Source organism: Cryptomeria japonica, chromosome 7 (assembly GCF_030272615.1).
Source record: "Cryptomeria japonica chromosome 7, Sugi_1.0, whole genome shotgun sequence".
Taxonomy (NCBI): Eukaryota; Viridiplantae; Streptophyta; class Pinopsida; order Cupressales; family Cupressaceae; genus Cryptomeria; species Cryptomeria japonica.
This window is the reverse complement of record NC_081411.1, coordinates 752,102,664-752,174,752: the sequence shown is the minus strand read 5'-3', so window position 1 is coordinate 752,174,752 and position 72,089 is coordinate 752,102,664. Positions and strand designations below refer to the sequence as shown.

At 36.1% G+C, this 72,089-nt stretch overlaps 1 protein-coding gene across 2 annotated transcripts; it reads left to right on the top strand.

The window, feature by feature from the left end:
- Window positions 1-39,497: 39,497 nt before the first annotated feature.
- LOC131076424 (pentatricopeptide repeat-containing protein At3g24000, mitochondrial) lies at window positions 39,498-42,782 on the top strand. 2 transcript variants are annotated; one of them, XM_058013600.2, is made up of 2 exons: window positions 39,498-40,029; window positions 40,198-42,782. In XM_058013600.2, the coding sequence occupies exons 1-2, from the start codon at window positions 39,723-39,725 to the stop codon at window positions 42,306-42,308; spliced, it is 2,418 nt and encodes an 805-aa protein (XP_057869583.2). In that variant the 5' UTR covers window positions 39,498-39,722; the 3' UTR covers window positions 42,309-42,782. The 2 variants fall into 2 exon arrangements, with proteins under 2 accessions (XP_057869583.2, XP_057869582.2); XM_058013599.2 differs by having other exon boundaries at window positions 39,499-42,782.
- The last annotated feature ends 29,307 nt before the right edge of the window (window positions 42,783-72,089 follow it).

Below are 72,089 nucleotides of genomic sequence, written 5' to 3'. Positions count from 1 at the left end.
GTCCGACCTCCTGCCCCAACAACTTGAAGGATTTTGGCCTCTAAAACAAAAAGGTGCTAGTAAGGGCATTCGCTCATGTGGCCATACATGTGGCACTTTCAGCTCTGTAAATACAGAAGCTCCCAGCTGGTAAGGGTTACGCCCTACAACTGATCAAATAAATTTGATCAAATGGGTTTATGGGGAGACATAGTGTCGGTATGAACTAATCAACACACGTTATCCATAGTTTTCACCATGAATACAGTTATTTATAGTGGCTCAGAAGAGGTGGGTTTTCCTCTCTACCACTTGGGTCATTCTCTCCTCACTAGTAGTCCTAATGACCACACGGGGAGACAGGCCCTCTAAAGATGAAACAAAAACAGCCTATTGCCCAAGACACAAAGGACACTGGTTCAATTTTAGCACACCAATAGAAGTGTTTGCTAATCTATGAAAACAAGGCACACAATGAAAAATCAAAAACCCTTGCCAAGGTCCTGCAACAAAGATCTATCAGTAGTTTGGATTGTTTCAAATAATCACTCCTTCTTGCAAGCACACAAGTTAGGTAAATTTTAGATCCAAAAGACTTTGTGAAATAGGGGCCTTCAACAATGCGTTTTGTTGACCAATTCAAAGATCGGATTCATCATAAAAAAAACCACATGTAAAATTTCAAGAGATTTCTAGAAATGTAAGAAAATCCAAAAAAATTGCTAATTTGCTCCAAAAATGATTTTTTTATGAAAAATCATAAAAAATTCATATAAAATGCAAAATTGATCCAAAAAATCTGAAATTTTTACTGGACAGTTCTGATGGTCTTCCAAACCTACATAAAAAAATTCTTGCAAAAAAAATTTGATACCAAAATTCGAAGCCGTTTGTGAGATCTGATCAAAATAAGGAAAAACCCTAATTTTTAAAGATCCGATTTTTAGGGAAATATTTTGCATCAAAATTAAAATCACAAAGAATAGATCATGTGTATAAATCAAAGATCTTTTAAAAAATATAAGAAAATCTGAAAAATTTGCTAATTTGCTCTTAAAATTATTTTTTTATGAAAAATCATAAAAAAATCATGGAAAATGCAAATGTGCTCCAAAAATTTTGAATTTTGGATTGAGAGCTGTTAATACTGTCCTCAACCTGCAAACAAAATTTGGTGCAAAAATTCTTAGCCGTTTGTGAAATCAGATCAAATCTCTCCAAGATCTTGATTTTGTGTCCAAAACCGTAGCTACACAAGGTTATTTTCCAAATTGTTTTACAAAATAGCAATATAGGGTTAGAAAAGTCTACAAAAAAACATAGATCTAACAAAAATCCATGTCCCACAGGGTGTGCCAAAATGTATAGGGTGAAAATGGATAACAACAATGTTGAAAGACTAAATGAATTCAACCACAAAATGCTAGCCTAACAACAACAAAGATCCACCATAACATATGAAGATTACCTAAGACAATGCAAATCAAATGAAATCACAAAGAATATACCATCACATGTCCAATAGGGTTTGGATCTCCATTCTTCCTATCTCCATTGATCTTGCTTGATATATTTTCTCTTAGATTTTATATGTGCACAAGAGCTCAACAAAGAATGGAAATGTGGTTGCAAGTAGGCTTGATTGCATATGCAAGTTCGAAAGTGTAGTCGAGGCTGAATGCAAGTGAGGGTTTGATAATGAAGGAAGCATCTCTTTATATAGAAGACACTATAAGAAATGGAGGGATAAGATTGAGAGGTGTAAAAGAGGTCGGCTATGATTAGAGGGTAGGTAAAGAAAATAATAAAATAATAAGAGGGTAGGTAGTGTATGAATTAAGAGATGAATGACATGTGTCCTAGGTAGAAAAGGCTAATGAATTAATTAAATAAATAAAGATTTATTTAATTAATAGAAGAAGTGGGATCAATTAAATAAATAAAATATTTATTTAATTTAAGAAAAGGATAATTTAAATAAATAAATGTATTTATTCAAATGAGAAATAAGGCTAGAAGAGGATAAATGAATTAATTAAATAAATAAAGATTTATTCAATTAATAGAAGAATTAGGCTAAGATAATTAAATAAATGGACAATTTTAGGTGTCTACAAGCATTACATTTGTTATCTTAATAATATGTTATTGAAAATTTTAACGACACTTGTATTTTGTTTAATTTATATTGTAATGATTACATGAGGGGCTTGTCACTCTAGATCATGAACGTGCACCTGTTGTCAGTGAAAATCATGATTATGTGTATGTGGTAAATGACTATTCTATTATATGTCATTCTAAAATTCAATTTTTGTATATGCTAACATCATTCTTTTCATTGTATTAGGTGAAGTTACAATTTTTTTTGGAGAGGTCGAGTGGGCGTACTTGAAAGACACATGCATCATATACATCTCCATCCCCTTGACAGGCAAAGATATCTCATGATCTGTTTCCTTCCCCTAGAGGGAAATGAATAGAATAGGGTCCTATGTTGTATGCCTATATCTCAATTTCGAACATATGTTTTGTATTACGAATATGTGACATTCTATGTCCATATGGCCTTTGGCAAGCTCCTATTTGACTTTATTGGATACCATGTTGTATGCCTATATGACAATTTTGAACATATGTTTGTATTATGAATATGTGACATTCTCTATCCATATGGCTTTCGACAAGCTCCTATTTGAATTTATTGGATATCATGTTGTATGCCTTTATAGCAATTTTGAACATATGTTTGTTTTTATGAATACGTGACATTCTATGTCCATATGGATTTTGGCAAGCCTATTTGTCTGTATTGGATATATTTGATACTTTTAATGGTATACAATGTTGTATGGATTTATAGCTTTTTGGTTAATGCAAATCATGTATCATGGTTATCCATAATTGTAGTACAAATGATTAAATGAATAATTGCACAAAGTTTATTGTTAATTAAGCTTTTAACCTAAATATGTGTTTGCAATACAAGACACAATCTTATAGGGATCAACACAAATTCAATAGTCATAGTCGAAATAAGACTATATAAGGGAAACATGGAAAGAACCAAAATTAGACAATGTAAGATACCATTGTACCAATACCCATTCTAAAAAAATTGCATAGCCCATACACTCCTATTCATCTAATACATACCCTAATAGAGCTACTTTAAATGACTCCCAACAATTAATAATACTTAAGAGTATTTAGGTATATTAATCTAATGAATAGCCTAATAGAGTGTCATAGCACGACCCTATAAGATCAGATGACTCATTCATATATCTCATGGGCATCGAGAAATGCGTTGCCGAAGTTTGACAACTTTTTGCACTTTGAGCACTTAAATGGGATGGTTGGTAGGGTGTGGCCCGCATCGATCAGATGAGTTGGAGAGAAAAAATGAAGGCATTCCTACCTTAAACATGGGCACTCAAACGTGTACGATCTGACGGTTCGGTGCCACGATGAGCAGATTGAAAGTTAGGGCATTGTGCAACTCTTCATTGAACTCATCTGACGCTTTTTATCGCAACCGAGAAAGTGTCACCATGAGCAATTGGATTTGAGTCTTCCAAAATCAAGAGAGGATTGTGTAGAGTATTGTAACATTACTTTGTAGGATCATACTACTCGTTCTTATGATTAATGGGCATCGAGAAACATGATACCGAATATTGACAACTTTGAGCAACTTGAGCACTTAAGCGATTTCGCTGCTAGGGTGTGGCCCACAACAATCGGATGAGTTGGAGAGAAAAATGAAGGCATTCCTAGGGTAAACCCAGCCACCCCGAGGCGTACGAGTTGACGGTTCGATGTCGCAACGATTGGATTGAAAGATGGGGCATTGTGCAACTTTTCGTTGAACTCATCTGACACTTTTTGTCGTAACCGAGAAAGTGTCACCATAAGTAATTGGATCCGATTATACCTAAACCGAGAGATGCATTTTTAGAGTGCTATAATACAACTCTGTAGGATCAGATGGCTTGTTATTAGGATTAATGGGCGCCGAGAAACATGATGTCGAATATTGACAACTTTGAGCAACTTGAGCACTTAAGTGATTTCGTTGCTAGGGTGTGGCCCGTATCGAACAGATGAGTTGGAGAGAAAAATGAAGGCATTCCTAGCATAAACCTAACCATCCTAATGTGTATGAGATGATGGTTTAATTTCGTGACGAGCGGATTGAAAGATGGGGCATTATGCAACTTTTCATTGAACTCATCTCACGCTTTTTGTCGCAACCGAGAAAGTATCACCACGAGCAATTAGATCAGAGTCTACCTAAACCAAGAGAGTCTTTTTTAGAGTTCCATAACATGACCCCGTAGGATTAGACTGCTCATTCTTATGATTAATGGGCGCTAGGAAACACGATGCCGAATATTGACAACTTTGAGCAACTTGAGCACTTAAGCGATTTCGCTGCTAGGGTGTGGTTCGCATCGATTAGATGAGTTGGAGAGAAAAATGAAGGCATACCTAGCATAAACCTGACCACCCTGACAAGTACGAGCTAACGGTTTGGTGTCACGACGAGCAGATTGAAAGAAGGGGCATTGTACAACTTTTCATTGAAATCATCTAACGCTTTTTGTCACAACCGAGAAAGTGTCACCACGAGAAATTGGATCTGATTCTACCTAAATCGAGAGAGGCTTTTTTAGAGTACAATAACACAACCCTGTAGGATTAGACGACTGGTTCTTATGATTAATGAGAACCAATAAACGCAATGCCAAATATTGAAACCTTTGAGCAACTTGAGCACTTAACCGATTTCATTGCTAGAGTGTGGCCTGCAATGATCAGATGAGCTGGATAGAAAAAAGAAGGCATTCCTAGCGTAAACCTAGCCACCCCGATGTGTACGAGCTGACGGTTCAGTGTCGTGACGAGTGGATTGAAAGATGGGGCATTGTGCAACTTTTGATTGAACTCATCTGACACTTTTTATCGCAACCGAGAAAGTGTCGCCACGAGCAATTGGATCTGAGTCTACCTAAACTGAGAGAAGATTTTCTAGAGTGGCATAACACAACCCCGTAGGATCAGAAAACTCATTCTTACATGTCACCAAGGTCGAGAAATGTGATGCCAATTTTTGACAATTTTTCACACTTTGAGCACTTTAGGGATTTTGCTGCTAGGGTGTAGCCCACATCGATCAGGTGAGTTTGATAGAGGAACGAAGACATTCCTAGCATAAACCTAACCACCTGGATGCGTACGCGCTAATAGTTTGGTGCTGCAACGAGCGGATTTAAAGATGGGGCATTGTGCAACTTTTCATTGAACTCATCTAATGCTTTTTGTTGCAACCGAGAAAGTGTCGCCATGAGCAATTGGATCAGAGTCTACCTAAACTGAGAGAGGCATTTTAGAGTGTCATAAGATGACCTCGTAGGATCAGATGAATCATTCTTATGTGTCACTAAGGTTGAGAAACGCGATGCCAAATTTTGACAATTTTTCACACTTTGAGCACTTTAGGGATTTTGTTGCTAGGGTGTGGCCCGCATCGATAGGGTGAGTTTGATAGAGAAACGAAGGCATTCATACCATAAAATTGGCCACCTGGATGCATACGCACTAACGGTTTGGTGTCGCGATGAGCGGATTGAAAGATGGGGCATTGTGCAACTTTTCATTGAACTCATGTGATGCTTTTTGTGGCAACCAAGAAAGTGTCACCACGAGCAATTGGATCCAAGTCTACCTAAACCGAGAGAGGATTTTTTAGAGTGCCATCTCACTAACCCATAGGATCAAACAAATCATTCTTACGTGTCACTAACATCGAGAAAAATGATGCCAAATTTTGACAATTTTTCACACTTTGAGTGATTGACAACAAATGAGCAATTTTTACATCTTTTACCATATTAGCCTAAAACTTTACAAAATGATCCCATGTGATCTCTAATGGTAAAAAATGACATTATTTACATAAAATCACACAAAACAAGAAAAAAACACAAATTTTTATATTACAATGCCTCAAGTAGTCGAAAAAATACAAGTCATGTACATATATCCAAATATGATTGATATTAAAAATTTTTGCATTTACATTTAATCCAATGAACCATCTAGATCTGCTCTACTCTTTATCGTGTCTAGTATGGCCTCATGGTTAGACTCACTAACCTTCCATAGGTTCTTGTTTAGTGGTCTACCCCCATTTCTGATCAAATGAACATTTGAAGCTACAACAAGGTTAGAATAATGAAGAATCTTCGTATGTGTCTCAAAGTCCTCGAACAACCACAAGCTAGACTTCTTCACTGGATACCTTCTAATCCATGTACCAGTAACAACTATTGATCTTGTGGGGTACTCAATATTTTCTCCATCTACCATAGGGCAATCCAATTTCTTTTCTGCATCCACACAATAACACAGTTAATAATATGTTCCTTCTTCATTGTCTTCAGCTGCAATAACTGCATAAACATGCCCTGCAATGATAAAGTGAGAAGAATTTAGCAAACAACTAAGGTAAAATAATAAATTACAAAAAATTGCATGTGGATAATTTATCTGGTGGGACTAAATCTGACACATGGTCAAAGTCAACCGATGCTTCCATCTGTGTGAGTTGTAGTGCACTCGGAGGTCGATATGTCTCAAGTGAGATTAGAGGCCTCATATACCATTCGTCCACCCACTCCTTTGACTCACACTCATTATAGGCACCATCTATACATGAAGAACAATAACATGCCATCTGTCGCATATTGATAGTCCATGAACTTGCATTAGAGATTTTGAAAGAGTGTAGCTCACTCGATCCTATCAATGTACAACAATCTTTGAATTTTGCAATGTCAGTATCATCTACCAACCAAAAAAATCTATGAACTGAAGACTTACCTTGATTACCTGGAACAATTGTACCATTGCACCACTGAACAAATGATTTTGCATCTTTCAAGTTTGCATTCTCTTTGTACTTTAACTCTTCTCGTGCTAAAGCTCTTTTAATACATGCTCCTGTTTTCCATGCCCAACCTCTAAGAAATTCCACATATGTTGAATGGCAGTCAACTTATGCATCCTACTCAACCAATAAAACATCTGAGAGTTCTTAAATTGCAATGCACAATTATCTGACTATATGATATGTTGACGGAATGATATGCCTCAGCTAGCCAAATCATTGTAGAATATCTATAAACAACCTTGCACAAACTCTTTAGAGTGTGAGCGATCATCACTGATGTAAAAATGATACTCCCTCAATATCTTCCTATCCTCTTTCATACTATCATATGCATGAATGAATTCTATATGAACAAATATAGAAACTTGTATGGAGTTGTAATATTGCGATTGCACCTCATTCTGCGGTTGTAGTGTGTAGTTCTCTACAAAGTCAACAATCGAAATGATTGTATGAAGTGGAAATGTGTCCTTGCATAACTTAAATTATAAGTCCAACCAATGAGCTTGATGGTTATGCCTTGCATAATCATACAATATATTCTCATAAAAGATGCCCATAAACTGATACATTGGAATCTTCTCAGTAACCAATTCACACCTTTTGCTTCTTTTCCATCTTTTAGCATGTAGGCCACTATCTTATATTTTCCAAATTCCGCTAATTCATTACCAATTTCTTGTCCACTATCCATATATTGACAAATTTGTAAATGTCGCAATCCACCACAATGAACACATGTGCCATCCAAGCAACACTTATTGTAATATAGTTGACCATCTACTCTTTCACATAAGATGCTAGATATGAATTCCCTTGAAGATGTCGATGGACCATTTATTTTATATTCCTGCAAAACATTGTTAGCATGCAAATCTATACATATGTGTTGATAAACATCATAATGGTTAGAAAATTCGATATGTACTCTGCAACAAAAAGTTGTGCGTGTGTGATTTATTTTGACATAAAAAGGTTTTACCATTTCAAAGAATCTTTGACTAATTTTAATTTGAGGATACATGCATTGAAACTTGGTAAAAAATTATGTTTGAGTCATATCCAAAAAATGTTTTAGATGTGGATCACAGATTTTACTACCAATCCTCCTTCTTACAACATCTCTTTGATTTGGAGAGACCCTTGTGTTATTCTTCCAAAAATCTTCAATTAGGGATCTCAAGGCTTCAAGAATTGCTTTATCTTTCCATGGTAATCTACAGGAAAATGCCCATAACTCATTGTCATATGGATCCTCTGCTCTTTGTCGCCTTCCCATAGCTCTAATTAGAGTTTGTCTACTTATCTTCTTGATTCTTTACTTGTCTTTCTAATGAGGCGAGCTTTCTTAGTTTGAGTGCTTACAATTGTTGATGTAATGACATGTCATGTGGCATTACTATCTTTTGTGCATGAGTTAGAACCAACAGTATCATATGCATTCATCAAATTCTTCACAATAGATTTTTCGCTTGATTCAATCGATATTCTTAGCCCAATAATCTTCATTATGGGCCTAAATTTCAGATGTCTCATCATTTCAACAAATAGTTGACATCTTCTCATCTCATTTAAAGGCTCAAAAAATTATTTTATATATCCAGTTAGCGTGTCTTTGACAAGTACGCTTTGAAATCTTGTCAACCATTGGTTTCAAAACATTGGCATCAATATCAATCAAATACTTAGGCTTTCTATGCAAAACTCTAGGAGGTGTTCTCAAACTTTGAGTTACCTTAAGATTAGGAATGTCAACAACATTAGGGATAGGTGGAATATCTTCAACAAGAGATGAAAATGATGACATACCTTGAAATTGAAGTGTACAAGATCGTGTAGCTCCAATACTTGATGTCAATTGTGAAGTACTTGCAACATCAAATGTCATAGAGGGACTGCATTCAATATGAGATGTTGTAGATGCCAATGGTGTGCCAATAAGAGATGGTGTGCCTTCAACTTGAGATGTAAGAGATGGGGTGCCTTCAACTTGAATTGTGGTAGACATGCTCTCAACCTCGGGATTCAATTGTCTCATTGCACGAAGGTTTTGCATCTGTTGCCTTTGTGTGGTCAATTTTGTCTCTCTCTTAGATTGGATGGATATTTCATGTTCCTCTTCAATTGGCACCTCTTCTTCTATGGTATTCAATTTCCTTGTTTCATGAAGTTGCTTTATTCCTTCTCTTTTTTTTGCATTCTTGGCTTCACGCTCTTCCCTTGTTACATTTTTTAGTCGTTTCCTCCGCATGATGATGATTTCTACATGTACATGCACATAAAAGAGAATAAAGTTAATTCATAAAGAGATTTCAAGAGGCGTAAGGGGCAGTCCTAATACATTTATGACTGTCCTAATTATGTTAGGACAGTCCTAATGCATCTATGACTATCCTAATTATGCATATGTTAAAATGGATATATGAAGTTGAAATTATTTCATGTATTCCTTTTTTTAATTATTTTATAAGATCTTAAAAAGGATGTATGAAATTGCAAATTTTGTTTTAAACCACTAAACAAATAATTTTCTTATGCAACTTCCTTCAAATGCATTGTTAAATCTAATGTAAATCTAATAGGATTATAATTAGTTTTGACAAAACACTTTTATTCTAACATTTAAACAAAATAACACTTAATAAGTATTTGAATTCTAAAAACAAGAAAATATTACCTCAATTATTCAAATTTGATAAAACAAAAACTATGTTCTTTCTCTTCGACGTTGCCAAATGAAAAAAAAGGTGGTGGAGAGATGATGGAATGTATAAAATAACCTTGCATAAAATGTCAACACCATGCAAAAAGTGTTTTTTTGTCTGTTCATGCATAGAAAGCAGACAAAATGAGAGAATGTGGGCTTGGATCATGGGTCAAGGGTCCCATATAACTGTTTTTTAGTGCAACTCATTTGGCTAGCACCAAATATGACACTAGCCAAATGACTTCCATTGAAATTTTTTAACCTTTGATAAATTTATACTCTATACCCTATAATCTATACTCTATACCCTACAGTTTTATAGCCACAACCATAAAAATTAAACCATTTAAAACCAATAACAAATACCCTAGATCGTATGACCCAATATGCTAAATCCTTGACCCTGTACAATAACCATAGACCCTATAACCCAATATGCTAAACCATATGAGGTAAGGATGGAGGGTGAGATATGGAGGGAGGGGTGGAATAAAGGGGGTGCGACACTTATAGAAGGAGGGAGAAAGAAGAGGAGGGATACAAGAACAAAGAGAGAGAGAATGGGGGATTGCGGGAGAGTTAGAGATAGGGCTAAAGAGGGAATGGAGATACCTAGAGAGGGGAAGGAATGAGGAAGAAAGCGAGGGAGATACCTAGAGAGAGGAGAGAGTGAGGAAGAAAGTGATGGACAAACCTAGAGAGGGAAGGGTGTGAGTAAGAAAGTGAGGTCGACAGATGTGGGTATAAAGGACATAGAGGGGAGAGGGGTTTAAGGATGGTGGGGGGGATATAGAGGTAAACATTCAAAGGGACTAAGAGACTTGGTGATAAAGGGCATAGAAGGTCTAAGGGAGTTGAGAGGTCTAGAGGGGAGAGATGGGTACTAAGGTTTAAGGAGGGTGGAGGGGATAGAGAGGTAAATATGAAGGGAATGAGAGACTTGGGGATAAAGGACATAGAGGGAAAGGGAGGTAAAAGGCCATAAGGAGGATGAGGGGGATACAAAGGTAAACATGAAGGGAAGGAGATACTTGGCCATAAAGGACATAGAGGGGAAGGGAGACCTAAGAGGCTTAGAGGAGAGAGAAAGAGAGAGAGAGAGAGAGAGAGAGAGAGGTGGGATAAAGGAAATGTAGAGGGGATGAGAGGTGAGAGGCACAAAGGGGAGAGAGATATGAGATGGGGGTTTAAGGAAGGTTGGGGGTGATAGAGAGGTAAGCATGAAGAAAGTGTGGGTGAGACCTAAAGAGAGGAGGGAGTGAGGAAGAAACTGCGGGAAAGAGGTGAGAGAGGGAATTAGATGGGTGTAAGGATGGAGAGGGAGATAGCTCGAGGGATATGGGAATAAGGGAATTGTGAGAGCTAGAGAGGGGAGGGACAAAAAAGAGTATGTATCTATAAGAATGAAGAGCTCAACAAGAGATAAGGGGAGAGAGAGAAAATGAGATCTAGTTCATAAAGAGAGATGGAACTACATGGGAAGGGAGATAAATATGGGCCAGTCTAGGGAGATTTAACTACTGAGAGATTTTGAGAGGTGAGAAACCTAGAGGGGAGAGGGCTGATATGGGGGTTTAAGGATAGTGGGGGGGATATAGAGGTAAACATTCAAAGAGACTAAGCGACTTGGTGATAAAGGGCATAGAAGGTCCAAGGTGCAATACCCTAAAAATGGTCATCTAAACCGTGAGCCCCTAATCTCGACAACATCACCAAGGTCCTAACCAAAGGCAATTAAATCAATCTTGAGCACACAATTAATTCTTTAATCATCAAATGTCACATGGCAAAATCAATCACCCAAGATTAATTAAATATTCATTTAATTAATTAATCATTCCAAGTAAATCATTTTAAACAATTATCTTATTTATTTTAATTAAATATCTTTTGCATATTTAATTAAATAATTCAATTTGCCATTAATCATGAAAAAGAGGAAATTATGAGCACAAATCTTCAAAAAAAGGAATCAAATCAAGAAAGAGGAATTGGAAATTATGAGCACAAATTTTCAAAAAAGGAATTAATTGACAAAAAAGAATTAAAATTTGAGAAAAGAAATCAATTGGAAACAATCTTGAAAAAATCAAATTAAAAATTGATGAATAATCTCAAAGAAAGCAATTAAAACAATTAAATATTAAAATTGAATGAAATAGATAATAAATCAGTTTTTTCCTGATTTTATCTTAATTTTAGTTCAATTTCCTTTAAATCATTTTTTTTCTTGATTTTATCTTAATTTTAGTTCAATTTCCTTTAAAACTGAGAAAAGCATCCAATCACATCAATTCACCTGGATTGTGCTTCCTCTTGGAAAATCTTGACCGCTCATCATCATTTGATCTTAGTCGTTGGTTTCTTTCTGAATTTTCTATAAATTCAAGCTCATCTCTCATTCAAAGGAGGTTGGAGAATGTATTGTTATTATACTGTTTTTGCTCTAGGATTTCATTGATAATTGCATATTAATTATTTCACATTGATTAAATCATTTAGCTTAATATTGCAAAAATCTTGTTAGATTAATATTGCATCCATCTAGCATTCATCATGTTCATATAGATAAAATCCTTCGTCTTGATGTTGTTTAGTCGCCGGTATTGCTTATAATCTGAGAGCAATCTTATACCTGCATCTTTTAGAAGGCAATGGGTCGATTTGTTATGGTTTATTATTCATTGATTATATCTGATTAACCATGCATGTAATGACTTGATTGAAGTGTTGTGCTTACAGATATAGGTTCACTTTTCACACACACAATTCTAGCACCCACCGTGGGGCTCGAACCCACAACTACAAGATTTCAAATGTTTCTTGAACAAATTTAATGTTTGGTTTTTGTAACTAATAAACATTGTGTTAAATTTGCAAATAAAAATCTTTCTTTTTTATTGTTCTTCTATGACAGTAAAAAATGGTCTCGGGTTGGAGAGCATAACGTTTTATTGAACCATTGGATCTCAACCAATTTTTTATATGTTGTTTAAAATCAAGTTTTCTACAGGTTCGCTGAAGGGATTTTCCTTAATATTTTGGATATGAAAGTTATGATTGACAGAGTGCAGGACTGTCATTTTACTTATTCTTCTGTGACAGTCAAAAATGGTCTTGGTTTGGAGGGAATAACTTTTTATTGCACCGTTGGATCTAACCACAATTTTACTATGTTTTGTAAAACCAAGTTTTCCACATTTCCACCAAAGTGATTTTCCAAATTATTTCTGGTTCAAAATTTATAAATGACAAAGTGAAGTACTATCAAAACTGTCATAACTAGTATAGTCATAAAAAATGGAAATTCTTGTTAGATTAGTTTAATTTACAGTTTGCATGATAGAATTTTTTTTTGATGATTTTTTTTAAATTTTATTTTGGCAACTAATTTTGGGCTTTTAATGTTTGCAGGATGCTTGTCAAAGAATCTATCAATCAAACATACGTCTGCCAAAGAATCAAGAAGAAAATGACTACTGACATATTGGTTTTGCAGGTTGCCTAAGGAGAATCGACTAAACATTGTGTATTCATTTAATATTTTCTTAGGCACTTAAATTGCTATCTGGTTAAAGAACAAATCTATCTTTCATGTTTTTAGAAAAATCTAAGAGGTAGGAGAGTATGCTCTTGTCTTTTATAGACAATCAGAAATCTAGACCCTCGAAGCTTTTTTCTAAGTTTTGAGATTTGTGTACCTTTAGCGGGCCTGTCACAGTGGGAAAAAGTAATCACCCTGTGAGAATGACCCAAGTGAGTACAGCTGGACCTGAGCATTCCAACTCACTATAATAAATAGGCTTCTAGTGATTAAAGTCTCAGAGGATGAGATTATTTGAGTTTTCTCTTTGAGATCTCTCATGTCGAGCATTTTGTAGGGTCTCGCAATCTCAATCACGTTTACGTGACTACAACTTGTTTCGGTACCTTGTCGGGCTATAGGCCTCAATCATGCTTGCGTGACTTCAAGGGGTAATTTCAAACAGAATTCCTAACTAAGAACTATAAGATTAGAAGCTACCCGATTCACCTATGAAAGGTTGATAATCTTTGTGCAAGAGAGATAGTAACTCTCCCAAGACACTTGCCATATTGTGCCCCCATTAGCGTTTGGAGTCGGCTAATATGGCATTGAGAATCCATTGCGTGAGACTCAACGATCGTATTCTGATTGGCTATTGGGTGTGTACCTAAGTCAGCAAGCAAAGGTTTTCTTCACTAAGCCAACTTCCATAGGGTTAGCATGCTGTGATTGAATTATTATATATCTTGCGTGTTTTCTATGTTTTCATCCCTAAAATTAAAACTGGAGAAAACAACAAACAAAATAAGTGATAAACTCTATCTGTGTCCAAACTGGTCTCTATCAGTCATTGAAACATTAGTCCTTATCAAAAACTAGTAGTAGTCAGTCATTGAAACTCTGTCAGTCAGAATCTCATCTCTGTCCAATCCTCTATCATATGAACTCCTGATTTTGCCAATCCAGAACAGTCAAACCTATCCAAAACAGCCTACAGCGAGCCTAAAATTGGTTATCATCCTCCTGAGCATAAACAACCTTGATAGTGTACCTCTGTCGTTGTGTTGCACGATTTTGTCGATCATCTTTAAGCTAGTTCAAACAAACATCTTATCAAACCTAAGTTAACTTAGATAACGTCTTACACATGATAGATCATTCCTGAAACCAGACCAGATCTTAGTAAATTCTCTCAATCACTATGTTAAACAAACTACTAGCTACAATTTGATCTTGACTTCTGCAACACATCTCGCTCTCGGTCCTGTCGGTTAAAAATGCCTATTCAAACCAAAAGCTCTTCTAATTTTTTTGATAAGAGTAAGAATCTTCTAGATACCTTAGCTCCAATTCCCATGGCTTCCTATGCTCAAATGCTTCAAGATATAAAGGAAGAAATATATAACATGGAAATCCAACAAAATAAATCAATGACTCCATTCGAAAAACAAATGTATGATATCAAGTGTGAGAAACTTCAAGAAGTGCTAAAACGATTATGTGATTTGACAAGCAAATACCAACAAATGATTGACAATCAAAAGCCAAATCTCAAACAAGCTCATGAGACACCTTCACCAAGATAAAAAGACATCTATTCCCTAGATAGACAGTTTACACCTTTGGGGCAATCTATTGAGTCAGCTTTGGAAGAGCTTATTAAGAACAATCTTATCATATTGCCTAAAAAGACTACATGGGGATGCACAGTTTTGAGTAGTTACTGTGTATGTCATAGGAATAACAAACATAAGACTTCAATGTGTATGAAATTAAAACATAAGATTCAAGATCTCCTTGATGATGGTGTCATTGAAATTGAAGATCCTAATGACTCACCTAAAGAAAAAGAAGGAACTACTTTTAAGTATAATCAAAATCATGAACCTATGTCTAGCAAGGCTCCATATGTAGCCTCCATCCCTTCCATGATGCCTTCATCTCCTAAAACTTCTCAGCAACAAACCATACCATCTCCTTCAAACAATGAAACTTCTCATGTTTACCTTCAAGGGCTATCTCCTATGGAAATCCAAGTTAATGCCAATATTGATACAAGTTCCTCACATGATTTAAAAATCTCAGATCATGTGCCATCACGCACTCCAATTCCAATCATACCCACTCCAGAAGGCCCTTTCCAAAATGCTTCCCCATCATGCCAAAATATGGAGATCTTCCAAGAATCCCCTAGGCCTATGAAAAATCCTATCTTTTCCTTAGAAATGGCTTCATGTCAAGAGGATAATCTAGAAAATGAAGAAACAAGTCCTATCATAAATCAAGATCAAGACACCAAAACTCCTCAATCCCATTTAATGATTGAAAAAGATCCCACCTCCCTAAAATCCTATGATGATCCCCTTATACCTTTCCATTTCTTCCAAGATGACCCCCTTCCATCTCAAGAGCAAACCATCCTTCCAAATCCCATTCCTACTCTACTTCCTAAGCAAGATCATGATGCCTCTTCCACCTTTTCAAATGATCCTATTCAAAATGAAGAGTCAAACACCCTTCCTACTCTATCCAATGGTCCTCTTCCATGTCAAGATCAAAGTATCCCTTCACATCCTTGTCATAATCCTCCATATTCAGCTCAAGGATCCATCATGCCTACAAATCCCCTTCGTGATCCTATCATTCCTTACATTCCACCTCCATCTCATAATGGACTCATGCCTTCTTTCCAAAGAAAAGTGTATCCTACATGTCAAAATATTAATAAAGGCAAAGGGGTAGATCTCCACAAGAAAGAACCCCTCCATATTAAAGAAAATGTTAAAGTTCATGGCCTCAGGGAAATTTCTCAAGATGTTGGTATCTCTCATAAATCCTACATTTCTCCAATTAAATCCAAATATGTGCTTTCTCCATCATCGCTTCCATCCATTCTAGGTCCCTATATCCCTCCATCCCTTATGCGGGATCAACAAAGGCACACGTCTTCGAGTACCTTCCATCCATCTAAAAGACCTCCATATAATTCCTATCTACCCACGTATCTCCCTCCAAGCAATTTGGATACCAAGCATAAAAGTCATAAGTCAAGTAATCCACATGTATTCAAGGATCAACATGTCCCATCTAATCGACATGTCAAAACAAAGAAAAATATGATCCAAAAAGAAAAAGAAAAATACAAAATGCCACAAAGGCCCACAAAGAAAGAAGAAAAGTCAAAAGTTATATGGGTTCCTAAGGCACTTGTACAAGCAATGCACTCTAATGAACTACAAAAGCATGAAAAATCAAAAACCATGTGGATCCCTAAGCGGGTACTTGAAGCACAAAAGTCTAAAGAAAAATCAAAATTGGCATCCAAAATTGTTGTTCCTCCATCCAAAACTTCCGAGTCTATTCCTCCATCACCTCCTTCATCCATTTTGGGTTCTTATTCCCCAAAATCTGTAACCTTTGCTCCATCCAAATCTCAAAATCAGAGATTCAATTCTCTTCCATATGTCCACCATCCCTCAAGGCATGTGCCAATGTTGATCTTTCCAGCATTTCCATCTAGCCATACACAATTCTTCCAACATCCCATCCATTATCCAACACCTCTTTTTCACCCTTCCATCCTTCTTATCCAATGCTTTGCATAAATCCTTGCCCTAGTTTCATTTCATTACCCTTCCAACATCTTTGAGCGTACCTTCATAGCCATGGTCTATTGCAACTCATATTCTAAGGGTACCATCCAAAGTAATGAGATGTTGGGGTCCTTCTTGCATCCCCTATCATGCCTCTATTATCTTCCAAAAAAGAAAAAAAAATGATGAAAAAATAAAAATCAAAAAATCAAAAAAAAAAAGAAAAAGTAAAGAGAAATAAATTCGTCCTTGTGTGAAAACCACTTCTTGTGGCGCCTTGGGCAAGTACCATGATGAAAACCTGACAAATAGGCGTCATACGTAATCCATTATCCTTTTGCACTTTACACTAGGGGCAAGTTCCATCCATGTACATCCATCTATTATCCTTCTTCCTCCATTATCGTTCATCCTCCATTATCCCTCATTCGTTCTATCTACATTCATATCCCTTTTTCACCTTTGATCTTGACAAGGTTAAGGATCCTTGCAAGCTTCATGTGTCCTATCTATTACACTTGATCCAGACCCTTTAGCTCCTATCCATTGATCGCTTACATCCTTCATTACCACCTTTGATCTTGATTATCCTATTTGTCCCTTATCCAAATCTATCCCTTGATCTTGATCAACACTATGGACAAAATCCAAAAAACATGCTTTCCACAAACCTCTTGACATGGCCACTTCTTTAGACCATATGGCTTTGTTATGCTATATCCTTGCTTCACTGTGCTATATCCTTGCTTTACATTGCTAAAATCCTTGGTTTACATTGCTATATCTAGACCCTGTGCTTGGATTAACGTTGTGAGATAGTCCTTGAAAGCGTCCACCATTATTTTCTTATCCATTCATGAACTCAAAATCCCTTTTTCCTTGCTAGACACTAGGGGCAAACTTAAAAAATCTTAAAAAAATCATAAAATGTCTTGAAGAAATCCTAAAAAATCAGAAAATGTCATGAAGAAATCCTAAAAATCAGAAAATGTCTTGAAGAAATCCTAAAAATCATAAAATGTCCTGAAGAAATTCAAAAAAAATCCTATGTCCTAGTCTTAGGTAATCGACAAGAGCACATTACATGTCCTAAGCAATACCCACCAAGTCATCTTTACGTCAATGATACCCAGTCATCCAATCTAAGTCAGTCACCTATCTCCTAACTATTGAAGAGTTTTATCATTGAGTACACAAGAAAAACATTATTGAAAACAATCACTAAACAGTTTGAAATATGCATGGAAATTTTCTTTGTGTGTTGTCTTTTATATTGGTTTTCAATTATTATCCCTCTGAGTAACTCGAGGAAGTCTATTGTGACTGAGAGGAGCAAGGATTGGGGGCATAATATTTTCTTGTTTTCTGCTTGTAGGAATGATCCCAATGATCTGGAAACATCTAAATTATCTGGGTGTCTATGATAAGAGCCTTCACATCAAGGTGAAATCTCCTCACATACCTCGACTCCACTTATTTGAATGCTACAGGGAGGTTCCCATCATTTCTTTGTCTGTTTTGAGGGAATTTCTTTATTGTGCAATCTGGGTCCATGCGTAATCTGTCCAAGGATATGAACAAAAAAAGGGTCATTGCGGACAAGATAATTAATATTGCATATGCAAAGAAAAGAACTCTATTCTGCCTGCCATAATTGTAAAACTCTCAATGATGAAAATTAAGCTTTTCAAAGTCTAGTGACTAGGTTTAGGTTGCATCTCGTTTTGCATCTCAATCCTGCATTTCGTTCTACATTTTGTAAATTTAGAGTGATTTCAGTATGGTAGCAATGATCTCATTATCTTTTGAAAGAGAGTTGGAAGCTTCATCATTTCTTAGCTAAGTGGTCTCTTTTCATCATTTCTCCGATCGAGTACTTGTGTTTTGAGATGTTTAGCTACATACATAAACATTTAATATAGATTCACACATTCACTATCATCCATTTGCATTCATCTTATTGCATAGAAAAATGAAAAAAAAATTGCATTACTCATTCTCATTACTCATGCACATCCATTTATTTGCATAAACAGAAACAAAAATAGACATCTATAATCATTTGCATTACATACATCCATGTTGAAAAGAAATGCATGCATATAGAATAAAGCATATAGAACAACATCTCATAATCAATCAACACAAGCACGATGAAATCAAATCAAGAGCTCGTAAATCAACTGTCTTGAGTCCATTTTCAGGATCGAAATCAAAATCTGATGTCAATTCTCTCATCGAAATTTCATGATGTTGACCACTTAGCTTTTTCATCAAAAACTCATTCTCTTCTTCAATTCACGCTCAATTTCTCGTTAATCAACACTGAATCTCAATTTAATTTCTAAAAAACTTTGCACTCAATTTTTTATCAATCAACCAAATTTTCAAAAATTCCTCTGAATCAATTTGTGCTCAAATCATTATCATCACTCAAAATTGTCTATCATCATGTACCCTCGCTATCTTTCTATTTCGCTCCCAAGGGGGCATACTTTTGACCTTATGACCTCACATTCTTCCATGTCGAGAAAATTTTCAAATCTTCATTGAAAGTCAAGCAAAAATCTTTTTCAACTAAAGAACATTAAATAAGACCTCATCGCTAGGGGCATTTTAACTTCATCGCTTTATATCAAGTTGAGATCTCTCAATCATCTAAATCAAATCAATTTCTAGGGGCATATCAGTTTCATCGCTTCATATCAAACTGATATTTCTCTTTTATCTGAATCAATCTCTTAACGTTAATCAGTTTCATCACTTTTCATCAAGCTGATTATTCGTTTAAACTCAATCAAGGGTTTAAAGAGTATCTTTAATCACACTTCAATCTAAGCAGGTGTTTAGTTTCATTCATTTCTTGATCAAGCTGAATAGTTTATCTTCATCATATCTTGATCAATCAAGTTCAAGATCGATTTTTATCATCACTCACTATGTCTAGATCAATCAAGTTCTAGATCAGTAAGATCCACTTCTTGATCAATCAAGTTCAAGTTCGGTATCTTTTGTTTTCTATCATTTCTAAGTTCAATCAAGTTCGAGAACGGTATCACTTTAATCAGACTTCATTCAGATTTGTCACTTCGAATCAAGCTAAACACCTTGCTTTTCATATAGTTCATGATCAATCAAGTTCAAAACTAGCATCTCCTAGACATCAACTATTCTTTGAACCAACGCGTTGCTCGCACATTAATTCAAAGAGGGGCAAATGTAATACCCTAAAAATGGTCATCTAAACCATGAGCCCCTAATCTCGACAACATCACCAAGGTCCTAACCAAAGGCTATTGAATCAATCTTGAGCACACAATTAATTCTTTAATCATCAAATGTCACATGGCAAAATCAATCACCCAAGATTAATTAAATATTCATTTAATTAATTAAATCATTCCAAGTAAATCATTTTAAACAATTATCTTATTTATTTTAATTAAATATCTCTTGCATATTTAATTAAATAAATCAATTTACCATTAATCATGAAAAAGAGGAAATTATGAGCACAAATCTTCAAAAAAAGGAAACAAATCAAGAAAAAGGAATTGGAAATTATGAGCACAAATTTTCAAAAAAGGAAATACATCAAAAAAGGAATTAATTGACAAAAAAGAATTAAAATTTGAGAAAAGAAATCAATTGGAAACAATCTTGAAAAAAACAAATTAAAAATTGATGAATAATCTCAAATAAAGCAATTAAAACAATTAAATTTTAAAATTGAATGAAATAGATAATAAATCAGTTTTTTCCTGATTTTATCTTAATTTTAGTTCAATTTCCTTTAAATCATTTTTTTTCTTGATTTTATCTTAATTTTAGTTCAATTTCCTTTAAAACTGAGAAAAGCATCCAATCACATCAATTCACCTGGATTGTGCTTCCTCTTGGAAAATCTTGACCGCTCATCATCATTTGATCTTAGCCGTTGGTTTCTTTCTGAATTTTCTATAAATTTAGGCTCATCTCTCATTCAAAGGAGGCTGGAGAATGTATTGTTATTATACTGTTTTTGCTCTAGGATTTCATTGATAATTGCATATTAATTATTTCACATTGATTAAATCATTTAGCTTAATATTGCAAAAATCTTGTTAGATTAATATTGCATCCATCTAGCATTCATCATGTTCATATAGATAAAATCCTTCGTCTTGATGTTGTCTAGTCACCGGTATTGCTTATAATCTGAGAGCAATCTTATACCCGCATCTTTTAGAAGGCAATGGGTCGATTTGTTATGGTTTACTATTCATTGATTATATCTGATTAACCATGCATGTAATGACTTGATTGAAGTGTTGTGCTTACAGATACAGGTTCACTTTTCACACACACACAAGGGAGTTGAGAGGTCTAGAGGGGAGAGATAGGTACTGAGGTTTAAGGAGGGCTGAGGGGATAGAGAAGTAAACATGAAGGGAACGAGAGACTTGGGGATAAAGGACATAGAGGGAAAAGGAGGTAAAAGGCCATAAGGAGGATGAGGGGGATACAAAGGTAAACATTAAGGGAACAAGATACTTGGGCATAAAGGACATAGAGGGGAAGGGAAACCTAAGAGGCTTAGAGGAGAGAGAGAGAGAGAGGTGGGATAAAGGAAATGTAGAGGAGAAGGGAGGTGAGAGGCACAAAGGGGAGAGAGATATGAGATGGGGGTTTAAGGAAGGTCGGGGATGATAGAGAGGTAAGAATGAAGAAAGTGTGGGAGAGACCTAGAGAGAGGAGAGAGTGAGGAAGAAACTGAGGGAAAGAGGTGAGAGAGGGAATTATATGGGTGTAAGGATGGAGAGGGAGATAGCTCGAGGGATAGGGGAATAAGGGAATTATGAGAGCTAGAGAGGGGAGGGACAAAGAAGAGTAGGGATATAATAATGAAGGGAGATAAGAAGTACGGGGAGAGAGAATAAGAGATCTAGTTCATAGAGAGATATGGAGCTACGAGTGAAGGCAGATAAAGGTGGGTAATGGGATATCTATCTAATAGAGGAGGGTAATGGGACATGGATGAATATGGATACCTCAATAGGTGGAGAGAGAGGAGAGAGAGGCCATAATTGAGAGAGGGGAGTGAGATATAAAATGAGAGACAAAGGAACAAAGAGAAAGAGGGAAGGAGGGGTAGATGGTAATTTTTTGAGATACTTAGAGATGGTAAAGATAGATATAGGTAAGGGGGAGAGTTCACAAAGAAAGAAAGAGGGGCAAGTACTTGTAGGGTGAGAATTGGAGAGGGAGAGAGAAATATACAAAAGGGAAATAGAGATGATTTACTTAGAGCCTAAGGAGGGATTGATAAGAGACACAATAGGTACAGATAGATATAAAAGGGGAGAGAGATAGCTAATGGGACATTGTTTCAACTAAACATTGTTTCTATGTACACATGTGGTTCTCTCCCTATTTGGCATGTACCAAATGTGGAATATGGACCACATTTGGCACTCTACCTATTTGGCGCGCACCAAATGTGGAATATGGACCACATTTGGTGCGCGCCAAATGGGAAAACCCATTGATCACATTTGGTGCATGCCAAATAGGGAGAGCGCCATATTTGGCATGCGCCAAATGACCCGCTTTGGGAAACACCAAACCTATGGGTTGGATTTGCCTTGGGCATCCAACCCAAAGGTTTGGATGACCATTTCAGGCTAGAGATGTGTTTTTATCAAAACATTGAAAATTTTGACATATTTTTGGTCATGCTCTCAGTTAGGTTTACACGTGTTTCAATGAAGTTAAAAAAAATATTGTGGTAAACTTGAGCTCCCTCTTAGCTATCCAACAATGTAATTTATTTCAAATTTTGATTTCATTAAGTCTTTCATGTATAATTTATTTTGTTAGTGTGTCCATTTTTTGTCAAAAACCAACATGCACTATTTTGGGTATAGATTTTTACATGTTCATCAGCTTTTAAAAAAAATTACATTTTTAGAAACTAGACTCCATTCTACACAATTGAAAAAGAAAAAGTTTTGATTTTTGATTAGTTTTCAATGATTTTAGTGGGGAGCACGCTCAAATTTTTGTTTTTCAGGACGTGTCCACTTCGAAAATTAGTAAAAAATCATATACTCATCAAAAAATTAGCTGAAAAATCTGGCATAAACTGCAAGGTGTTAGCTAATTTCTCACTAAAGCAATTTTAAAAATTAAAAAAAAAAAAGTTAACATTTGAAGAGGGCCACAACAGACGCTATGTTATGTTTTTTGCATAAAAATAGGACCACTTTTTGTGGCCCCCCTTTTTCAAGCCCTTAATATCCACCATTTTCAAAATAAATTAGTAGTTTAGAAAGTAGACTCAAAGCACTCTGACTCTTGTTCTTGTTGCATCTTCAAATTTGGAGTGTAATTATGTTCAATTTATCATTGAAGTTCAGACTTTGCTAATTTCAGAAAAAAAAAAAGTGGCATCTTAAGACCCCCTTTTGGTACCACAACTTGGTGCATATACCCTTCTTCCCTTTTCAAGTGCATGGCGGGCTTATAAACCCACCATACACTTTGATGTTATTACATATGTCTTGATTGGAGCACGAAAGCATGTTTGGGATCTATGTGATTTCATGGATGGAAGTGATGATGTAGTTTCATCATTTTGGCTCCTAACAAGTTGATTTTTTAGTCTCTTGATAGATCTTCAACAAGTGGGAGAATGTTGGGATCAAGGTGTCTCAACTTTAGTGTCCTAGCATGTTGAATTATATATTTAATTCTTTCCTAATTGATTTATCTCAAGTTATAAACTTCCTATGTTGTCATTCACTTTATGGACCTCTTGGTGAGGTGGCATATTCCTTATTTTCTAGCAAGTTGGCACCCACTTGGAAGATGCTATGTTGGAGTGGAAATTATTTTGGTAATTTCCTATGTTGACTAAAGAGTCTTGGTTGTTTTTACTTCTATTATGTATCAGAGTTGTATTTTAAGCTATTGGCATTTATGGTGGAGTTCACTTTTGACAAGTGGTGTGAGGTAAGGAAGGTGCATATTCATAGTCATATTAACTTCTATGTTGTACTTACATTGTATTTGGAAAGATAACCGTTACATGGATTAGATAGGTGTATTTGCCTTGGAAGTTGCTATGAGCAACGTGTCATGGGATTAGAAATATGTTGTTTATGACACAACTTACCTCTTAGGCGTTGAAGATGGTTTTTGAAACCATGGGCCCCCACCTCTTTGTGTTGAGCTCTATTTATATGTTGATGCCTTAGCTCATTTAGAGAGGAGATAAGTACATTTCACAGACGCCGCATTGTCAGATTTTCTCCAGGATGGAACAAGATGTAAATCTGCATGTAAAGGATAAGACCCTGAAAATATTTTGCAACTTGTTGTTGAATAGTACATTGGCTCAATGCTTTGGAGTGTGGTGTTTTTTTCACCTAAAAAGGTTTTCCCCACATATATATGTGTTCTCTCTTCTATCTCATTCTTCTTGTTTCATGGTTCTAAAGTATTAAATATGCATGTTGTGATGCTACTGAAATTTTCGTAAATCTAAAAATTGGATCATTTTCCCTTAAGGTTTAATGTATGGGAAATCAACTATGTCTATTTTCGCTTTTATGGCATAGTAGTATGTGCTTGTATCGACATGTTGTAATCTGTTTTGAAAAATCATTAGATACCAAATGTGCATACCGATCTTAGATGGCTTTCTGGGATGTCCCATTTCCCTTCACAAAGGAACAATTACAAGAAGAAATTGTTGCAGATGAAGGGGATTGGATTAAAATTGGTGAGAGCTTTAAGTGATAGGGGGAAGTGACAAGATGAGGCTCAAATTGGTTGGGATGCACTGAAAGATTACCTACAAGAGTGGACACTAGAACTTGATGCAGCATGTGGAGAAATGGAGAAAGATAAAAAACGGTTAGTGCTTAACCTAGAAGACTATTGGGTCAACGAAACCCTTAAGGAAGGAATAAACATGAAAAATAAATGTGACAGTAAGACTTTGTTAAAATTTTGTTAAATTTTTGTGGTATTTTTTATCTATTCGAACTGGTTCAATAAGGCTCCAAGTTGTAAACATTGCATATTTCTATATATGAAGCTAGTCTATATAAATATATAGTGTTGATGTTAGTTGAACCTCAAGGGTAGGTATTAATAATGGTGGCAAGATGTATATAGGGTTGTTTAGTTCTGATTCTAAAGGGCGGATAATAGGTATGATAGAAAGTTTAAAGTTTTGAGTATGAAGTATGTCAGATGCTACAACAGTAAACTATCCTTATATGCACCTCTTTATTTTTAATATTAATAAAATATATCAATTGTCGATAAAAAAATAAAGCACTCATGAATTGGATCTATAATTCATCAAATACTACAACATCTCAACATTGTTAAAACTAAATTGCACTTAAAATTAGAAAGAAGAACCACACAAATAATTTGAAACCTCAAAAAAAATACAAAAATACATAATTGTACTTGCATTAATTTTAAAATGTCTATTGCAATAATTCTCGACCCAACTTTCTAAATGAAAGAATGCTACTTTTAAGGGCGAGAGTAGAAAACCTAAAAAGAAATATCATTAAGGTGGAGAGTCCTTTAACACCAATTATTCAAACTAAAAGAGCATATCTTAGTTAGGGAGTGTCTAAACTAAAACAAAATTCCAACAACTTATTTTACAACCATCTCATAACAGAGAAAATAGCAAGGGCACTGGGGAATCAAAGCAATTATCACTAAGTTGACATCTATTTGGAAGAATTTAAACTTTTGATAGTTGGAAGAATGCCTAATGCCACCCTAGTGGGGAAGATACAGGATTCATTCAAAACTTTAGATGACAAATCATTGCTCAGGAAGAATTTTTCTCTATCCTTCTCCCCACAGGAATACTAAGTGAAGTAATCAATGGCAAGAGAGATTCTTGGGAGTGGAGCAACATGGATACAATATTGGAAATCATCATATTCTTGGATCGTGTCATTTTAAGGCCTATTCTAATTATCTTTTGCTTTTGTTTGATGAAAACCTCCGATTTTCATTAGAAAATCAACAAATACTTGGTTAAGACATCATTATTTCACTTTCTGTACAAATTGGCTTTTCATTGTTCCTCTAGTGAATTGGGATCAACTGCACTATCTTTATCAATTTTCTTCTTATAAGTCGACATTCCAGCTTTGGGCCTTCTTTCAACTTCTTTATCACTCTTACCTTTACTTGTGCTTTTTCATTTTTTCTTGTAAGGAGTGTTTGTGGTAGCAAATTCTTGTGTTATCTTCTTCTTGAGAATTCCTCTTCTAATGATACATTGAGATAATTGTCCTACCTAATTATGCGCCATATCATGTCCGGTGACGTACTTTCAGCCTGTACTTGATCTAGTAGTAATTCAGAATCACTTGGATGTGGCATTTGCAAGAAAAGATGAAAATTATTGAAAAATGGTTTTTTATTTTTATGATTTTGTAAATTGTATTTCAAAGGTCTTTGGAGTGAAATTGGGTTTAAGATTGTTGATGATTCTTGAAAGTTGATCTAGTTGAAGGCATTGGTTTTTAGGAATTGAAACTAGAGCTCTTCAGGATCTTTCCAATCATATGCATATATCCAAATTTCATCCATCGGATTAAAAATTATGATACCATGTAATTGAGGTAGTAAAAATACGTGACTTTTTTTGAAAATTTTGATTTAATTGTTGTTTTATTCACATTTAGCTATTTAATCCAAATTCGAAAGGGATGTGATGATGCTTGGAACTCTATTCAAAAAATTTAAACTTAGAGTTTGAAGATAATAAAGCATCTTAAATGGAGCTGCATATATCTCTTTTCAAGTTTGCTGTTATAAATAATTTGATTAGAAATTACAATATTACATATTGTATGCTAAGTATTATTATTTGAATATATAATTTAGATAAATATCAAAATGAGAGCTTTAGAACAAGGTACAAACATTCGTCAAACCAAGGATAGACAAATTTCTTAAGAGATTTAGTTGACTTTAGCTTGATAGATATGAATGCAAAATGTAGAATCACACATAAGACAGGAATTTTGATTGCCAATTTAATAAAAATTTATTCAAAAGATCATTTTTGACCTTAATTCATAATTCCTAGCAAGAAATGCATTTCCTTTAAGTTCTATCACTATACTAACATGTAAAAACTAAATCACAAGGTAAGATTGTGTTTATCTTTTTGTTGGATTCATGTTGTATAGTTCTATGTGAAAGAGTATATTTTTAGTGGTGTACAAGTGTTGTGATGCCTTTTTTTTTATAAGAGTAGCAAGTATGCTTGGTTTAAATATAATTTTGAATTTTTATGTAATATAATTTTATTTTAAATTAATAATTTTTTAAAGTTTTATAATTAGATAATAATTTGAATTAACTATAAACATTTGTAAAAAAAATAAGAGCTTTTTAATAAGATATGCGCATACATCAAAAGATAATGAAAGAAAGTAAAAATTCATAAAATGTAAGCATTTGGATGAAAGACTCTTCCATATAAGGTCTATTTACAAATCACAATACACCTAGTAATATATTTTTTCATTAATTAAATTGAAAATAAAAAAATTAATTGAAAGGTCTTCGTTGTGCCTTCAAACCCCTCTCGATGCTTAGGAACGGGATACCCACTCTTAAAGACCTTAAGGATGTCCTCTCAGATTCAAGAGTCTACAAGGTGGTTTGTTCTTGTGGTGCTCCCTATGTAGGCAAAACAAGTCGCTCTTTCAACACCAGATTCAAAGAGCACAACGCTGGCATTAGGCGTGATCAATTTCAAAAGTCAGCCTTAGTCGAGCACTCCTCATCCACCAAACATCATATTTGTTTGGGAAACTCTCTTATCTTGTTTAAGGAAGACTACTATTACAAGAGAAAGTTAAAGGAGGCTATAGAAATCTAAAACCACCCCGCCAATCTCAACCGTAATGAGGGGTGGAACCTCAGCCTCTCTTGGTACCCTCTTCTTTCTTCCTTAAACTTCCTCCAACCCCACCCCCCTCCTCGACCAATCTAGGTGCCCCCTCTTGCTCTGCCCCTTTCCCTCCATTTTTGGAGCCTTACTTGGTCTTCCTTTCTCTTGTTGTTTGGTTCTTGTGTCATCTCTCTTCTTGTCCTTCCTTCTTTTATTTTAAACACACTCATATGTGTTTGTGTGTTTACATACATACATATATTTGTGTGTGTGTGTGTATGTGTGTGTGTATCTATATATTAATAGCGGTGTATATGTTTGTCCACTGATATGTGTATGTGTGTGTGTGTGTATGTACGTATGTATATATATACATGTATGTGTGTGTCTCTGTGTGTATGTGTATGTATGTATATACATATACACATGTAAATATATGTATATATACATACACATATATACATACATACATATATATACATATGTATATCTATATATACGTATGTATATCTATATATATACATATATTGTGTTGGTTTTTCTTTCTCTTTTTAGCTTGTTATTTTATTTTTGTTTTCTTTGCACATTCTTTTGTTTTGTTTTCTTGTTCTTTGTCCTTGTTTTTATTTTCTTTTCTTTTTTCTCTCATTTTTATTATATATATATTTGTTTCTTTTTTATTTATTTATTTTCTTGGTTATTTTTATTTCTATAGTTTTACTTTCTTTGGAGTTTTAATCTTTGTTGGTTGTTAGGCTCTTTTATTTTCCTTTTGCTTTATTACTCCTATTTTCTGTGTTTTATGTCTTAGTTTTATCATTTAGGTAAGTGCACAAAGATGGTGGTCAAAAAGGGGGTATAAGTGGACACTTTTTTTTTTCTGAAATCAGGTGAACCTAAACTTGGAGGAAAAATTTGAAACTCATCCACTCAAGATATGAAGATAATCAAAGAAAAAAATATTGTAATACTCTGAATCTAGTTTCCAAACTACTAAACTTTTTCAAAATTGGATAAGATTAAGGGGGTCAAATCCTTCGCGCACGAAAAACTGACCCTGATTTTTTCTAAAAAACATAACATAGTGTCTAACATGCGCATCAAAAAAGTCATAGTTAGATTTAGTATTTTGACAAATCCTTGGGCAGAAAGATAGATAAGAGTGAGCACTAGAAGATGTGTATTTTTTTGTTGAGTTTTTTTTTTTTATGATTTTTCCAATCAAGCACATCCTGAAAATTAGGTACCTGTTCATGCACGAAGCATAAGTTGCACTAAACAAATCGAAAATACAATTTTTTTTAAAAAAATTGTAAAGAATCAAGTGCACTACAATAATATATAAATTTTTTAAAATTTGGATAAGTATATCAAAATTTATTCAAAAAATGGTGCACCTATGTTTGTGAGAACTATGGAGACACTAGTAAAAGAAATTCAATAATAATATGTTATTGTTGTTCAAATTGAAAAACAATTATATGGTTAGAAAACTTAGAAGATGGGTGAAAATATGGTGGCAATTTTAGAAATACCCACTTGATGAAGTGTAAACCTGATGATGACAAAGTTGATAAAATAAAATACGTCAAAAATGAGAGAAATGGAGGGAAATCAAACTTCCAAACCGTAGCTTTGTCATCCAGGCCTATTTCCAAGCCTAAACAGTCAAAAGCGTGTATGGAGTACTTATAGTTTAAAAAGCGCGTACAGGGTACGTATAGTGTAAGCAGCGCATAAGCGCTTGTTTCCCTATAAACAACGCATACATGCTACCTTTACTATAAACAGCACATACGCACTATTGTATAATATGATATGAACTATATATAATATGTGTATATACATATAATATATGTAATATATAATATGTGTATAATATGATATTGTATATATAATATGTTTATATACATATTATATATGTATATATATAATATATTGAACATATATATACACATGTAAGTGTATTGTCTCCCCCTTTCAAACGCATACAAGGTGCCTCTCTCTCTCTCTCTCTCTCCCTTTCTCCCTTCCTCCATACCCCATCCCTCTTTCTCTTCTTCTCTCCCTCCCTCCCTCCATACCCCACTGCAACTATGTCTGCACTTCTATAGAAGTAAGTGAATTTATTTCTTGTTTGCAACTTCCTCTTTGATTTTTATCATGTATGCTCTCCTAAGAAAATTAACTGATGGATTTGTGTGTGTATATTGAATAGGAGGAATAGGGTTTGAAATTGAACCACGGGTGTATTACTGTGACAAACAAGGAAACCTGTAGCAATATTCTTCTCAAATGTGTTTTTAATGAGCAAAGCAAATGTGGAAAATAGTGTCAACAAAGCAACATGATGAGTCAGAGTACCTGCAATATGTTTTTCAGAAGGAAACAACAGGTAGGAAGAGAAAGGGGGAGAGTAACACAGATGATGTCCTGTAGAATGATAGTGGTGGGTATGTGAGAGTTCCCATGTTGTTACACAATGCCTGTCACCTAAAAATTAAAGTTTGTTGTATGCATGGCAGTGGTAGTATATGATGATCATCACTTGTCAAATAGCTTGAAATGGTACATACCCATGAAAGAAATCAAGTGTGTAATTCCTATAGTCACAATCGAGATCAGTCTTATAACCTTGCAAATGTAATAGCATCATATGTTTTAGAACATAGGCAGTACTATTAGGGTTAGGTCAAGCTCTTACACTTGCTTTTTAGCGAAGCCTCGTTGTTTGTTCGCTTGGAGTCTCATTGTATGATGTTCTATTCATAACTTTAAATTTAATATATCATTTTATGGAGTCTTGTTGTTTGTTCACTTGGAGTCTATGACCAAAACTAACACTATATGATCCTAAACTTGTGGTGGATCATCAAAATCAAGCCTCTTCAATGCAGTACGTAGCTCTGTAGATGGCTGCAAAACCACAATTCAAAAGCCAAGTTAGAATTCTTTTGTAGAAAATAGTTCACAATTAACAACATAACTATGCATTTAACTTTAATTCCTTTGCAATTGAAATTTAGATTAGCTCATCGACTGATCTAGGAGCTAATGTCTTCGCTCTCCTCTCCTTGTCACTCTTAGGAGTTTTCTTGAAGACATACTTAAATGGATCCACGTTATGGTCATACGGCGAAGGGGTCTATTGTAGATTAAATGTACAATTAATACAATGTACTACCATAAATATATCAAAAACACTTAAAAGCTATAATATAGAGAACAATGATGTACCTGTGCCTGAGATGCTTCTCCAATGGACTGAGGATGGCTCACCATCGATGTAGAAACTGTCGCTATTACCTATACAAAAAATGTTCAAAGATTAAATACAATTAATATAATGATAAGTATTGAAGGTTAAAAACAATTAATTTTACATATCAAACAAAAGTGTACCGGATCCTGAGATGCTTCTCCAGTGCAAGGAGGAGGGTTCGCCATTGACAAAATAGGTATGGGTATTTCTTGTATGAAAAAATTATAAGATTATAATATATCACAAGTTCACATGTACGCATGCATATAATCATGAAATCAAGAAAATAAAGTAGATATACATACCTCCGCCCTCTCTTGATCCGCAGGCGAATCAGGTGCATTCAACAAATCCACAAAGCTCAATGGCCGGTGTACATGTAAAATAGACAAAAAACACTAATCAATCTACAAACCCCAACTAATACTTGATTTCAACATTTTCAAACAATTGTACAACTAAAAATTTGTTCAATTACCTTCTTCCCACGTTTTGGCGTCTTCGAGAATTCTTTTTCTTGTGACGAGCCCTAGACGTGGAGGGGGTACCTAAAAAACAAAATTAACATGAGATATTAGCACAGATAATAAATTAAACATAATTTTAAAAATCTAAAATGAAATGACTTGCATATTCCATCAAAACAATACATAAAAAGAGTTGTACAAAATATGATACCGTATAGCCTTGTAGGCCAAAATCGATCGCTGAGAGCGTGATGTCATCAATCTGGGACATTTCGTCCCTTGTCAACACCTACAAACCAGAAATTGGACCAAGCATTAAAGATAGTTAGTATATCTTGTATTTTTTTGAATTCAAAGTGTACTATTCTATTTTAACATGTTACAAAATTTATACCTCAAGCATTGAAGTTGCAGCTATAGTAATTAGGGGAGGTGTGTGGGATACCGCTACTGCATCCTGAAATGCATATTATTTGTCTCAATTTAAATCGATGTATAAATGAAAATTCATTTATGTAATTATAAATTTAAAGTGACTGATAAATAAAATTTTATGAATTCAAATCAACACACCTGTGTCTGTGGCTCATGGGCAAACACCATGTCCATCAACTCATCTGTCAGCGCGACATTCTCAACCATGTGAGCCTGACATCTACAACCGCAAATTATGCACAAATGATATGAGGATCCATTTGCACCGGCTACATCATTTATCCCTTAGCATATCCCCGAGCAACTGACACACATATGCTAGATGGGCTCTCTGTCGCCCTCTAATGACTCATCATCCAATACAATAGGGTGTGCTAATGACGTCCCATGCTGGATGATGGAACTAGTCAATGTTGTGGCTGCCTGAAGAGTCTGTAGCTCCATCGACTCTTTCAGCTCTAATGGGACAGCCTGATGCACCTTGGGTTTGGGTGCTAGGGGGCGGCGACTCTCCGCGGGTAATCGCCTACAAGATCTAGGTCTATCTTGGGTAGAGCCACCACCTCTACCATGAAACTCTCTCATGTCAAAATAGTTCGGCTGCACATTGAGCACAAACTCACAATATATTTTTCTCAAAAAATATAATGGCACCTCATAATTATTACAAGGTGGATCATCAAAGCCCATCCACCACCTCAGCCAAAAAAGATTCTTCATCTGCACATTGGTACACCAATGTATGGGAAACCTCTTTGCATTAAGAGGTAATGACTGACCAGTTTTGGGATCAACAAAAAGGGCACATATTTGTTGTTTAGTAATATTTTTGTTTTTTACTCCATCGTATGATAGCCCATTGGCATAGAATTGATGACACCTATCCCTAAAGCTTCCCCATTTGGTAATTTATGTGGAAACAGCTATGGCACCACTAACTAATGTTTCTAGGCGAGTGGCGAGGGATTGATGATGGTCAAGTTCAAAAGTTTTCAATTTAACAATCAGTCTATTGATTTTAGACGTATTTTGTCCTAACTGATTAATTAATTCTTCCTGTGTTTCAGGTGTGCGGTCAAAAGGAGGAATTGGGGGTTGTTCTTGTGTGTTTTCAGGAGGTGCATTTGGTTGTTCTTGTGGGTTTTCAGGAGGTGCATTTGGTTGTTCTTGTTCTGGATTAGAAGAATCTAGTTTTTGAAACAAAAAATGAAGAAACCTAATCAAAATTAATGAAATTAAATTCAAAATGTAAAACAAATTGCATAAATCGGAAAGAAAGACAAAAATAAACAAAAACTAACCTTGATCCATAGCTTGGAGGACAAATCTGGCACCCCATTCGCGGTTTAGGAGAGGAAATGGGGAAAAAACAAAGTTAAAAACGTGCTATTCATGGGTAAATGAGACCCTATTTTTTTTAAAAAACATTTTTTACCAAGCACCGCGTACGCGGTTTTATTTGGATTATTAGCGCGTATGCACTCATTTTCCTATGAGCAGCGCGTACACGCTCATTTTCCTAATCATAGCATGTACGTACTCATTTTTCTAAAATCAACGCGTCTATCTTCTCTAGGCTCGGGAAGAACAAACCTAAGCGTGTACACGGGAATTTCAAATTTTAAAACTGTGTACGCCCTGCTTGTTTTTCCATGTTTTTTTGGGTGGTGTCCACTTTTCTAACCACCATTTTTGTGCACATGCCCACTTATCCTTTTCCTTTTTCTTTATCCTTGTTTTATCTCTATCCTCCTCGTTTCTTGTAAGTCTCTCCATAACTCCATAACCTCCCCCTTCAAATACCCTCTTAAGTGTGTCTTTGTCTGCAATTTGTTATTTTTTCATCTCTTGACACTCTTTCTCATCCTGAGGATGGATCACAGAGTGTGATCCAAAACATTGATGCAAAAAAGATAGACATAGTCAAATCCAAAAGCAACTTAATGATTTGATTATTGATTGTCGAAATTTGATAAAATTAATATATACCCTTCATGGGAGGGAACTCTATTTCAAATCAAAGCAGCTAGAGATGTTAAGGATTAAGCTTGCGAAAAAAATTGTTGACTTGGCTTTTCTTAAGTGTTGCAAAGACTCACATTTGATCCCCTCTTTTGTCAAGATCAACCACCACCTATGAAGCGTCCATGCCAAACACATTTTTGTTCGATTCGGTATCTGGGTAAAAGCACAAACCCGTGTCACACTTTTATAAAGGAACCAACCAACACAACTAAAACTCTTTAACTTAGACCACATAAAAGTGACATTTCTAAATTAATTTTGAAATGATGTAAACTGATCAAATGTAAAATATTAATGAAATTTAGGTCTGTTATTTTTTAAATTTTTTTGAAAAAAAATTATACTTTTTTTGTAAATTCAAAGGCAGTTTTTTCATTGCTGAAAAATGTTGAAAATCAAGGATTCTAGTCGGCATCACCAAAAAAACTAAAAACAAACTTTATTTTTTCTGATTTTTTTTCCCAAATAGAGAACATAGGCAATGTTAATTTTTTTTTAATTTTGATGTATATTTTTCTCGTTGTAATACTTTGAAGTCCAATATAGCTAAATTTGACATTTTTCATTCGGCGATACCTTTTTATTACTAAATTTATCATTAACCAAAAAAAAAATTCCCTTTTGAAGAATATTCTCTCATCTAGTGAAAAATATTTTTTCAAATCTTTTCGAATACTATTTAATATTTTTTTAAATTTCTAATCAGCCTCTTTTTTAACTTTAAAAAGCTACTCGCAATGTTTAATTAATAAAAAATATTGAAATTAATCAAAATACTAAAAAAGTTATATGTCTAGATTCATGACTTCGAGCTTTACAAAAGCGTATTTTTTTATTTTTGTGCTTGAAGAAAAATTGAGCAGAAGTGAAAAGTTTCAGAAATACAAAGTTTTTCACCTTTTTTGTGCCACATCACATGACACATAGGCTAGTCTGGCCGGACTGAGTCCGACCGAACTCAGTCCAACCGGACTAACCTTAGTTTTAACAATAAAAAAAAATTAATTTTTTTTGAATAGAAGCATTTGATCTAAGGGAGCCTGGTTGAACTAAGTCCAATCAAACGCAATGCAAATGCCACGTGGTGCCACGCAACCTAGGGGTAGTCCAGCCAAACAACCCTCAGTTGACCCAAAGTGTGACATAGCTCCATGCTTTTTCCCATCTCCCTCCTCGGATCGGTTGTCAAATCCATCAGAAGGTCGATTGACCACCTTAATGCCAAGTTGTTACCTCTCCATATCGAGCTTGCATCTTCTTTGCACCCAAATGTTTGGATTCATTTGGATACTTTGTCCCATGCTAGAGCCATGGGACGTCAAGGAAAATGCATTAATAGGAAGAAAAAGAAGTTGCTTGCCTTGCAACTCAAACATTTGGGTTCAAATCTCAGTTCTTTCCATGTTGTTTCCAATGCCTCGCCAGATCTATCAGCTCATCTTGATCTTCATGGTTCTTGCAGCCATCGTCTTACCCCCTCGGTCTCTTTGCCAAATGCATCCCCACCACCCTCCACCAGTGCCTCTTCAGCTCTCGCTTGGAATAAGGATCATAGCGTAACACCCTACAGTGAATTTCGGTCCCCCTCACACCACATCCCTCCTTCACCATCTTGTGTCCTCTCTACTGTGTCCCAATCCTCTTGTGACCCCTCTCCTTAATTTGTTCCCTTCAGTGACTCCATACCGCCATTTGATCTCCATCGACCAAGCTCTAGTCCCATGGAGTTGACTAGTTGCCTTTCTTCTACACAAAATGACAATGGCAGCACCACAGAGCTCTAACGAATCTTCTCTAATATGGCCAAGTACGAGCTCCTTTCCTTTGCACTCTTTGCAGATTCATTCTTCCGATATTAATTGCTCTATTTCCTCTCCTAGTAAGCAACCTATACCTCGAGCCCCTCCTATGTCTTGTCAACACCCTTTCAACATCTCTTCTTGTGCTTCTTCCACATGTGGTCTCACCCCACATTTCATCACCTCTTCCTTAGAGGTGACACATTCTTCCTCACTGGACTAGTGACTGCTTCACCTCCACGTGTTATCTGGTGAAACCAGACCTTTAGACACACCCCATCGTAACGTCTCTGACAACACCCCTTCTAGTATTTTTGACCTTTCTCCCACCCCTGTGACATCCACCCCATCCTCAGATTTCTTTTTCGACTCTTCTAATTCCCCCTTCACTCTCTTGGTTCGTAATTGGGAGAGAAAATTGGTCGTTAACTTATCCAATGCCACCTTGGAGCCCCTTGTTTTTAATTTTTTAAAACGGGGTCTTAACTTTTCCATGACCCCTCAGGCTATCCCTCATGTCGATTTTCTCATTGAAATCGAGTATGAAATCCCCTCCCTCCCTACCAATGTTGTGGATGAAGTGAGGCAAGATTGTGTTTTGGCCCTTAGACATGCTAAGCATCCCAAATGTAATGTCCCAAAAGCTGAGATTCTTGCTTACAACAACTTTATGAGCCATAATGACCTAATTATTTCTAAAGCCAACAAAGGCAATGCCCACGGTCATTATGAATAAGCAAGATTCTATCTCTAAAATGCTTGACCTTCTCGTCGATACCAACAGCTATAAGATCCTCTCTCACAATCCTTGCTACAAAATCATTAGCAAGTCAAATCCGCCACTTCTGGTTCTTCCTTCAATGACACTACTAAGAAGCGTCTCTTACATCTATGGTGTTCCAAAGATCCACAAGGAAGGCATCCTCATCCAACCCATTGTTGACACCATAGGGTCGCCTACTTACAAATTAGCCTCTTTCCTTGCCAAATTAATCTCTCCTCTTGTGGGCAAAACTGAGTCCTTCGTTAAGGATTCCACCCATTTTGCGCAATTTATCAAAGACACCAAATTAGAAAGTAAAGACATCTTGGTGAACTTTGATATTGTATCTCTCTTCACCAAGGCTCCTATTCCCGATTCCATGGAGATTATTAAACAAAAGGTTAATGTCGAGATCGCCTCTCTGGTTGAGTTGTGCTTAAGATCTACATTCTTTTCCTTCCAGGGTGTAATCTATGAATAGGTTCGTGGAGTAGCTATGGGCTCCCCACCCTCACTTGTCATAGCCAACCTTTACACGAAGCATTTTGAGGAAATGGCTCTCTGATCCTCCACCCTTAAGCCAAGGTGGTGGAAAATATATGTAGATGATACCAATGTTTGTTGTCATCATGATCTTGACAAATTGGAAGATTTTCATAAGCACATCAACAATATTGCACCATGCATCTCCTTCACCATGGAGCTTGAGTTCAGAAACCAATTGCCCTTCCTTGATGTTTTGCTCATAAAAAATCCTAACGTCTCTCTTAGTCGTCGGGGGTTTTGAAAAGCTACCCATACCAACTTGTACATCTATTCCTCCTCTCACCACCACCTAGCCAAAAGATTGGTATCCTTAAAACTCTTTCCTTAAGAGCCTACCGCATTTGTGATGATGAGAACTTAAACCAAGAGCTTTCTCATCTTAGCCACATCTTTCGGTTGAATGGGTACTCTAACAAACAAATCTCGAGGGCCCTCAACCATGCTAAATCCTTCTTCATGTCCTCCTCTAGCACCAATTCTTCCCAACCTTCACCTCTTCCTAGTGGTTCCCTTCCTTTTGTTGAAGTCATCTCCCAAAAGATCACCAAAATCCTTATCAAGAATGGTCTTCGTTGTGCCTTCAAACCACTCTCGGTGCTTAGGAACACGATACCCACTCTTAAAGACCCCAAGGATGTCCTCTCAAACTTAGGAGTCTACAAGGTGGTATGTTCTTGTGGTGCTCCCAATATAGGCGAAATAGGTCACTCTTTCAACACGAGATTCAAAGAGCACAACGCTGACATTAGGTATGATCGAGTTCAAAAGTCAGCCTTAGTTGTGCACTCCACATCCACCAAACATCATATTTGTTTGGAAAACTCTCTTATCCTGTTTAAGGAAGACAACTATTACAAGAGAAAGTTGAAGGGGGCTATAGAAATCTACAACAGCCCCGCTAATCTCAACCGCGATGAGGGGTGGAACCTCTGCCTCTCTTGGCACCCTCTTCTTTCTTCCTTAAACACCCTCCACCCTCACCCCCCTTCTTGACCAATCTGGGCACCCCCTCTTGCTCCTCCCCTTTCCCTCCATTTTTAGAGCCTTACTTGGTCTTCCTTTCTCTTGTTGTTTGGTTCTTGTGTCGTCTCTCTTCTTGTCCTTCCTCCTTTTATTTTAAACACACTCATATGTGTGTGTGTGTGTGTGTCACTAGAAATTGGATGACACCCTATCGTTTCCCGTTTCAACCAACGAAACCCATTTCAACACTGGAGAAACCGGTTTCTAAAAGGTGCTAGGCATTATGGAATGTTTTTTTTACTTTTTCTAAATATTCATCTAAAAATTTTGCACAATGTGGATTTTTAAACTCTCTTTTTTAAGTTTTTTAAATATTCACCAAACAGTGTAGATTTTTTAACTTTCTTAATATTCATGGGAGTTTGGATTTTGATTTTTTTAGTTTTTTCCTAAAATTAACGTACAGATTATGAAGTAAATTCTTCTACAAGTTATTTAGAGTAGAAAGTTACTATTATTTTAGAAATACTTGAAAATAACGTAGAGGAAAGTTTACTTGAAGTTGGAATGTAGAAAGTTGAAATAAGAGAAATACTTGTTCAACATCAAACTTTTGATGATAAATTTTGATATTTTTATTAATGTAATTACAAACACTATTATAAGTGGATTATGTTTTGTATTGTACAAATTTTTACATACATACATATCCGTTTTTTATACGCAACCTTTAAATTTTACGTTTCTCATTATGTTTTCGTTTATGTTTTGTTTTGCATTTCTCGTTCCTGACAACATGTGTGTGTGTGTGTGTGTGTGTATCTATGTGTACATACATGTATACACACATACACATACAAGCAGACAAACATATACACTCCTATAAACATGTGTGTGTGTGTATCTGTGTGTACATACATGTATACACACATACACATACAAGCGGACAAACATATACACTCCTATAAACACACACACACACACACACACACACATATATACATGTACATGTACATAGATATATGCATGTGTGTATCTTTTTTTTTCCCTTTTTCTCTCGTTTTTATTTTAGTAGCTATATATATATTTACTTTTTTTTCTTTTTTTCTTTTTGTATTATTTTGTTCCCTTTCTCCTTGTTGTTCTTGTTTCTCTCTCTCCCTCTCTCTCTCTCTATATATATAAAATTATTTTATTATTTTTTTTTGTTTCTTTTATTTATTTATTTTCTTCGTCATTTTGATTTCTATAGTTTTGCTTTCTTTGGTCTTTTAATCTTTGTTGGTTGTGAGGTTCTTTTAATTTCCTTTTGCTCTATTACTCCTCTTTTTTTCTCTGTTATGTCTTAATTTTATCACTTATCATTTTCCTTTTTCTTTAGCCTTGTTTTATCTCTATCCTTTGGTTCCTTGTGCGTCTCTCCATAACTCCATAACCTCCCCTTCAAATACCCCCTTAAATGAGCCTCAGTCTGCAAGTTGTTATTTTTTCATCTCTTGACACTCTCTCTCATCCTTATGATAGATATGCAAAAAAGATAGACACAATCAAATCCAAAAGCAACTTAATGATTACATTATAGATTATAGAAATTTGATAAAATTAATATTACACAGCAGTCAAAGACGCTGGGTAGACAATACCCTCTTGCACTCGGAACCAAAAGGAAACAGTGCGGTACGTCACAACGCTCAAGATCAGTTATTTCCATTCGTTATCCATCATTTGTTAGTGCTGAATGCAATAATGGTTCGAACCAAAACGAAATGAAAAGAAGAACACAACACAAAATCCTGAAACATGGCATTTTCACTCTCAGCAATTTTATTGTCAAGTATAATCCGATAAAATGCACTAGGGCTATTGGAGCTGTGGCTTTTGAAAAGCAATGGACAGAAGAAAATGAAGGCATTATAGACTCCGGTGTAACCTGTGAGGATGTGATTACATTTTCTAAGGCTGGAAGACTGACACAGGCATTAGAAGCTTTGTCTGGAGTAGGGAATTTAGCAGGTTTTACTGTATATGGTAGTGTACTGCATGGTTGTGTCATCGCCAGGAATTTGCAGGCGGGTAAGAGACTTCATGGTCATTTGATAAAAACTGGACAAGCCATAGATATTTTTATTGGAAACAATCTTGTCAACATGTATGCAAAATTGGGAAGTTTAACAGATGCACGCCAAGTGTTTGACGAAATGCCTCATCGAGCTGAAATTTCATGGAACTCGTTGATTTCAGGGTATACCCAACATGGTTTGGGTGAGGAGGCCGTGAAATTGTTTTGCCAAATGCAGAGAGCGGGCGTTAGAGGAAATGAGTTTACTTTTGGCAGCTTGCTTCGTGCATCTGCGAGTTTGGTGGCCTTGGAAGAAGGCAGACAGTTGCATGGAAATATTATCAAAACAGGGTACCAGTTTGATGTATATGCTGGAAGTGCTTTGCTTGATATGTATTCTAAATGTGGGAGGACAGATGATGCTCACACAAGTTTTGTCATGATACCAGAACCTAACTTGGTTTCTTGGAATGCTTTGATAGCAGGATATGCTCAGAATGGTTATGGAGAAGAAGCTTTTCAACTTTTCAGGGAAATGCAATGGGAAGGGATGAAGCCTGACCAATCAACCTTTGCTAGTGTTGTTACAGCTTTTGGTAGCTTGGAGGCTGCAGATGCACAGGTTAAGCAAGTCCATGCAAAGATTATCGGAAATGGGTTAGAATCAGATGTGGTTATAGCAAATGCTCTGACTACTGTTTATGCCAAATGCAATAGAATAAAGGATGCAGAGCTAATATTTAGAAGGATGGGTAAGCAAGATTTAGTATCATGGAATGCAATGATTGCCGGCTATGCATATAATGAAGATGGAGAGCAAGCCCTGAAAATATTCAGGCAAATGCATCAAATGGGTATGAAAATGGACAAATTCACTTTGACTAGCATGCTTAGTGTTTGCGGCATTCCAGATACCCGGAAGCACGGGAATGATATTCATGCCTATTCAATAAAAATAGGACTTGAAGCAGAGACATCTGTAGGAAATGCTCTAATTACTATGTATCTCGGTTCTGGACGTGTAGAACATGCACACAAAATATTTGGAAAAATGGAAAAACGAGACATAGTTACATGGAATGCGTTGATTGCAGGATATTCCCAGAATGGGTATGGTGAGGAGACTCTGAAACTCTATTGCCAAATGCGACATTTCGGTATCAGGCGAGACAATTTCTCCTTATCTAGCGTTCTGAGAGCATGTGGAATCTTAGCAGCCCTAGAACAAGGCAAGCAGATCCATGCCCAAATAGCCCAAACTGGTTTTGAAATTGAGGGTTTTGTTGGTAGTGCCATTGTTTACATGTATGCAAAGTGTGGGATCATAGAGGATGCACACAAAATTTTTAGTGAAAGCACTAGAAGATGTACAGTTTTGTGGAATGCAATGATTGCTGGATATGCTCAGCATGGGCAAGGAAAAGAAGCCCTCCAACTTTTTGAGCAAATGCTAGAGCAAGGCATGAAACCAAATCACATAACCTTTGTTAGTGTCCTTTCTGCATGCAGTCATGTAGGCCTCATAGATGAAGGTCTACGCTACTTTCATTCAATGGATAGCAATCATGGCATCACACCAAGAATGGAACATTATGCATGTACAGTTGATATCCTTGGACGTGCTGGGCGCCTTGATGAGGCAAAGGAGTTTATTTATAAAATGCCATTTAAACCTGATGGTACAGTGTGGCGGACATTACTTTCTGCCTGTGCAAACTTTGGCAAAATTGAGCTCGGCATTCATGCAGCAGAATGCCTTATTGAACTAGAACCAGAGGAAGATGCAGCATATGTTCTTCTGTCAAATATTTATGCCAGTGCTGGCAGGTGGAATGATAGATCAAATCTAAGAAAAATGATGAGAGATAAGGGGTTAAAGAAGGAGCCTGGATGTAGTTGGATTGAGCTTAAGAACATTGTGCATGTGTTCAATGCCGATGACATGTCCCACCCACAGAGAGAGGAGATTTATAATAAATTGACGGAATTGATGTGCCAGATTAAGGCTGCAGGGTACGTACCTAATCCTAATTTTGTGTTGCATGAGGTAGACGAGGAAAAGAAGTTACACAATCTTTGCTACCATAGTGAAAAACTGGCCATTGCTTTTGGGATTGTAAGCACACCTAAGGGGGCACCGCTTCGAGTCATCAAAAACCTTCGCATTTGTGGTGATTGCCACAGTGCTATCAAATTTATTTCTAAGATTGAAGGGCGAGAAATCCTTGTAAGAGATGCGAACCGGTTTCATCGGTTTAGATCTGGAATTTGTTCTTGTGGGGATTATTGGTGATGCTTTACAGCAAATACTTACAAAGTGAAGTGAGGATTATTGTCCTGGTTACGGACAGTGCAACAATGAGCGTGTTTCTTGGGTGCTCCTCTGCTAGGAATCTGCATTCGATATTGTTCCATTCTAAAATGGATTTGCTGAGTTGGGGAAAAACCACTGAACTGCAAATTGGAATAGCTGGATAAAGTTTGCATCATTTGGAGTGTGGATTAGTTCTATACCAATGTTCATATTTTATGTCTTGAAGATGCACAGTTTAAATCGCGGTTTCATAAAGAAAACTGTGGTTGAAAATTGAAATAACCTTACAATTGTATCCAATTTAATATAGACCATTTCCTGTTTACAATACCTTACAGCATTTCCTGAAACGCTCTGACCTTTCTGTTCAGAGACTCTGTATAGAAAAATCCTTCAGTGGAGTTTATATTTCAGTTGGCTGTTGTGCATTATCAACCAATTTATTTTTACTAATACGCTTTAACTTTGCTCATCTAAAATCGTTGTGAAATGTAGTTTGACTTGATAAATTCAAGGTAATGTATAATCTTATCTGATGTTATTCTCAAGAGCAACTATAGAACCCTTGTGAGATCATTCCACGCTTAATATAAATTCATTATACAAATCCATAGAATGTGATACTGACTAATAGTTAAATTATAAATAGTTTAATGCTGATAATAATACTAAAGAGTTACAACATAAGGGTCCACAATGGAGGGTTGGGACATAAGGATGACTGGAACATGCACTTTCCTTTGTAAAGCCTTGTCTACTGGGCTTGAGTTGTGGAAACTGTTGTAGGCGTTGGTGGAAAGGTTTATGGTAGTATTTGGCCATTAACAATTTCTTATAGTGACAGTTCTGCTGAAGGATGGTAACAAGTGTTGTACCATGATTCCACAAGAGGTAGCCACTTAGTTGAGTACGTAGGTGGTCATTAAGTATAGCAACATTTAAAAAAAAGATGTTTGACATTTAATTTGTGGGTGATGCATTAAGCACATTGTCATTTATATTCCCTACGGCTTTAATAGTTTTTTTTTTGCTAAATTTTATAAGGAAGGTGGGATTTCATTCACTTAAAATGGAAGTGTGCATACCATGGGGTAGAAACTTGGTCAAGGAGTCCTTGAGTAATAGTAGAGGATTGAAAAAGATTAGCAAACAAATAGAAATGGATATATTTATAGATGATCAAGCATCATATAAATAATCAATTTGTCATTTAACTTACACAACCTTTTAATAATATTTATAAAGATATCTTTGTATTTTGGTAAGGACTAGAGAATGCCTATAATTAATTGTTGGAAGCGTTGAAGTGGCAAACCTTTAGGTGCAATAGAAACATGAGAATGCTTTGTTGAGCCCATCATTGGGATCATTTACATAATACAAAGTTGAGTTGTGACTTAGTGGGGCTCCTTTTTATTGACCACCTTTATGTAATGTGAACTTATAATTTGGGAAGTTCCCTTTGCCATGCCCTCTAAAGTGTATTGGTGCATGTTTGCATTAAATTGCATCCACATTTTATAGAAATTGCACATGTTGGGTTCAATTTGTTCAACCATTGAGTGTTCAAGACTATGTTGCAAGTGCCTTATGAAAAATCAAATGTATATTATATTTTAGCTCATATAATCCCCCATGGAAACCTTAACATTTTGATATTTGCCTTGGCATGCCAATGTTTTGACATTCCCTCACAATTGTTATATGAACTTATAACAATTTGTTTGCTTGGTCACTTGAGATTCAATGAAGTTTTGAGTGATATAGTCAATGGGGAGAAACAACCTAACACATTTGTACTTTGGGATGAGCGGATCCTTGCTAATCACCCAAACTAGAGTTAGCAAGTTGATCCTTAACCAAAATTTCATCTAGTGCTTCCAACATTGTAGACATATGATATGCCTCCACATTGAGGATACATAATTTCAGTTACATACATTTATATCTTAGAGCATATTTCTCACCACAATTTTAGCACACTCTCCTCACTTGGGTTTGATCAAAATGCTTGAGTATTGATATGTTGTAATTCATGGGGATGGCATTCAACAACATATTTAACTTCAACTAATTTACAACTTGATAGTTTCCATCAAAGTAGAAAATTAAATTATTTAACCTTTGCATAAAAATCTTCAATGCACTAATAAAATAACTTGTTTGTTTGGCCACTCCAAGCTCAATGAAGTTTTTAGTGCTATCCTAGCCAATGAGGATGGTTAGCAATGTCTCTTCATGATGCAAGAACATACCAGAGAACCTACCTATATCATAATGCATGAACTAAATTTCCACTACGGATTAGAATGAGGACAACATGGCAAGTCTTACTACAACATACCTATCAAGCTTTGAGGTTTCTTCCTCCTCCTTAGGCCAACCTACACTTTTCATTGGAAATGGTGCTTAGGAACTAGCTAAGGCTAATACAAATAATTTATAATGCTTGGAGCTAGTATATAATCACTTTCTAAGTTCATTGAAAAGCAACTTTGGTAGTTAGTGAATCAGGAGTTAGAGAATTAGGGTCTGAGACTCTATTTTCTACATCTTGTCTGTAATAAGCTTGTGGCAGCCTATGTGCCTATTTGTGGGGCCAATGGTGCTTGATCTAATCTGCATATGAGAAGGCCTATGAGCATGTATGAATTCTATTTCAATCAATAAAATTGCATGTTTCTTTCTTGTGTTAATTATTGTGTTGAATTATGTTGCAAGGTTGGGTAATTCATTTCGAACCCTCCATCCTTGACTATATCAAGTGTTATCTCGGCAACATTTGAATCCTTAGAGAGTGTGTGTTCTAGAAGACCCTAAAGTGGATAGATCGTTGACCTAAGGCAAATTGTGGGGGTTGTTAACTAAGCACCGAAGTGAGGTAAGTGCAACCTTGTAGTTAGACCTTCGACTTGAGGGATTTACACCTAATCTGAAGGAAAGATGTCATCAAGTAGAATGCCTATAATGGCCAATGTCACTAAAAGGTTGGAGGAAATGATGGACATGATGAGGGTAACAAAGAACCTATTGGATGTGATGGAGGAGCATAAGCGAAAGGGCATAAACCCTAGACCAAAGGAGGAGAGTAATGATGAGAAGCCAAGGATCCAAGAACAAAATGAAGAGAGTTAAGAGGGAGAAGAATTAGACTAGATAAAGATGATGAAGGCTATCACCAGAATTGGGAAAAGGTTGAGGATAAACATCCATAGTTATGTTGAAAGTTTGAATCTGGAAGAATTGATTGACTAGATAAATGAAATGGAAGAGTACTTTGAATATGAATAGATTGACACTAGTACATTCGGAGCTGATTTTCGATGACCGTTTGTCGGATTTTCAACGAATTTTCATCGGAGTGTCGATAAAATCCACCGTCGAAAACTCAGCGTCGGATTGGTCGACGATGCCATGCCTGTCGGAAATTCGACAATCCAATGGACTCTGTCGACGGTCAAAGAAGTCGTTGGTCGAAAGCTTGGTATTCGTCGTAATTCTGATGATGATCATTTTTATTAAAAAAAAAAATTATCATCAATATAAAAGAGCCATCGAAGGAAGGAAACGCCGAAAGGACTCACCGAAGATAATAACTTCATCGACAAAAGATATCGAAGAAAGCAGAGAGGGTTTTCATTGACGGGAAAAATTCTCGAGGAAATAATACTATCGGTGCAACATAAAAAGGACCCACCGAAAGGAGCGTTTTCATCGAAATAATAATATCGATCAGACAAAAGGAAGCTACATCGATAAAAGATATCGATGAGGATATAGGTTTCAAGGAGGTTAAACTTCATCGACAAAAGATATCGAAGAAAGCAGAGAGGGTCTTCATCGACGGGAAAAGTTCTCGAGGAAATAATACCATCGGTGCAACATAAAAAGGACCCACCAAAAGGAGCGTTTTCATCGAAAGAATAATATCGATCAGACAAAAGGAAGCTACATCGATAAAAGATATCGATGAGGATATAGGTTTTGAGGAGGTTAAAAGGCATGTTCTCGATATGCGTGGTTTTGCCAATGTAACTTTATCAGTGAAGAACGATAAGGGAAAATAAAGAAAAGCTTCGGTGAGATAATAGACTCATTCATCGACGGGGCATAGTGATATCGATGAAAGAAGTATTTCGATGGAAAAATAAAGGAGGACACCGAAGCCCAAGGTTTCTTCGACATAAGACCCGATGGATATCAGATATGTTTCAATGAGGAGGCAGCCATACTGACCGAATACAGTATTTCGATGAAGGGAAAAAATACTTGATCGAAGTAATATTCGAAACAAAAGTATTGTCGATAGAAATAAAGAGATCGATGGACTAAAGAAACAAATGATCGAAAGACATATCCTCATCGAAATGATTATTGATTGCCGCAAAAATCATAAACAAATCCCGGGGAAGGTCACATCGCCATTAAATTCAAACGTGTGCCCGAGTGACTATTGTCCAAAGCACCATTACTAACTGATTAAATATGCCATAAGTAGTGGATCAACCATCAAAGGGCACAACATTAATGAATTCACAGGCGACGAACTGAAAGCAAGAATTGGGCGAATTCATAGATAAAGCTCAGTAATTCCAAGTAAGTTGTTTGCACACAGACCTCTTTTACAAAATTCAAATGGAATCATCATCTAAAACTAATAAGACCAAAAAGGGAAAAGAACCTATCGCTGCAGAAGAAAAACCTAAAAGACGGAAAAGGGAAGGGTGTTCTTTGGCCCGGGACTTGATTGACCAGTGCCCATCATCCAGTTTGAGGTCCAAGAAGATTAGAGCTCATGAGGAAGGCCTGGAGGACCGGTTTGAGGATCTTGGAGACATATGGACAGAGTTGAGAGGGTATGAATTATTCATATATGGGTACAACAAAAGAGTTGCCCCTCAACCTATCAACAATTTATGGTGATTGAACTTAGGAAGGTTAGCTGTGGCTAATGTATTTGTGAATGTGGAGCTCATGAAGGCATTGGCAAACAATTATGACCCTAAAACCAGGACCATATATAACTACATGTGTTAGCCAATTTTTGCAATCACAAAGGAGGTTATTGACACCGTGTTCGAGTTGGATTGGGGATTTGAAGAATTGATTGACCTCAAGAAGTTAACAAGTGAATATTTAAACCTAGAGCACATTTACAAAACGTGGAGACTCCCTATACATAGACCTAGGAATGCAGGGTCCGTAGTGCCACTAGGTCAGGATGACAAAGCTCCCCATGATGTCAACTCTTTCCATCCATATTTCAAGTATACCTATTATTGCGTTGCCCAAGTGCTAGGGATAAAATCCCATCCTTTGATGGATATTGCAGCCATGGTCATTTGTGCCGATTTGTAGTCTAAGGACCCCCGCTTCTTTGATTTTTCTGCTTATTTGGTTGAGGTTTTGAATCATGGGTTAGAAAAGTTAAAGGGGGATGCCATCAATGTTCATTTCAAGCATTATTCCTTACTTATGCATATGCTATTGTATGTGGGACAAGGTGAAGGGTTATGGCCAAAAGAGTTATGTGTCAGGACATATGACAATGCTGGAATGAGAAAACCAGTGCAACTATGGGTTTCTTCATGGGACCAGAGGTATGTGAATAATCAATATTGGCATTTTGAGAAGTTCTTTGTCAAGCCATTATATAAACTGTTGGGATGCCCGTGCGATCATGCCCTTGCACCAGAGGTTCAAATATTCCTAAGACGAAAAGATTTCACTGAAGATCCCTCAATTGGACACAATTGGGGAGATTGGTATTGTTTTTCAGACTGCACATAAGTCAGGGTATACGAGTTCGAAGGGAGACCATACTTACTACCACTTACAGTCCCTAACAAAGTGTCTTGTCTGGAAATTGTGAGGCAACTGTCAATAGTGAGTACAAAACATCTGACAAGCCATGGAAAGCAATCAATTGTACCTGGGTTGTTAGTATTTTCAGATTTTATTGTGAAAAGTTCAAAGAGTTATGGCTTGTTGCAGACAAAATTGGATTATTATGGTATGGCTATGGGGGATCCAAAGCCCAATTTCGATCCTGAAGGATACATAAGGATAGCCCGGTCATCACAAAAGCTGAAGGCTGGAGAGCATAAATCTTACCTACCAGATGACCTCATTAAGAACATTGGCAGATAAGAGGCTAGAGTGAAGCGAATAAAGTTTGAGAAAGCAATGTAGGCTTATAAATGGAAGCTTTATAGAAGGAAAATAGATGAGAACGTGCTACAAAAGATTGAAGAACCCTTGGAGTTGGCCAACAAACTTGTGGAGCATGAATTGGAAATACTTGAGGGAGTCTCGCCTCATGTTTTTAGGGATTACATTGATACTATTAGGAATACAGAGCCTTTGGCTCATATGTATCCTTCTTCCACATCTGGTATCGTTCCATTCACTCCTTAAGAGGATTACCCCCTTGGCTATGCAGAGGATACACCGATAGACTTGGCAACAAGACAACTGAATGTTCGAGAAGTGGCTGACATCAGATTCCTGGAGCATGAGGATTTCATTGCTGATAGTGACTTCAATGCTTCCAAGGAGTTCACCGCATTCCTCTATCAACATAAAGGATCTCAAATTAGGAATAACATGAGAAATAGTGAAGAAGAGAAGCAACTTCAAAAGTTACAAGAGGAGATGGATCTTGTGATGAGAGAAATGACACCTGAGAAGGGAAGACAGCTGCTTAAGGAAGCTGGTGTGCTATTATACTCTGGATGGGACATGAACTCTGCCTTGTTGTTTGATGGATTCCTCAAGAAACAGGACCCAAGTAGGCAAATAATGCCAAAAGAGATTGATAAACTCTTTAGAGGATCAGGATATGATCTAGATCAGAAGGCTCTTCTACAATGGGCTATCTATCCCAAAGATAAAAGATCTATATTGGTTGATACAGAAGAAGCTTTTGGACATTTGATGGTGCAGCAAGTTGGAAAGACTGACCCTAGAACAACTGCCAAACTAAATTTGGATGTCGCTAAACTGAACCAAGATCAGATAGAGTTTCTGGTCTGAGAAAATTGTACATACAAAAGCCTATATGAGAAAACTGATGAAGAAAAACAGAGCCTGCAAGCAAGATTGCTTCAGATTGATACAGGTACCAGTCAAATAGGGATGACATACAGTGTTGACAGAGATGCCATGGATGCCTTGACAGACGCTATGTATTGGAGGAACAGGGCTGAATAGACATCTCGGCAACTAAAAAAGGAACAACAAAAGATGGATAAGTTAGTTCTCGAGGTCGTTGACCATAGATTCAAAAGTATGATGTAGGTTGCAGAAATCTATTGGAAGACATACACTGGAACCGTCAAAGCTGTGAAAGAGCATGAAAGGCTCAGGTCTCGGTTGGAAGGCTTGATGAATGACAACAGTCTGATGAATCTAGGTGAGAAAATTGAAGTCGAGGCTCACTTGAAGTCCCATGATGAATTGGCAAATCAATTAAGGAAAGAGCATCAGAGGTTGGACGATGGGAATACCCCTAGGGTGCCCTCTTTTTATAGTAATGGTGAGTTAGTATCATTGGAACAGTGGAAACAAGAGTTCAGTGATGAGAAGAATCGAGCAGTAGCAGAGTTGGATCGGGACAAAGATTTGTCACTTTGTGTTAACAATATTCTATCCAATCATTTCCAGATAGAAACCGACATGAGGACACTAAACAATGACGTTCTAATGTATAAAGATGATAAGTACATTGAACACATAGGAATGTTGAACTTGTTTATCTTCCAGTTTGTTAACAAAAGTGCTAATTAATAGTTATGTGCTAAAAAGCCACGATGCTTGGTGACAATGTATACCCTCATATAAATGAGGAAATTTTTGTAACAATAAGGATCATTAGAGAAGAAGTAGAATATAGCCTCAGGCTTACTATTGTACCATTTTGCAAATATACATAATATAATTATTCGTCTTTCCTTTGTGTATATGTTGTGGATTACTGCATCTTTCTGTAGGCAGTTGCTTGTGATATTATCTAAAGGAGATAAGGTTACTTGTGTTCTTCAAGTAAAACTCTGTGTTTCATATTGTGGATTTGAATAAAAGATTTACTTGTGAATATAGTTTTGTATATAGTGCGCATGCATATTATCTCAACCATGGTGTGCCTGCATATGTATATAGTTTTGTTTATAGGTGGAAAGCCTGAGGTTCAATGTCGAACTTGGTTGCTTCGATACCATATGTAATATTCCATTAATTCTATACTTAAAGAAAATAAATTGTGATCTATATTAAGATAAAAAATTGAGCATTTCAAAATAAAACATAACTACTTCAGTTGAAGGAGAAAACTAACTAAATGTTCTTCAACATAATAAGAATCTAACTAATTTATCTAAAAGGAAGGTAATCTTTTAATGATAAAAAACATTGAACAAATATTATTAAGCTCATAAATATGAGAAAGGAATTCAAATGGCAAGTTTCATTTTTGAGGGAAGAGATAAAGGTTCAGAGGTTACTGTTATCACTATTTAAAAAATGGGTATTCTTTTCCATAATTGGCTAAGTCTATGAAATTCTTGGGTCTGGTATGGCCTTGTGACTTCTATTGCTTTGGGTCCTAAAGAGGGTTTAGGGTTTAGTTTTAATCACTTTCAAAATGTCTAAGAAAAAACCCTTATAATTCTATTTCCGTGTTACTTTATTCAATTAAGTAATGGGTCCTTTTGTCATGCAAAGTGTTCCCCCCATTGTTTTTTACCTAGGTGGTCCTTTTAAATGTTTTAATTTTTATTCGCCTTTAAATTGCCTTTTCTAATGACTGTCGGGCCTTGTAATTATCGTGCAACTCTCAGTCAATCGAATGGCTCATGTGGATTCGCGAACTCAACATGCCCGAAAGTTACCTATCGCATAGTAGCGAAAAGGTTTGGTGGGACCCAGCGATAAGGACTTCTTTCTTGGCTAAAAGCATTCTATCGAAGTGTCTAAGATTCAAACAGTATCGATGAGACCCAGCGATTTCTCATCGATATAAAAGGGGCATTGAAGAAAGCAAATGCTGATGAACTTCAAAAAGGACTCATCGAAGACAGTAACTCCATCGATAAAAGATATCGAGGAAAGTGGATATGGTTCTCATCGACAAGAAAAGGTCTTCGAGGATATAACACTATCAGTGCAAAAAGACTCACCAAAAGGGATGGTCCCATCAAAAAAAGGTATCGAAGAAAGCAGAGGTGCCCCCACCGATGAGAAAAGGCTTTCGAAGAAACAATATCATTGATGCAAGATAAAGAAGATTCATCGAAAGAAGCATTCTCATCGAAAAAGTGATATCGATAAAATAGAAGAAAACTACATCGATGAATGATATCGATGAGGATATTAGTTTCGATGGGAGGACAAAAGAAGTCACTGAAGTCCAAAGTCTCTTGGACATGAAACCCAGTGGACAGCAAAAAGATTTTGATGAGAATGAGTTTCGAGCAAACTAAAAGGCATGTCTCTGATACACATGGTTTCATCGATAGAAGTCATCTCTCTTTGTTTCATCTGATCAGATGGACATCGTGGTTTCATGAGATCAAGTTGAACGTGTTTTAACCTTCGCAAAGTGGCGAAAGGGTTTGGCGGGTCCCAGAGATAACCGGTCTTCTTTGGTTAAAGAATGATCAGGTTGGAAAAAGATCAATGGCTTCTCATTGTTTCGTGGTCGGGAGATGCACAAGCTATACCTTCAGCGAAATAGCGAAAAGGTGGAGGGTCCCGCTAAGAGTGGTAGTAAATGTGGTAACCCCAGTTGACGATGACATGGCAATGACAAGGCACTCAGTTGGTGGTATGTTGTGGGTTCGGGCAAGGTTGTCATAAAAAGAGTAAACAACAAACAAGTTCTTGAGATCTAGCAACTCGCGTGAATTCGCGAAGATAAGATGCTAGCAAGTTAGTCATTGCAAAGTAGTGAAAAGGCCGATGGGCCCAAGGGACAGGCATGGCATGAAGTTAAAAGCAGATCAGGTCTATTTTGATCTAATGGTTCTCGTGGTTTCGTGGCTGCAAGCCAAACGAAGAATAATGTTCATGAAGTCGCGAAAGACAGGTGGAAATCACACGGAGGAGTGACATGGCATAACAGTTGTCACTTTTTGCAGAGCTTGATAGTAATGTGTCGAGTGACACATGGTTTAAAAAAGTGGTTGAGGGCCTGCCTAGGTGTAACCGACAGTTATGTGGGAATAGTAAAAGGGAACACGTGGTGGATTAAGGGTGGAACCAAAAGGAGTTTCTAGGGCTAATGGTTGACTGCCATGTGGCGTTTATTAACTGGATAACAAGTGGGGTAAGTAATTCCCAGATAAAGAGCCCACTTAAAAGGCATTCATCTCAAGATTGATCCAACGCTTCTCATTGTTTCGTGACCCGAAGATGCCCGCAGCTTAACCTTAGCGAAATGGCGAAAACCGTTAGCCATCAAGATGAGGCGCGGTTAGTTAAAAGGATTGACGGTCCTAGTTGGAGTTAAAGGCCAGGTGATTTGAGTTTGATCTAACGCTTGGCACGGCCTCGCGAAGGAAAAGTGCATGACTATTAAACTCCATGAAGTGGCAAAAAGGAGGTAGGGCCCGACACTAAAGCAAAGAGATTAAACGGAGATAAAGGCAATGTAAGTTCTCAAGATCCAACAGCCAGCGTTGTTTCATGAAAGAAAAGAGCATGGGTTTTATGTTCTGCGAAGTAGCGAAAGAGAGAAACAGAGGAAAGACTTAGAGAAATTATGACCCGTTGGAGCTAGTTTTGAATTCGATTTGGTGAATTTAATTATGAAAAGAAAGTCGAAGCATGTGGAGTTAATTTCTAAAAACTTAAATCCCAACTTGCCCTTTTCAGTCCGCATCAACTTGATTGCTAAGTATTGTTTCATCGAAGTTTGTTGCAGATCGAATTGTTGTAGAGCAATTTTCTTCAAGCGAATAATCAGGTTTCTTGTGCTTTTCTTGATAACTCTTGGTTTGTTCTCAAATACTGTTGTGTGAATTACTTCATTAGAGGTCTGTGCTAGCTTCTAGTGGTATAATTGTTTGACTAGAATGGCACCCAGAAGAGAATTTAGAGGGAAAGTGAATTACCAGGACTGAAATATCTGTGATGATTTTTTAGAGCAATTAACCATTGCCACCAATGTTGGGGCTAAGGCCAAAGAGCTAGTACCTAAAAACCCTCATCTAAAAATTGGAGATGGCCTTTATGATAAGGGTAATTGGTTGAGGGACCCTGAAATAGGATTGTCAGGCTTAGGACTCTTCAAAGTCAGTTTTGGGCAGAGGAATTCCCCAGCTCCTTTGAATGGCATATGGGAGCAGGATGTAGGAAAGCTTGTGGTCCCAGGTGTTTTTATGGATGTAGATCTGTTAGCCCTAATTGCATAGAATTATGACTTTGTGGCAAGATACATCAGGAACATAAAGGGATCAGTCTTGATTGAGATAAATGAAGATGAATTCAGGAAAGTGTTTAAACTCAGTGAGTCCTCCAATTTGTTAGAACCTATTGAATTTGAGTCGTTAGCCCAGGTTTACAACACACAAAGGGATCATCTTAGAAGTGGCCCATTGAAAGAATTATTTGTAAAGATAGGGGGGTTAATAGTTGTAGGCCCCAGCACAATGGAACCATTCTCTCTCAACCTATTCACTCTGAGAGCTAAGGGTATGTATTGGGCATTATGCTAGATTTTTGGAGAGGATGCTGAAAAGAATATGCCAACCCATTATATGTTAATGATTGCACAAATTCTAAACCCCTCCCTAGCAATAACATTTGATTATACCTCATACCTTGCTGATGCAATTCATAAAGGGCTAGTAGGAATCAAAAATGGTAAGGTGGATAGGCCATTTTGATGGTACTCCATGTTAATGCATATGTTTCTGTTCAAAGGGGCTGATTATTTTGGAAAGGAGATGGACCTGATTAAGGTCAAGGATAAAGAGGAGATGCCAGTGCAATTGTGGATTACTATTCTATCTTGGGATAGAGAAGATACAAGTTATTTAAAGTTTGATAGATGCTTTGCATCTAAAATTAGGATTCTTCTATGCAGAGAAAACCCTAGAATTCCTAAGGCTCTTTTGGAGTTTCTCAGACCAAAGGAGTTTGCAGAGGATATCAAGATTGTTCACAATTGGGGAGACATATATTTGTACCCTGTGTCTAATGTTTTTAGAGTGTTTGGATTTAGAGGCACTGTTGGCAATATTACATTATAACAGACAATGAAAGATTGTTGACATTTCAATAAGGATATTGAGAAGGTTGTTGATGATTATGGACATAACTGATTAAAGATGTTTTACTATCTTGATATTATTATTTTGTCATTGATGTCAAGAAATTGATTTTCTAATTCAGTATGATGTTGCCATATCTTAAGAAGTATGATATGAAGATTATAAGGAAGTTGGTAAAAGACACAAGAAATAATATGATGAATAAGGGGATAAGTTATTCAATGGGAAACTACTACCGAGTTAGACAATGATGAGATCATGGTGTTTTAGATTGTTTAAACATCATACATATGTTGTAAAATGTAAATGTTAATACTATACTATGTTATCAGGCAAAGAACCTAGTCGGTAAACCCTAAGGAACCTAGTCAGTAAACCCTAAGGTTATCACTATTGGTTAATGAAGGCAAAATGTCTACCGAGTGAAGTTTAGTATTCACTGAGTTATAACCGAGCTATAACAGAATGCATTAAATGTTTACATGTGATATTTAATGAAAGAAGCTGATGAGCTGGAGCGGATCAATGATTGGTAAGGCGTGGAAGAAGTTTGTTAACGAATCTAAGGCAATGGAAAGTCAGCATGAAAATCTACAGCTCAGATTGAACCGCAATACCCTAACACAAGTTCCAAGGTGGGGTAAAACATTTTCAGATTGAAAGATACATTGAACCTGGACAAGATTGAAGATCTGATGGCTATGATTGATCATGGGAAATGTGATCAATGAGATTGAGTGGTTAGAAGATTGTTTATAAATAGGAAACTATTGATAAACAATGTATGTGGGCAAGTGTATGCACAGGGATGCTACATAGTGATTACTGAGCACAGAAGCTTGAAGACCTGTTAGAATAACAGAGTGTAGATGCCCAGCAGATAGACAAGATTAGTTCTATGTCTAAATTGTATTGAACAAATAGGAATCTGCTTTAGCATTTTTAGATGTGAAGTTGCAGACATATCTTTATTACTGTTATTTTGTGAAAGTGACAGGAAATCTCTTAACTGAGTGGACTTAACAGTCTTATATGTAAATCCTCTAGCAAGGTGACATTTTGATTGAGTGTTTGAAATCCTTTGACAAGGTCACTTCTAACAAAGTGAAGATCCTAACAGATTTGAGGGAAATCCCTTAACCGGGTCACATCTAGCAATGTGTTTGTAATCTTTAACAGGATTTGCTTTTAACCGAGCATACTCTAGAAGAGTATATTTCTTAGTGGGTCTGAAATCCCACAATGGTTTTTCCCTATTTGGGTTTCCCGGTTAAATCTGGTGTTATGAGGTTTATATTGTTCATATGCTTTTGTGTTTGCATGTTTGACATTTTTTGGTTATATGACTAATATATATGTTACCGAGGTTGAATCTGATGTTTTTATGGATGATTAAGTTTGTATGATTCACCCCCCCCCCCTCTCATCTTGTTGGCTATTGGATCTATACTTATATTAAGTATCAGAACTATCAATTGGTATCAGAGCTTTGGACTCTGAAAGGAATGTTTAAAGGCACTTGAGTTAAAGATCCAAAGATGTATAAGAGGGATGAACCGAAGCTGAACAAGTCAAGTTTCTCTACATGGTAGAAAAGGATGAAGCTACATCTATCAGGAGTTGGAGAATATGCTATATACTATCTGGAGAATGACTTTGTTGCACCAAGCACCTATCCATTGACAATGGAAGAGATAAAGGCGAAGCAAGAACATATTCAAGCAATGATTGAAATAACATCTGCATTGACCGATTCAGAGTTTAGTGATCTAGAAGGATGTACTGATGCAAAGGCAATGTGGACTAAGCTCATATCTGTATATGGAGGAGATGAACATGTTCAAAGAGCAAAAGTAGATAGTTTAAGAGGACAACTTGAATCTATGAGGATGAATGAAGGTGAGAACATAACTCAGTATAGTGCAAGACTAAAGGAGATTGTAAATCAAATCAAAGGAGTGGGAGGAACTATTGAAGAAAAGGATGTAACAAGTAAGTTGTTAAGAACCCTTCTACCTTCCTATGCAATCCGAGTCTCTGCAATCAATGAATTGAGGTCTGTACCCAATATGCCAGTTTCTTTGGATGCTACTATTGGTAAGCTGCATGCATTTGAGTTAAGTAATTTTGATAACAATGGGTCATCGGTAAACAAAGTTGAATCTGCATTTAGTTCTTTTCACCTAAATGAATCTAATGATTACAATGAAAGAAAGTATAAGTACTCTGAAGGAGATCACAGTGGAGCAAGTGAAAGATTTCAAAAGAACATGGAAGAAGTACACAAACTGTATGAAGAAATCAAAAAGCAAGAAGAGTTTGAAGCACTATTGGCCAAAAGGTTACCGAGAGGCAAAGGTAATTATAAAGGAAAACTACCTTTGAAATGTTTCAATTGTGATAAGATTGGACATATGGCTTCTAACTATCCTGACAAAGATTTTACTGAAAAGAGAGATTACTGAGATGATAGACAGAAAGATAATCATTACAAAGGACACTGAGACTTCAGAAGAAGAGATAGAAAGACATGCTTAATAGCTGATGAGGAATCTAACGATGATAAATCAGATGAGACTGATATAGAGGAAGTTGTTTATGTGGCTATCAAGGATGGATCAGATGAAGAAATGTATGAAGAAAAAGCCCTAATATCTCACATAAACACTAATGATTCTTGGATTATAGATAGCGGATGCTCACATCATATGACAGGAGATAAACACAAGTTTGTTATGTTAGAAGATTATGATGGAGGCTATGTTAGATTTGGTAATGATGCACCATGTCCGGTAAGAGGTAAAGGATCTATAACACTTCTTGATAATGCAAGATGCAATGATGTTTATTAGGTTGAAGGTTTGAAATACAATTTGTTGAGTGTAGCACAGCTAAATAACATAGGTTACCAAATAGAATTTTAGAAAGGAATTGTCAAAGTTCATGACAAGAATGGAAAGTTAGCTGCTACTGGGACACAAACAAAAGGTAATACATTTCACCTTGATTCAACTTACAATAAGTGTTTGTATGCAAAGATTGATGATACCTGGTTATGGCATAAAAGGTTTTGTCATGTTAATTTTGATAATCTGATCAAAATAAGTAAGAAGCACCGAGTAAGAGGTCTACTGAGTCTTGAAAAACCTGAGAATGCTATGTGCCGAGGATGCCAAATGGGTAAGATGAAAAGATCTAGCTTTACAAGTAAGTCCTACATTTCTAAGGGAATTTTAGATCTTGTACACATTGATCTTTGTGGTCCTATGAAAGTTCAAAGTTATTATGGTGATAAGTATTTCATATTATTTGTGGATGATTATTCAAGGATGATGTCAGTAATGTTTTTAAAAGAAAAATAAGAAGTCTTTCAAATGTTTAAATGGTACAAGGCTAGAGTTGAAAATGAAACAGGAAGACAACTAAAATGTCTTAGATCAGATAGAGGAGGAGAGTTCACATCTGATGAGTTCAACCTATTTTGCAATGATCATGGTATAAAAAGACAAGTCTCTGCACCGAGAACTCCATAGCAGAATGGAATAGCTAAAAGAAGAAACAAATCTATTGTGGATTGTGCTAGAACACTAATGATTGAGAAGAAGGTTCCACAAACATTTTGGAGAGAAGCAATAAGCACAGCTGTTTATACCTTGAACTGGGTTCAATTGAAGAAAGGTACTTTGAAGACACCTTATGAAATCTGGTATGGCAAGAAACCTAATGTAAGTTATTTTAAAATCTTTGGAAGTAAATGCTATGTTCATAAAGATGATAGAAATGGCAAGTTTGATCAGAAAAGTGAAGAAGGAACATTTCTAGGTTATTCTTCTAGAAGCAAAGCATTTAAATGTCCGATCAAATCATCTAACAAAATAGTAGAAGGTGCAAATGTGAAAATTGATGAATTTGCAGAAAGAAATGATGAAGGAAATTCCAAAGAACCAGAAGACTATGATGGATTTGTCTATGTGCAACTGAGAAGTCCTACCGAGAAAACTGTTGAAGTAAATGAAGAAAATATCCAATTACTGAGTGATGAAGAAGATCATACAGAGCCTACCGAGCCTGTATTAGCCAAGTATGTCAGAAGACATCATGCACCAAGTCAGATTATAAGAGATAAGGATGATCCGGTGATGACAAGGAACAAACTGAGACAGAACACATGTTTGATATCTGAATTTGAACCGAGAGTAGTGAAAGAGGCATTTAACAGTGAAGATTGGATAAATGCTATGACAGAAGAGATTGATCAAATCAAGAAGAATGACACATGGACACTGGTCCCAAGATCGAAGGACAAAAATGTAATCGGTACAAAGTGGATCTTCAAAAACAAGCTAAATGAAAAAGGGGAAGTCATTTGAAATAAAGCAAGACTAGTTTGCAAAGGTTATGCCCAAGAAGAAGGAATTGATTATGGTGAGACTTTTGCACCTGTTGCTAGACTTGAAGGAGTGAGAGCATTGTTGGCTATGCTGCTTTCAAGAACTTCAAGGTATATCAAATGGATGTCAAATCTGCATTTCTGAATGGAATATTAGAAGAAGAAGTTTTCATTGAACAACCTGAAGGATTTGTTGAAGACAACAATAAAGATCAGGTATGTAAATTGAACAAAGCTTTATATGGTCTGAAACAAGCACCTAGAGCATGGTATGAAAGATTGCACTCTTATTTGATTAAGATTGGTTTTATAAGGACAAGTGAGAACAACAATATGTACATGAAGAATGATGAAAATGGAATATTGATCTCAGCCATATTTGTTGATGATATTATATTTTGTTGAAATGACTCTTTATGCAAGAACTTTGGAAATGAAATGAGCAAAGAATTTGAGATGTCATTAATCAGTGAGATAAAGTATTTTATAGGTTTACAGATACTGCAAATGAAAAATAAGATTTTCATTACTCAATCCAAGTACATAAAGAAAATATTGAAGAAATTTGGAATGGAGGATTCAAAACCAGTAAGTACTCCTATGACTACCAACTGTAAACTATCAAAGAATGATGAATCTGCATCTATTGATGAGACACTTTACTGATCTATGACTGGAAAGTTGCAATATGTTGTTCACAGTAGACCAGACATAGCACATGCAGTAGGTATTGTTGCAAGATTTTCTGCAGATCCTAAGGAAACACACATGATAGCAATCAAAAGAATTTTTAGATACTTAAAAGGCACTAAAGATTATGGCTTAGTATATCAGAAAGGAAATGATTTTGATTTAAAAGTTTATACTGATGCTGATTGGGCAGGCAACATTGATGACAGTAAAAGCACAAGTGGAGGAGCTTTCTTCTTAGGAGAAAGACTAGTGAGTTGGCTTAGCAAGAAACAAGGATGTGTTTCTCAGTCAATAGCAGAAGCTGAATACGTTGCTACAGCACTGAATTGCACCAACATTGCATGGATCAAACAACTTTTGGAAGGTATAAATGAGAAAGTTACCGAGCCAGTAACTATATTCTGTGACAATACTAGTGCCATTAATATTTCAAAGAATCTTGTTATGCACTCTAAGACAAAGCACATCTCTATCAAATATCATTATCTTAGAGAAGAAGCTCAAGAGAAGAAAGTGGTGTTGGAATATGTTAGCACAAAGGAGCAAATAGCAGATATCTTCACCAAGCAACTACCAAAGGACACTTTTGAATATCTCAGAAGTAAGTTAGGGGTCCTACCCCTATCTTCCATTCATTGACCAAGTTCGGTGAAAGCATCAATTTGATGACTCTATTGAATATCTTTTGGGGAGTTGATGTTGGAGTTATACACTTTAGAATGTTTTCTAAAAGTGTACTGGAATTAATACTGGACTAATATAAAGAATGATACAGGGAACAGGAATTGAAGACAAATGCTCTGACCGAGACTCAGTTGATACACAATAGCAGGAAATAACTTCTTAGAGAAAGAAATTATGTTTTAGTTCTTTTCTTTTTTGGCATTGTTGTCAAATGGGGAGAAGACCTACCAAAGGGGGAGAAGACTAAGAGAAGACTACAGATTGAATTGAAATAAAGACTGAAAATAGAAGAGAAGTCTAATGTATGGGGGAGAGCATTTCAAGCATTTCAGAATCACAGTAATCCGAATCTTTTAAAGGTCAAATCAATTGGTTTTGCCATCAATGCCAAAGGGGGAGATTGTTGGCAATATTGCATTATAACAGACAATGAAAGATTGTTGACATTTCAATAAGGATATTGAGAAGGTTGTTGATGATTATGGACATAACTGATTAAAGATGTTTTACTATCTTGATATTATTATTTTGTCATTGATGTCAAGAAATTGATTTTCTAATTCAGTATGATGTTGCCATATCTTGAGAAGTATGATATGAAGATTATAAAGAAGTCGATAAAACACACAGGAAAGAATATGATGAATAAGGGGATAAGTTATTCAATGGGCAACTACTACCGAGTCAGACACTGATGAGATCATGATGTTTTAGATTGTTTTAACATCATACATATGTTGTAAAATGTAAAGGTTAATACTATACTATGTTATTAGGCAAAGAACCTAGTCGGTAAACCCTAAGGTTATCGCTATCGGTTAATGAAGGCAGAATGTCTACCGAGTGAAGTTTAGTATTCACCGAGTTACAACCGAGCTATAATAGAATGCATTAAATGTTTACATGTGATATTTAATGAAAGAAGCTGATGAGCTAGAGTGGATCAATGATTGGTAAGCCATGGAAGAAGTTTGTTAATGAATCTAAGGCAATGGAAAGTCGGCATGAAGATCTACAGCTCAGATTGAACCGCAATACCCTAACACAAGTTCCAAGGTGACAATGCAAGTTCCAAGGCGGGGTAAAACATTTTCAGATCGAAAGATACATTGAACCTGGACAAGATAGAAGATCTGATGGCTATGATTGATCATGGGAAATGTGATAAATGAGATTGAGCGGTTAGAAGATTGTTTATAAATAGGAAACTGTTGATAAACAATGTATGCTGGAAAGTGTATGCACAGGGATGCTACATAGTGATTACCGAGCACAGAAGCTTGAAGACCTGTTAGAATAACAGAGTGTAGATGCCCAGCAAATAGACAAGATTAGTTCTATGTCTAAATTGTATTGAACAAATAGGAATCTGCTTTAGCATTTTTAGATGTGAAGTTGCAGACATATCTTTATTACTGTTATTTTGTGAAAGTGATAGGAAATCTCTTAATCGAGTGGACTTAATAGTCTTATATGTAAATCCTCTAGCAAGGTGACATTCTGATTGAGTGTTTGAAATCCTTTGAAAAGGTCATTTCTAACAAAGTGAAGATTCTAACAGATCTGAGGGAAATCCCTTAACCGGGTCACATCTAGCAATGTGTTTGTAATCTTTAACAGGATTTGCTTTTAACCGAGCATACTCTAGAAGAGTATATTTCTTAGTGGGTCTGAAATCCCATAGTGGTTTTTCCCTATTTGGGTTTCCATGTTAAATTTGATGTTATGAGGTTTATATTGTTCATATGCTTTTGAGTTTGCATGTTTGACATTTTTTGGTTATATAACTGATATATATGTTACCGAGGTTGAATCTGATGTTTTAATGGATGATTAAGTTTGTATGATTCACCACCCCCCCCCCCTCTCATCTTGTTGGCTATTGGATCTATACTTATATTAAGTATTAGAACTATCAGGAACCCCTTTTTACTACCCTATCAGGTCCCATTGAAGATAGGGATTGCAGAAGTCCTGAGACAAACTGGGGGAGTACAAGAAGTAGAGCTAACCAATAGAGGTAAAGGGACTATTTTCCCAACTATTACCATGGCTCACCATTTTGTGATCACTAAGGGTGGATGGAGATTTTTTGAAGAATTCTTTAAGCCATATAGGTTGTCTACTGCAGTGTCAAGATGTGCAGACCCCAAGGATTTTTTCAATAGCATGTTCAAAAAAAGAGCAGTGTACAGAGGTAGGCCACATCAATTTCAGTTCCCAGAAGATCTGATTAGAAATGAATTCAGCTTAGATGAGCAAGAACTGAGGAAGGAGAAGTGGGTGGCATATAAGAAAGCCCTTGATTTTATCCATCAATTTGACACTGGCTATGACCCCCTTTCTAACTTCAATCCATTTGAGGAGAAAATAAAATTCCTAATTCTTTATTTTGAAGATCTCATGCAGACCTTAAAAGAAAAGAGGGAGGCCATAATGCAAAATGAGCCTGATAAGGCTAAGATGGTATTGGCTAAGCCTGCCTTTGCTAGAGATATCCCATGTGGTGACTATGTAATGCACAAAAGGTCAAAGTACACTGTGATAATGCTAGTGACAGGTGAGCCTTCCACTTCAAAAGGGAAGAGGAAAATTGAAGATGTCATTGACATCCAGGATTCCCCTAAGAAGCAGAGAGTGGGAAAGGAAATTGAAACTAATGAGCCTCAATATTCTCCATCTCAGTCTCCTATCCACATTGGAGATGAACAAGTTGTGGCTAAACAATTATTACAGTTAGGGAGTCTCGGTGAGATTGCCTATACCAATGAGGAGACGCAAGAGGGGATGCCCGAAGAGCCACCTAATGCTGAAATGGATTTGACTAATGGTGAGTTAAAGGGCCAAGAAATGGACCTTATTGTTAAGAAAGCTAGTGAAGAATTCCTAGCTGACAGTAATTTTGTCACATCAGGAGCTTTTATACAGTTTCGATGGAAGCAAAATATTGATCAATTTAAGACTAGATGTGAACAGAGGAAAAGTGAATAGCCTCTTAAAAATACAACTTAGGTAGAAGAAGAGGTTAAGCAAGAAATGATGGAGGAGTTCAAAGCAATCACCCCTGAGAAAGGAAGAGAAATGGTAGCAAAGGCTGGTGTGTTGATTCTCCCTGAATGGGATATAGTTGATGCCTTAGTGCTTGATGCAGTGAGGAAAGAAACAAAGCCTATGGAAGGAGTGACATTCAGCAAAGCTAATGTTGCTCTTGTCATGTGGTCTTTAAAGAAGGATGAAAACAAAAGAAGGAAGGAAGCATTAGATTCTAGCCTCTTAGGAGGCATGATAGTTAAAAGAGTCCAAGACACAGGGGTAGTGGAAGTTGCAAGCATAGTCCTAGAGACTACAAAATTCAATGTTGCGGTGGCAGAGAAAGAGGCACAAGAAAAGGCTAATCTCCAATTGAAGTTGGAGACTATTTTAAAAGCTTACAATGATGCTAAAGAAGGAATATCCAACAGAGACAACATAATTGCTAGAATCCAGAGTCAACTGGCAGGTCAATATCATCTCGGTGAATCTTCTACACTCATGATAGCCTCCTCTCTAGCAAGACCCCCTCCTACTAGTCCCATCATTTAATATCCCCCTTCTCCTATGCCTTCTAGTTCCCAATTACCTAAAAATGTCCAACATGAGTTGGAAAAATTGAAACAAGCTCAGACATTGTATGCAAACACATATGAGGAGAAGGTGAAAGCCACCATCTTGAAGTTTGCTGACTCAGTCAAAACCTCCAATGTATACATAAATATGAAGAGGATTCTTGAGGTTTTGATCAAATTGGGAGAAGAAGAAGCCACTTTGGAACCAATCCTGAATAAGTGGGTGCCTAGATTTAAAGAGTTAGAGCTCATGTGTTCTTCCCATGCAGATGCATAAGAGAATGACAATCTAAGGTCCACATGTGAGTTTATAAAAGAGATTAATATTCTTTTAGTGGAAAGAGCAGGTATAAAAAGAAAAGCCCAGCTTTATAGGAAAGAATATTCAAATCATAAATTTGAAATGTTTCCAAGAGGTTTCATTGGTCTTGTCCAGCTAAAGGAAGAGAAGACTTGGTTAAAGGAGGTGGACCACAATTTGTCCCTAAGGATCAATCAGATTATTAGTACTAATGACACATCCTTATTTGTCCAAACAATTGAGGAAATTGAAAAAGTGAAATCTCATTATGGTTTCATAGAAACAGAGATTGGGTATGTATGAGTCACTTGGAAGCAGCTAGAAGATATGAAACAAAAGATTGCTAGTTTTACTTGGCCTAGTGATGATGTGTACCAGGAGTGGAAAGATAAGTATATGGGATAGAAAGAAGATGCTCAGGAGCAGTTATAGGAGGTTGCAACAGAACAACAAGCAGAGGAAGTCACAGATGCTGAAAAGGACTTATAACCACTTCTTGAAAATGACAGGTTGTTTGTAACAAACTTTCTTTTGAAGGGTGCAAAGCTTGTATGCATCCACACTATTATAAATGGATACTAGGACTCCTAAAAAAACAATTGCAAGTAATTGTAAGAAAACACTACAAAAATTTATCTGAGCTTTTTTCTAGTCTTATGGAGAATACTTTGAGTTTTGTAATATTTTCTCAAAATTAATATCAATATACAAACTAGAAATAGTGTATATACATAAATGTGCATAGCAGTCATAAGGCAACTCATGTCAAATGTGCAACTCAATACAATAAATAATCTTAGTTTGTAGCCCTATAGCATCATAATGTAGTCCTTGACCAAGTATGCATACAAGAAACATCTAGTTCTATTAAGGCACAAGCATCAAAGTCAGAGGTTATGACAACTAGTGAAAAACATCAAGAACAAAAAGTTTAGTCTCAAGAATTAGGAGTTGTAATAAAAAAACTTACAAGGATGAGGCATATTCATAACTTTTGCAGTCCCACCTTGGATATCAACACTAGAAGCAACTCATATTGTTTGTGTACAGACAAGACAATATGGGAGTTCATTATACCCAACAACTCGTGGTGTTGTTGTTCGTGTTGGCTCTGTTGGACCCTACAATTAAGGTCCAATATACACTATTCAATAAGATTAACTGTGCAACATAATGAAATATTGAAAAGTGTGTTACCTTGTTGAGCTTCGCTTGGTTTCTAGAATAGTTTAATATTCTCTACTTAATAGGGCCAACCACGTGAAGGTGGAAGCTCATTTGGCCCCTCCCCCCCCTAACATCACTCTAAATTCCCCGTTAACATCTTATAACATTCATTCATTAATTCTTGCTACCATTAATAAAATATAGCATTCATTCATTAATATCACATAACGTTCATTAACACATAACATTGATTAACATTAATTAACACGCAATATTCATCAATATTAATTAACACATATCATCCATAACCCTTAATTAGCACATAATTACATTCACTAACACATACAAATCAGTCATTATCAAATAAGCTAGATTACAATCATTTCTTTCTTTGTTTTTTCTTTGAAGCTATGAAAAGACTAAGTGGAACATCGGTGTCTTCATCATTTCCCCCCTCTGCAGAAGTTCCACCAATTGCTCGTGATCTCAAGGTATACCTAGTCCTATACTGAGGATGAGGACACTAAAGCGAAGGGGGGTCCTCTGCACTAACAAAAAAATGGGTTAAATTCAAAAAAATAAATTATTATTGTTACAAGTATTTCATTAATTTAGAGAACATAATTGTTGTGCTCTTTACCTGATGGGGCCACATCATTTTGTGTAGCCTCAACCTCAACATGCTAAACACCACGGTCCTCTTTACCTGAGTGGGGAACATCACGTTCTTGAGGCTGTGTACCTAGATCATGCTCCACTTGCTCACCACCGACTACATGCTCTAAAATATTAACAAGAAAGGTTACATTAATTACTACTCTAATTACAAATTAAGATGTTTAATCGTATTAATAGCTAAATAAATAAATTTGAATAGAAAATGAATACCTCCACTACTGGGATGCACATCTGGACCTTCATGTGCAGGTGGTGTTTCACAATTAGCAAGTTGCATTCCAATGACATGCACATTGTTATCATTGCTTGCTTATTTAAAACAAATATAGTCACTTTATGTTGGAACTCAACATCAATTAGATTATTGGTAAAGTATTCAATTTGAAACAACTTCCATTTAGCATATTTACATGTGTGACTGATGCACTTGAATGTTGTGTATGCCCACTCAATTCTCGTAGCCGATCAACCATGGTTGAATAGCCTTGCTGGTAGGCAATTCTCTTGTCATCTTCTGTGGGCGCTCTATTGAATTCAGAGCCCTGTATTTTTGCTTGGTACCGTGAATTTTGCTTGCATTGTTTGATAAAAAAAAAACGTTTGCAATTTATTAATATTTTGAGACAATATGGGAGTTTACATGAGATACTTACAATTCATGCAGCAAGTTTCATGTAACCACTAGAGCCGAGTTTGTGTTGCCCGTGCCTTGGTTGCCTTTGACGTGTCACTCAGTCTATAAAAAGTTTGAAATATGTTAGATTATATAAATATAAAGAGTAATTAATTAGTACATAATTACATTCTTAATAGTATCTCGTACCTTCTTTTGGCGTCTACTGGTGTATTTCCTTTTTTCTTTTCAATTCTCTCCTTGGCATCCAAAATCAGGTCCTTCCACTCCCTCTCTGGAATCATGGGGGGATGCTCGTACTTTAGGTTCCTCTCCAAATGGGTCCTGTATTGGTCCCTCACATACTTTAGATATGTGCCAGCTTTTTCAAGGAGCTTGGTTTTGTCAAAGGTGTCATTTCCAAACCACTCAACCATTTGGTTTGTCAATTCATCTTTTAACCTTTTTTCTTGGTCATTCCACCTTTTAAAGCAAAAACAAACCTTTTAGATTCAAAAATGAACTGAAGCTACATTTATTACACTTCAAGAAATGGATCAAAGGAAAAGTATTCTAGCAATGATATGAAATCAAAAGTGGATAAGGGTTAGTTCACATATGATGTACCACCTTTTACGTATGGTGGGCCCAAATATCTGCAATGCAATGTCACTAAGATGTTTATAGAAAATATCATTGCCTGCAAAAAATTCATGGGATCAATATTAGTCCAAAACGAGTGATCATAAAGTAAATTACAATTAGAGTATATATAATAATAATTTTAAAGTACCTGGAACCTTTTGTATCTTTAAGGGAAGCATTTCTTCGTCACTCACCATGAATGTGGCCTGCAATGTTCCCGTACTAGCAATACAAGAAGATCCAAGAAACAATGCTATGTTATCAGCAATAGTCGCCTGTGGCACATCCTCATGTGCATCTCCTCCTGCAAAAAATGAATCCACTATGAAATGGCATTAGAATTCAAGAAAGAACGGTTGAAGGGAAATAAACACATGACAGAAGATAGAGCAAAAGAGGGATCTACCAACAGTGGGCGGGCCAATATGACGTGCACTAGAGGATGTCTGTATGCTACATGTTGCCAACATTGCAGTCAGCAATACAGGTGAGGGCAACCTCTGATGAGGCAGTGTCGGCATTTGCACAACAACATTGACAGCACCTAAAAAATAATACATTAAATATATGAAAAGTGCAAGAATTGTAAACAAGGATGAACCTTTATTTTGAAAATTGACAATATCAAGTATGATGTGTTTTGGGTACTTAGAGTGATAAGCCAAGCAAGTGATAATACAAGAAAATTGTCATCACCTGATCCTGCAACACCCTGATCGTAGGAACGACTTTCATGAGGGCAGATAAATTGTTGTAAAAACAATACGTACATATTTTAGTTAATGACATAAAAAGAGAATATCATTAACAATTACAAAATTAGTATAAATCACTAAAAAAAAGAACATAATAATGTAACAGTTTGCTTCTACCTAATTTGTACAATTACAATGAGGTTTACCTACTCGGTAGAAGTGTCGCAAGGTACATCTCTATCTGCGATATGTGATGGATCCATGTCAGCCTGTGACAAAGAAAAAATATAAAAAACGTTAGCGCAATTACATCATACACAACATGAACAACATGAACTTTGTAGACAAAAAGAGTATTAAATAATAAAAAGATGTCATCAAAATCATTACAAATTTTGTAATTCCTTACCTTTACTTTATGTAGACTATGCAGGATCCTCAACTAAATGGTCACATAAATAGTCACATAGCTAATAAACAATCCAATTTCCATAAATAAACACAATTTAAAAATTGTCACATAACTAGTCACACCCCCTATCTCCATCTCCATATTAAAAGGTGCATCATAAATCAATTATGTAATGGCATTAGAATTCAAAACAAAATGAATTAATTATGTAAAAAAAATTCTATCAAGAAGTCAATATTCAATAGATAATATACTAATCGCATTCCTCATACATTTCATTCCTCATCATCATGAACATCAAGGTCATCATCACCATCATCATCATCATCATCATCATCATCATCATCATCATCATCATCATCATCATCATCATCATCATCATCAACAACGTCTTCGCCATCATCATCACCATCATCACCATCACTCTCATCATCATCATCATCATCATCATCATCATCATCTTCTTGTTGTTGTTCTTCTTCTTCATTGTCATTGTGAAACTGTCGATCGTGATCATCATCCACTTCATCTTCTACTTCTTCGGTATCTTCTTCTTCCATCACATTATACTTTATCGGCCTTCCTCTTGGATCATGTTTAACAACAAATGACCAACCCGGTTTATGTGGAACCTCTGAGTAAAATACTTGCTCACATTGGCTTGGAAGAACATAGGGCTCATCCCCAACTGGTTCAAATGACCTTGTATTTAGCATTATAAAACCATTATCATGTTCAATAACAGTTCTATCAGGATAATTTTTATTCAATTGTAGCCTGTACCATTTGACGACAAACAAAACTAATTTGAAGGAATTAAAGTCACACTCAAGTATATCATCCAAAATGCCATAGTATCAATTTTGAGACTGTTGAGGATGAATGTCATTTCTCGATGAAATATTTGTCACCTCAAAGACTGCAGTGATGCCTAAATCACAAGTTTTCTTTGTGTCATCCAACTTTTTAATGCGAAATTTATGACCATTGCAGCACATAGCATTGTGGTGTTTGACCTGCGATATGTCAAACATGTAAAATTTATTGCATTGTGAGTTGATAAACATATGGGTGATTAATAAATTTATACGTACCTGTTTATCTCTTAAACCATATGCTAAATCAATTTCCCTTTGCGTAACATTGGAATCTCCATTATGATGTGCTTCTTTAACCAATGAAGCCACACCTTCCCATGTTAACGTGCGTCCAGAATGTTGACAACGTTCAATCCATACCGTCATCCAATCAAGATTGTTTGCAGTATACAAATGTAGTGCATCCCACTCTCGACCAACTATACAAAAAATAAATAGACGTCTTACAATCGATTTATTTTGAAGATTAAGAATTAATTAACTACAATAACATCTTATAATTACCTCTCACTTTCCTCAATCTACCTTTCCCTGTCAAGTACTCCCCTTCAAATTTGATAATGGTGTTGGGATCCCAAATGCGATCCACATGGATCTTTGCTGCAAACTTAGGAAGATATTTAGAAATGTACACCATAGTCTGGTATACCATATATCCCTCCACCATAGAACCCTCAAGATGTGCTCTTTGTCGAACCAAAGCCTTAAAAAATTTCAAGTGCCTCTCAACCATCCACATTGACCTAGTGTGTATAGGTCCACACAATTCAATCTCCCCAACTTGGTGTATGAGGTAGTGTTCTTGTGCATTGAAAAAAGCTAGAGGTAGACACTTTTGCATTTCACACATTAAATGAGGAATTTTTCTCTTCCAATATTTAATATCATCTTTATGGATTTCTTTACATGACAACCACCTACAAGGTATTCAAGACGCAAAAAAATATATTACATAAGAAGTAAAACAAATCACAAATATAATATCTATACAATGAACTAAACAAATATCACCACTTACCTCATGTATTTTCCAAGATCATATATGACTTGCTTGACATTAATGTCGAAGTCATCTGGGAGAGATAGAGGTAGAACGTACTGCAACAATTATAAAATTATCTTTTCATTTTTTTGTAACATAATGAAAAGTACACGTACGCGTAGTACTTAAATACATACTAAAAACACAAGAACATGAATTACCTTAATGAAGGTATGCCAATCATGTGTTTTCATCCCTGGCCCAAATTCACTTTTCTTTGATATGAGATTGTTTATGTTCGCAGCAAATCCTGTAGGAAATCAAATTTTTCATATGACTTCTTTTATAGCATTGCTTTGCTGGTCCATTAATAACCAAGGAAGCTCACTTATATTAATCTGGTCTCCATGGCTATTTGATTGAATGACATTTATCATTGCATGATTGGAATCCTGAATGTCACTACATATTTTGACAATTTTTTCTTTGTCACACCTTCCATCCAATATTTTCCATAATGTCTCTGTTATATTCTTTCCAATATGCATACTATCAAACAAATGAACAATTTGTAACTGCTCGTAGTAGGGCAACCTACTAAATTGTAAGGGATAACTTTTTATTCCCTTAGGAAGGTGGTCATTTATGCCTTCACGACCTTCATGATCATCAATCACATCATCAGTAAACAAAACAAAATAGAAAAGATGTTTTATGACAAACCAATAGATGGAATGGCATTACCTTGACGATTAATTCTATTACATTCCAACTTCCACAGGTGAGGTGTCATTCTTTGTGGCTTTAATGTATTCTCTTCTTTCCCATTGAAAAGATGTTTTTCAGTATTTTGATACTTATGATTTTTGTGGAGAAAGTGCCTATACTCATCAAACACCTGCTTTCCTAAACTTTTTGAATGATGAGATTTCATCTTTGGACCACAAACAGGACATGCAAATTTTCCCTTTGTTTGAAGACCTACAAGGTAATGTATAATTGGATTAAATATGATAGTTTTTTGAATTATAATGTTCATGCACAACTTAAACACTATAACATACCATAAAAATGTATTAGCCCCAGGGCATCATGTATTGTCCATAGAAGCATCGCATGGAATTGAAATTGTCTTTGTCTTATTGGTCTAGAGACGTCATACATAGTGACACCATTCCATAACTCCAACAACTTGTCGATAAGAGGCTCGATATATACATTCATATCTTTAACTTGGTACTTACCTAATCAAATGAACAAAAACATTACATAATTATTATGACCATTTTACTGCAATATTTATAATTAAACTTAGACGACTATATTTAACTGATAAAATACCTAGAACAATCATTGCCAACATTATGTGCTCCCTCTTTATTGACATCCATGGAGGAATGTTATTGTTGATAACAAAAATAGGCCACACTGAGTAAACAAATCTCATCTCTCTAAATGGATTGACACTATCCGCTACCAATGAAAGCCTGAGATTACGAGGTTCTTCTTTAAAGTGTGGCCACTTTTCCTCTATGTCCATAAATGCTAAACCATCCGTAGGCATTTGAATAATGTCATCTTGACTTCTATTGCATGCATGGTAATCCATAAATTGTGCCAAGCTAGTGCACTTGAATAATCGTTGCATACGTGGAATAATGGGAATATAGCGAAGAACCTTGAGAGGAACCCTTTTTGTTATTTGATCTGTTCGATATCTACTAATATGACATTTAGGGCATTCA

Excerpts from the sequence above, each read along its gene's own strand:
- LOC131076424 (XM_058013599.2), top strand. The coding sequence starts at position 39,723 with ATGAAAAGAAGAACACAACACAAAATCCTGAAACATGGCATTTTCACT.